This window comes from Myotis lucifugus, unplaced genomic scaffold (genome assembly GCF_000147115.1).
Source record: "Myotis lucifugus unplaced genomic scaffold, Myoluc2.0 scaffold_119, whole genome shotgun sequence".
NCBI lineage: Eukaryota > Metazoa > Chordata > Mammalia > Chiroptera > Vespertilionidae > Myotis > Myotis lucifugus.
Window position 1 is genome coordinate 2,761,316 of NW_005871167.1, and position 57,453 is coordinate 2,818,768.

At 42.8% G+C, this 57,453-nt stretch overlaps 1 protein-coding gene and 3 pseudogenes across 1 annotated transcript in view; all 4 read left to right on the forward strand.

Moving 5' to 3' along the window:
• SDR9C7 (short chain dehydrogenase/reductase family 9C member 7) overlaps positions 1-3,477 on the forward strand; it is a 13,881-nt gene extending 10,404 nt beyond the window's left edge. Inside the window, 1 exon segment of the mRNA XM_006093610.3 lies at positions 1,914-3,477. Coding sequence (XP_006093672.1) covers positions 1,914-2,131 — 218 coding nt within the window. The 3' untranslated portion in view covers positions 2,132-3,477.
• Positions 3,478-13,985: 10,508 nt separating this feature from the next.
• LOC102424832 lies at positions 13,986-14,742 on the forward strand (annotated as a pseudogene).
• Positions 14,743-28,673: 13,931 nt separating this feature from the next.
• Positions 28,674-29,949, forward strand: LOC102425154 (annotated as a pseudogene).
• A 3,540-nt stretch (positions 29,950-33,489) lies between these two features.
• LOC102424005 lies at positions 33,490-33,884 on the forward strand (annotated as a pseudogene).
• The last annotated feature ends 23,569 nt before the right edge of the window (positions 33,885-57,453 follow it).

The following is a 57,453-nucleotide window of genomic DNA, read 5'->3' on the forward strand; positions in this document are numbered from 1 at the left end:
TCTTGGGGCAGGGCTATTATAGGTGGGTTGAGGTGCTTCTGTACTTTCATAGTCATTGAGCAGGTTGGATCGAGGTGTTGGAGAGCCTCCCCAGTTACTTGCCAAGCTAGGGGAGATGAGGGGATTGAGGACTCCTCTCTCTCTCAAATCTGAAGCGAGTGCAAATAGGGGGGTAGAGGGTCCTCTCCCCATCCCCCTACAAGATTAGGCGCAAGAGGGGAATGGGAGTTCCGGGTTTTTCCCCCCGAAATATTCAGAGCACGTCAGGGGATGGAGGGCCGCCCCTCCTCACCCCTTCTCGACAGGATAGGTGGGAAGATTTGTGTTTACGCCGTCCCCTCCTTAACAATCACAGGAGGGGGGGGGGGGGGGTTGGGCGCGCACCCTGTCACACACAGAGCCGCAGGGCAATCAGTGGGTTGGGGAGCTCCCCCCTATCAGGCACAGAGCAGGGCTGGTCAGGGGGTTGGGGCACCTTCCCCTGTCACGAACAGAGCAGGGCGGATAGGGAGGTTGTGGCCCCGCCCCCTGTCACACACAGAGCCGCAGGGCAATCAGGGGGTTTGGTCGCTGCCCCCTGTCACGCTGATCCCGGTGCCAGAGGCCTCGCGGCTCCGCTGATCCCGGTGCTGGGAGGCATATTACCCTTTTCCTATATAGGATAGAGGCCTGGTGCATGGGTGGGGGCCGGCTGGTTTGCCCTGAAGGGTGTCCTGGATCAGGATGGGGGTCCCCACTGGGGTGCCTGGCCAGCCTGGATGAGGGGATGATGGCTTTTTGCAGCTGGTCACACACCCTTCAGGGTGGGGGTCCCCACTGGGGTGCCTGGCCAGTCTGGGTGAGGGGCTGAGGGCTGTTTTCAGGCTGGCGGGTGACTGAAGCTCCCAACCGCTCCTTTTTTTCTTTTCTTTTTTTATTCTGGGCCAGCTTTAGCTCTGAGGCTTGGCTCCAGCTCTTAGTCCTCGGCTGCTGAAAGCAGGTATCTGGTTTGTTTGGGTTCTATAATTGAAACAATGTTGCGGTCCTGCTGGCTGAAGCCTGGCTAGCTGAAAGCAGGTTTCTGGGGTTTTGTTTAGCTTCTATATTTGTAACAATGTTTCAAACTGCAAGCTCAGAGGCTGGCAGCGGCAGGCGGGGAACGTTGGAGTCCTCCGTCACTGAAGCAAGCAAGCCTCCTGTTAGCTTCAAGCTGCCTGGCTGCTGGCCACCATCTTGGCTGGCAGTTAATTTGCATATCTCCCTGATTAGCCAATGGGAAGGGTAGCAGAGGTAGGGCTAATTACCATGTTTCTCTTTTATTAGATAGGATTATTAACTATATTCCCTATGCTGTACTTTACATCCTTGTGACTATTTTGTGGCTACCAATTTGTATTTCTTAATCCCTTCACCTTTTTCATCTCACCCCCCACACCGCTTCCCTCTGCCAACCAACAATCTGATCTTTGTATCTATGAGTCTGTTTCTATTTTCTTTGTACACTTATTTTATTCTTTAGATTCCACATATAAATGAAATCATATGCTATTTGTCTTTCTCTGTCTTATTTCACTTAACATAATACCCTCTAGATCCATTCCTGTTGTCATAAATGGTAAGATTTCATTCCTTTTATGGCCAAGTAATATTCCATTGTATATATTCTACCACTTTTTTATCCACTTGTATATTGATGGGCCCTTGGGTTGCTTCCATATCTTGGAAGCATATTAAATTAGTGCAATACACAATTCTTGAATTCAAGAAGAGAAATAAGATGATTTATAGGGTATTTGTATAAGGGATAACCTGGAGGGTGTGGTTGATCTGCCTGAAATGGTGTGATGGAAAGAGAGCTTGGATGAAATTCAGAAGGAACCATCTTCAATGAAGAATAATAGAGCCTTTTATTCCCCCCTCCCTCCCTCAAACAGATTCTGACAAGCTAACAAACATGATGAAGTTGGCAGAGCCAAGAATCAGAGATGTCATCAACAGCTTGGAACACGCCATTGTTTCCCGGAGCCCCCGCATCCGCTACAACCCCGGCCTGGATGCCAAACTCCTCTACCTCCCCTTGGCTAAGTTGCCCACCCCTGTGACAGATTTCATCCTGAGCCGGTACCTTCCAAGGCCAGCAGACAGTGTCTGAGCCAGGAAAGCCCAAGGAGTGGTCATTGGAGTGTAGAGGAGGGGCCTGGGAGAAGGAACTATGGGGTCACAAGAGGTGGCATCAGACATTCTGGGGGCACTTTGCTTGTCTGACACCCATTGCTGGTGAATTTATGGGTAATTTCTAACAGAAGATGAATCCTCTTCCCACTCATTGGGGCAACACAGAGACCTGAGGCGCCTTTGTAAGTTCAAAGACCCTCAGCATGGTCCCAAGAACCTCTGTCACCTGGTCAGTATATAGCTTTTTCTGGACATGGAAAAATCAAGGCGAGGATAACTAGCTCTTGCTGCATCACAAACCTCCCTCAGTTGTCACTGCCACTGAGAAATATTGTGGCATAATCCAGCCCACAGGAGAATCTCAACCACTTTCTTACTGGGTTTTTTAATATGCATTAACCTTTCACATAACCCATTATTTAAAGAATGTAGTAAGGCAGACAAGATTAATAATAGGGACTACAAGATTTACCAGGCAAAGTTTATAATATTTTCTCTCTTTTAAGTTCCTCTATCCATAGGTGATTGGGATCCACATGAAATAATATTCATTTATTTAATCAGCATTAATTAATTCTTTAAATATTTATTGAGTGCCTACTACATACCAGGCGTTGTGTAGTTGCTGGAAGGTTATACAATGATTAAATCATGGTCTTGATTTATTTTGTGGTTTTGTTTTTGTTTTTTACCAGTGTCTAATAGCAAAGATGGGACAAATGGTGATAAAAGAAAACATAAATAAGAAAATCACCTAATTCAGTGGTTCCCAAACTTGGCTGTATGTCATAATCTCCTGGCTAATTAAAATTACAGATTCCTAGGCCTCAATGTTAGAAAATATTATTCCGTAGACTTGGGATGGGGCCCAGAAATCTGCATTTGTAATAAGAACCTAGACGGTTCTGATGCACCTAGACACGTGGAAACTGTTGGTGGTCAAGAGAAGGCATTAACGTTCAGAGGAGGACATGCCCTATTCAAAGCACCCCCAGCACAGTGACCAAGGCAGAACTCAGGTGTTCAGATCCCCAGGTTAGGGTTTCAGTTATAGGAGAATACATGTCTGAAATTAGTAACATTGTGAAATAAGTCATGGAACTAATTTTAAAAAAATATACCTTAAATTTCTGAGCCATATGACATTCTATTGAAAAATACTTTTTTATCTTGAGGAATGGTCATGTAATAAAGGTAAATGTGAAAAATTTTTATTAAAATGTCTTTGTGTCGCCCTAACCGGTTTGGCTCAGTGGATAGAGCGTCGGCCTGCAGACTCAAGGGTCCCAGGTTTGATTCCGGTCAAGGGCATGTACCTTGGTTGCAGGCACATCCCCAGTAGGGAGTGTGCAGGAGGCAGCTGATCAATGTTTCTCTCTCATCGATGTTTCTAACTCTCTATCCCTCTCCCTTCCTCTCTGTAAAAAATCAATAAAATATATTTTTTAAAAAACGTCTTTGTATCTCTTCAACATCGGCTGAACTTGAAAGTAATAAAACTTAATAACATCTGCAAATAACTTATATTCTAAATAAGTTAACATTCATAGATTCCAGGGATTAGAATGTGGACATGTCTTTTTGGGAGCCACCACACAACCCACTGAGTCTGTTATTTGCATCACTTCTATTCTTGGCACCAAATTCTGTATCAGGAAGGATGCATTGGCAGCAAGTAACTGAAAAGCCAACTCACCATTGGTTTAAACAACAGAGTTAGGGCAGGATCCCATAATTGAATGATGACATCAAGATACAGGTTCTTCTGTCTCATTGCTCTGCCATCCACAGTTTTGACTTTAACCTAAATCCAATTATCTTTATGGTTGTGGTATGACTGCCAGGAGCAATGGGAACTCTGTGCTTCCTCATTCACAACTAAAGGAGAAGAAAGAGCCTGTCTTTCCATGGCATTAAAGATTAAGGAAGTTTCTTTCTCATAGCCCTTACCAAGGCTCTCCTTGAATCTCCTTAACACAAATTAGCTTGTTTGCCCATCCCTGAACCAATCAGTGACAAAGGGGTAAATTGCCCTGAATTGTTTAGATTAATCATGGAACGGAATGGGAATATTGGGGAGTCAGTGACAGTGCCTACTGCCTTGGAAAAATTGAAAACTCAGCCTGAGCTGGTTTGGCTCAGTGGATAGAGCATTGGCCTGCGGACCAAAGGGTCCTGGGTTTGATTTAGGTCAAGAGCATGTACCTTGTTGCAGGCTTCTCCCAGACCTGGGCCTGGTCAGGGCGTGTGCAGGAGACAACCAATCAATGTGTTTCTCTCACATCTATGTTTCTCTTTGTCTTTTCCTCTCTCTTCTATTCTCTCTAAAAGATCAATGGAAAAATATCCTTGTGTGAGGAATGAAGAAGAAAGAAAGAAAGAAAGAAAGAAAGAAAGAAAGAAAGAAAGAAAGAAAGAAAGAAAGAAAGAAAGAAAGAAAGAAAGAAAGAAAGAAAGAAAGAAAGAAAGAGGGAGGGAGGGAGGGAGGGAGGGAGGGAGGGAGGGAGGGAGGGAGGGAGGAAGGAAGGAAGGAAGGAATAAAATTAAAAATTCAGACTCTAAGCTATTCAGAGAGTTGAATATAGATCAAAAATAAATTTTCTTTGTGTTTTTTTAAATTAAATCTTTATTGTTCAGATTATTACATTGGTTCCTCTTTTTTCCCACCATAACTCCCCTCCACCCAGTTCCCACCCCTCCCTCTGCCCTCACTCCCCACCCACTGTCCTCATCCATAGGTGCACGATTATTGTCCAATCTCTTCCCACATCCCCCACACCCCTTTCCCCCACAAGAATAGTCAGTCCATTCCCTTTCTATGTCCCTGATTCTATTATAATCACCAGTTCATTCTGTTCATCAGATTATTTATTCACTTGATTCTTAGATTCACTTGTTGATAGATGCGTATTTGTTGTTCATAATTTGTATCTTTACCTTTTCCTTCTTCTTCCTCTTCTTAAAGGATACCTTTCAGCATTTCATATAATACTGGTTTGGTGGTGATGAACTCCTTTAGCTTTTTCCTTATCTGTGAAGCTCTTTGTCTGACCTTCAATTCTGAATGATAGCTTTGCTGGATAAAGTAATCTTGGTTGTAGGTTCTTGCTGTTCATCACTTTGAATATTTCTTGCCACTCCCTTCTGACCTGCAAAGTTTCTGTTGAGAAATCAGCTGACAGTCGTATGGGTAACCCCTTGTGGGTAACTGACTTTCTTTCTCTTGCTGCTTTTAGGATACTCTCTTTGTCTTTTGCTCTTGGCATTTTAATTATGATGTGTCTTGGTGTGGTCCTCTTTGGATTCCTTTTGTTTGGGGTTCTATGCGCTTCCTGGACTTGTAAGTCTATTTCTTTCACCAGGTAGGGGAAGTTTTCTGCCATTATTTCTTCAAATAGGTTTTCAATATCTTGCTCACTCTCTTCTTCTGGCACCCCTATAATTCAGATGTTGGTACGCTTGAAGCTGTCCCAGAGGCTCCTTACACTATCTTCGTATTTTTGGATTCTTTTTTCATTCTGCTTTTCTGGTTGGGTGTTTTTTGCTTCTTCCCATTTCAAATCTTTGACTTGATTCTTGCGATCCTCTGGTCTGCTGTTGGGAGTCTGTATAATATTCTTTATTTCAGTCAGTGTATGCTTAATTTCTAGTTGGTTCTTTATCACAACATCGAGGGTCTCACTAGATTTCTTGAGGATCTCACTATATTTATCGGCGGCTTCTAGACAGTTCTTTAAAGACCTTAAAAGTGTGGTTTTGAATTCTATATCCAGCAGTTTGCTTTCCTCCATTTCTTTCGTTTGTATCCTGTTTCTTTGTCTCCGCATTTTTTATGCTTCCCTGTGTTGAAAAAGTGGTTTTCTGTGCTGAGTGTCCTCTAGGGCCCAGTGGTTCAGCCTCCCCAATTACCTGAGGAGGACACTCTTGGTGCACCCCCTTGTGGTCTTTGTGCACAGTCTTGTTGTAGTTAAGCCTTGATTGTTGTAGTTATCACTGGGAGGAATTGACCTCCAGGCCAATTGGCTGTGAGAATCAGCTGTGTCTGCAGTGGGAGAACTTCTGTGCTGGAGACACCCCTCTGGGGCAAGACTTGCTTCAATGGGGCTTTGGTGCTCACTGAGTCTGCCCCCTGAGTGTGTCCTTTATGTTTCCAAGGAGCTGCAAACTGGATGGTCCCACTCTGACCTCTGGGCTTCCTGGCTCCTGGATCTCTAGGGAGGTGCTAATCTAGCCTTTGCCTGAGGCTATCCAGCAAAAGCCTCCCTGCAGGGCTTGGGTGGGGCGGGTCCCACAGGATCAACAGGGCGGGGCTAGCAGTTATGGCTGCTCTCAGACTTGCCCTTAGAGGCTCTGCTTCTCAGTGTCCGGGTAATCGCTGCAAGCCCCTCGGAGAGAAAGCTGCCCTCGGGTTCTGACCAATGCCAGACAGTCCCGCTTCTCCCGTATGAGTCTGGGTCCCTAGAGACTCGCCCGGAACTGGAGCTCAGAGCCTGAGACTCCCTCCCAATTGAAAACAACAACCGTGCCCTCAGCTGCCAGCCCACTCCACATGCACCTCCGCACCTCAGTATTTTACTTCCGCACTGCGCCTCCTCTGAGTCTCGGTATGCTTTTCTCTTTCCTTCTAGTTGTAGAATTTCCACTCAGCCAGCCTTCCTGTGGTTCTGGATGATGTCCGTTCTGTCTTTTAGTTGTATTTTTGAAGTGGTTGTTCGAGGCAGCTAACTCCGGTGTTTACCTATGCCGCCATCTTGGTTTCTCCTAAATTTTCTTTGTTGAAGACACAAAAATTTACAACTGGGAGACTATGGCTAGTTAATACTTTGAGATATTAATTTACACATTTTCATTGCTTTTTGGTTTCCTATTTCCCTTTTCCGCACTCAAGTAGGGAGCCAGCTTGTACTCCTTTACCTAGAGTGAGATATTGACAGAGTAGAACAAGTAAATTTCCTGCACTTTCTTCAGCTTTAGTTTTCCTAACCCCAATACCTTTGGAGAAATTACAGAATTTGGGTGGAAAAGCAAAAGAGAATGTGACTTGTGGGTGCACATAATGTTTCAGAGAAGCAGAGCCTCTCCCCTAAGGCAAGGAGATTCACTTTGGCTGGTGAAAAAAGAAGGTGAAGTTTAGAGCTTCCAGAGCAGGAGGGACCAGGGGTCACTTTCTGAAAGTACATTGGGAAGGTGGCTAGACTTGAGAGTTATAGCTGTGTTGTGTGTTCAGGCAGATGAGACCTTGGTGTCCTCAGAAGACTCATCTGTCCCATGGCAAGAATGCAGTAGAGAGTCACCAAATATAAAAGGCATGCAGATTGGGACATTTAAGATATAACTTATGCAGATAGAAGACAGCATTTTATGCTCATTGAGGTTGTGGGCCTCTCCAAGTCTGTGGCTCTTCAAACTATTGGAGGCAGTGACTGTTTTCTACAGAATCTAATTTTATAGTGGTTGCATGTCCTTCCACCAAGATCTGCTCAAGCAAGAATAGAGGTTTCTTCCCTTTTGCTACTGGCAGCATTTTGAGGAGGTATGTTTATTTATTTATTTATTTATTTATTTATTTATTTTACTGTCAGCTGGTTTTTATTTATTTTTATTTTTATTTTTTAAATTTTATTGCTTAAAGTATTACAAAGAGTATTACATATGTCTCCTTTTTTTCCCGCCCTTGACAATCCCCTGGCCTCCCCTACCCCCCAGTGTCTTATGTCCATTGGTTATGCTTATATGCATGCATACAAGTCCTTCGGTTGATCTCTTACCACCCCCCTCCCGCCCCCCAACCCTCCCTGGCCTTCCCGCTGTAGTTTGACAGTCTGTTCGAGGCTGCTCTGCCTCTGTATCTATTTTTGTTCATAAGTTTATAATGGTCTTTATTATCCATAAATGAGTGAGATCATGTGGTATTTTTCCTTCATTGACTGGCTTATTTCACTTAGCATAATGCTCTCCAGTTCCATCCATGCTGTTGCAAATGGTAAGAGTTCCTTCTTTTTTACAGCAGCATAGTATTCCATCGTGTAGATGTACCACAGGTTTCTAATCCATTCATCTACTGATGGGCACTTAGGCTGTTTCCAGATCTTAGCTATGGTGAATTGTGCTGCTATGAACATAGGGGTGCATAGATCCTTTCTGATTGGTGTTTCTGTTTTCTTGGAATATATTCCTAGAAGTGGGATCATGGGGTCAAATGGGAGTTCCATTTTTAGTTTTTTGAGGAAACTCCATACTGTCTTCCATAGTGGCTGCACCAGTCTGCATTCCCACCAGCAGTGCACAAGCGTTCCTTTTTCTTGAAGAGGTATATTTAATCAGGTCTTTCTTCATCTTCAATTTATGACACTTTTTGGTGGCTTAGTTGGAGATCTTTGTCTTAGAATATTGATGTGTTCTGCTGGATCCTTGTTCCTAGTGAAAAGTGTCTTTCTGCCTGTTTGGTTCTTGCAGGTGGCCCCTCTTGCAAGCCTGAGGGAATGGCTGGTTCCTTATCTTCTCATTTCCAAGCCCTCCTTTAATCTTCCACTGTGTTTTCACAGGGCAGAGGTTTGTCTGAGAACCAGGGGCCACTCACCACAAACGCTGTTTCTGTTCATGTGATTTTTCCCCCATCTCTGTTTATGCCCTTCCTTCTCCAGCACTGGCATAGCTTGGGGCAAAATAATTTCAAAATAATTTCCTGCCTTTTGCAATCCTCCTTCTCTAAAAAAAAATGTCTTCCTCTTCTCCTCCCCAGCCAACCTCGTAGGGTTGTCCTTTGACAACTTTGCCTATACTTGTTCACAGCCTCTTCGTGGAGCTTTTCATGTGCTCTGGGCTCAGACCTGGAACCAGGAGCCTGAAAGAGCCTCCCCTTCCCAGGGCAGAACGGCTTCGGTAGTTCTTAACATTTCTCATATTGGCTTCTGTTCTCCTTTACATGAAGAAACAGAGGTTTGCCAATTTCTTCTTGTTTGCTGTTGGTATCACTGAGAGGAATTGACCTCCAGGCCAATTGGCTGTGAGGACCAGCTGTGTCTACAATGGGAGAACTTCTGTGCTGGAGACATCCTTATGGGGCAGGACTTGCTTCAGTGGGGATTTGGTGCTCACTGAGTCTGCCCCTTGAGTGTGTCTCTTATGGATGTGAAGAGTTGTAATCTGGTATGGTCTCACACTGACTACTGGGTACACTGGCTCTTGGATCTCCAAGGAGGTGCAAAGTCAGCCACTGCCTGAGGCCACCCAGCAGGAGCTACAGAGAGATCTGCAGATTCCTCCTCTTTGTTTGTGGTTTGGAAGTGCCCAGATGAAGCCCAGCTGTGAAGCAATGCAGGCTGCTGCTGCTAGGGCTTAGGCCTTCTTTTGGAAGCTTTGGAGCTCTCTGACCCGGCTGCAGTTTGTTAGGTTTTAGGTTGCAAAAGGACAGGCCATTCATATGCAAAAGCTGCTTCCCACAGCTTGGGTGGGGTTGTAAATTGGGTGGGGCTGGGTCTCAGGGAATCACCAGGGCGGAGCAAGCAGCAATGGCTGCCAGTCAGCCCTGCCCCAGAGAGGTCCCCAGGTCTCTGTGTCCCGCGGCCCCATGCAGGAACAATGATCGCTGCAAGCACCTCTGAGAGAAAGACGCCCTTGTGTTCCAGCCAGATGCAAGACAGTCCAGTTTCTTCCCATATGGGTCTGGGTCCCCAGAGTCTAGCCCAGAACTGGAGTTCAGAGCAATTGGGAGCTTGTATCTCCCTCCCGATTGAAAAAAACAACAGCGCACCCAGTTGCCAGCCTGTTTAGCATGCGCCTCCACACCTCCGCATCTCCTACCAGTCTCAATGCGCTTTTTTCTTTCCTTCTATTGTAGAACTTCCACTCAGCCAGCTTTCCCGTGGTTCTGGATGATATTTGTTTTGTCTTTTAGTTGTAGTTTTGATGTGGTTGTGAGAGGCAGCAAGTACAGGTGTTTACTTATGTTGCCATCTTGGTTGTTCCAATTTCTTCTTGTTGTTGTTGAATTCTATTTTAATTCCTCTGTGGTTGCAGAAAAATTTTTGTATGATTTCAATCTTTTACATTTTATTGAAATTTATTATGACCTAGCATACCATTTATTCTAGAAAATGTTTCTTGTGTGCTTGAAAACAAGTGTATTCTGCTATTGTTGAGCAGAGTGTTCTATAACTATCAGTTAGGCCAAGTTGGTTGATAATGTTGTTCAAGTCTCCTTTTCTTACTAATTTTCTGTCTAAATATTTTTATTAATACTCAAGAGAGGAACATTAAAATCTCCAACTGTAATTGTTGAGTTTCCTTTCAATTCTGTTCATTTTTGCTTCATGTTTTTTTGAGGGTCTATTGTTAAGTGCATATCCATTGTAAATTTTATAATGGCAGAGCTGGGGTCTGGCCAATCAGGGCTGGGTGAGATGGGCTGGACATACCCTGGAGCCTTCCCACAGTCCCTCCCCGGCCCTGATCGTGCACCAGTGGGGTCCCTCAGCCTGGCCTGCACCCTCTCGCAATCTGGGACCCCTCGGGGGATGTCAGAGAGCTGCTTTCAGTCCGATCCCCACAGGCCAGGCCAAGGGACCCCACCGATGCACAAATTCGTGCACTGGGCTTCTAGTAATAAATATGATTCAGAAGACTTGGCTAAATATGAAGGTCTTGAGTATGCTTGAAGAGACAACCCAATATTTCCGGTTTCCAATGTCCAGTTTTAGAATAAATGACTTCCCTTTTAACACTCCTGCTGGAAGTAGAAAATGGTAGACAGCCTTTCATTCAATGTAAGCCCAAGATTCTTGTTCACGTGGCCTAAGGGTGTAAGACACCCACAGCCAATAGTGTGGGTAGAGGGGATGTCAGGTTGGTTTTTATAGCATTTGTAGAAAATTAAATGTGAATGACTGAACTGTTCATATGAGACAAAGGTACAAGGGAAATGTTTACTGCCATTCTAATATGCAAATGGTAGTGTCTTTTTGAGTCTCCAGTAGAAGAGGGCATCTTAAGTAACTGTCAGGTCACTAGCTCTTTCAAAGTAGGAGTTTCCCTCTGTTCTAGGTTTGAAAGCCTGCAGACAAGATAGGAGAAAAAAATAAAATAATACCAGCAGCCAACATTTATTGAGTCCTTTCTATATGCCCAGCCCTGGGCTAAGCATTTACACACATACGTTAATGCCTTTAAAAATTTAAAGTGTTATTTCTCTTTTTTTTGTAAAAGAAGAAACAGACTTAGAGAGGTTAAATAACTTGTCCAAAGTCACACAGCCAATAGCCCGGATCTAAGCCAAATCTGCCTCAAGCATGTTATTGATTTTTTTGTCTCTAAATGGCATTCTGCACTTTGATCATGAACAAATAAATGTGAGGGGGTCACTGCCCTCAGTCTAGGAGGGCTGGTCTCTCCACATGGGAACACTCCACTGTTCATGCTGCAACTAAACCTCCACCTGTACAATTTCATGAGGGCTCATGATACTTCCTCTTCTCAAATTGCCACCCAGATATCACTGTGTGAAATGATAAGACGAGGTTAATTATATCTTGCCTTTCAGAGTCATTTTGAGGATTAAGAAAGATAATCTCGGTGAAGAGCAGGGTATCATGGTAAGCTAGGGACAAATGGCAGTTTTAAACATGTTCCATCCTATTACTGAGTTCTTGTGTCCTCTATTATTTATATTTCTATCTCTACTTCTTTTCTCTAAGCCAATTCCCCATCAAAGTTGTAATCCCATACATTTTTTTAAATTGGCATTTAGACTATACTTTTAAAAATCCAGGTAATTTTACCTACTTGATTTGTCCAACCACTGTGCACTCCTCTCATTCCAGTTAAACCAGGATCGTTTACAAATCCATAAACATGATTTGATCTTCCCCTGTATTACTCATTTGTGTTTTTAAAAGGTTGTAGATGAGAACCTGGGAAGACTAGAGAATTTTATTTCCATCACAGGGATCTGCAGCTCAGGTTAAAATCAACCTCACCTTTCAGTCTCTATTATAGAGATCAACACCTATCCTAGAAATTGCTAGAAGGGAAAGCACATCCTGGAATGTCCTCCCCATCTTCTCCCACAAGCAATTCCTACTTACTCAAGGCTCTCTTTAAGCATCATCTCCTCCAGGAAGCCTTCTCTGAGTCCCTCCCATGTGAGGTGACTGTCCTCTCAACTCCACAGCCTGCATGCTTCCCATCCTTCAATATCATTGTGCCTGGTGATCTTTCTCCATAGACTATGCTCCTTGAAGGCAGGGACACTATTTTCATTTCTGTACCCCACCCATAGCACCATGTCCAGCTCATAGGAAGTGTTCAATTATGCTTGTGGGATGAATGTCACATAGTTATTTGCTGCCTGAAGGAAAGGTGCATTTGTCAGGCATATTTGCCCCTTATAGCAAGTTGTTTATGTTGTTCCTGCGTGGATGTCAAAGGGAGTGCTCCATTATACATTCAGGAAACCTTACCTGCTAGATGAGATACTAAGGTCTGTCTTTTTTTCCTAGTTTACCTTAAGGTTTGCTCATGACTTAAAACAAATGAACAAAGAAGCAAAACACACACATACACACACATGAACATGCACACATGAGCATGCCCTTTTACTGTTTTTCATTATTATATAAGCAAAATATACTCATTATAAGACATTAGAACACATAAATAACAAAAAATGAGGACATAATCATAAGCATAATTTTATCACTCAAAGATAAAATATTAATATTTTTCTGACCATACATGCAGACTTTTTTTAATACATGTATATGCTTTAAAAATGGGTCACAACTTCTGATCAAGGTGGCAGCATAGGTAAACATGGTACTCACCTCCTCCCACAACCACATCAAAATTACAACTGAACAACCATCATTCAGAATTCAGAATTGCCTGAAATCTGGCTGAATGGAAGTCCTCCAACTAAGGAACTAAAGAAGAAGCCACATCGAGATACAAAATGGGCTGGTCCCACACCCACATGTGACAGATAAAAATTGGGAGGGATATTTAGGCTGTGGCGGTCCCCCCTGAGGAGCGAGGGGTCTCAGCCCCACACCAAGTCCCCAGCCCAGGATTCCAGTGCCAAGAAGAGATGTCTCCATAATTTCTGGCTGTAAAAAACCAGTGGGAGTGGGGCTGAATGAGAAGAAGGCTGCTGGAGTCCCAGGCAGTTTCTCTTAAAGGACCCACCCACTCCTCAGCTGCAGTGCTGAGGCAGCAGCTCAAAAGGCACCAGAGACATATGGGGTGAGAGCTAAGGGGCAGCTTTCTCCCAGACAGAAGTGCTGGCAGAGGCCATTGTTCCCCTGATAAGCCCTGATCCCAACAAAGCAGGCATGTAGGTGCCATACTTGAGACTCCAATAACCTGGCTCACACTGTTTGCCCCACCCTGATGATTCCCTGAGACCCTGCCCCATTCAACTTTCAGGCCCACCCAAGCTGTGTCCAGTGGCCTTTCCATAGAGGAATGTCCAGTCTTGGCTCATGCTTCAGATTTTCCTAAAATCTCTCAAACAAGCAGCATCTGGCCTCAGTGAGCCATGTACCTCTTGCTATGTGACCATAGGCCTGGCACTAGTAGCAGCTGGCCTTGGCTCACAGTTTGGCCTTGCCTGGGCACTTCCAAGCTCAGCACAAGTAGCAGTCATATTCAACAAAGAGGAAGTATAAAAGCGGTACTAGAAAACATTTTAAAAAAGTGAGAAATGAAGAATATATGAACTGAAATGAAGAATACATTACAGGGAATTAACAGTGGAGTAGGTGAAGCAGAGGATCAAAATCAGAGACTGAGAAGATAAGGAAGCAGAAAACACCTAATCAGCAGGAGGCGGCAGGATGGTGAAGCTGATGGGGAAGCTGATCAAGCAGGCAACACAGTACACCAACCCCGTGGGACCGCGAGCTTGACCTCCAGGGATATAAAGTTCTTGTCTGGGTGCAAACTTGGACCAATTTGATGCTACTGATTTTTCTGACAATGAAGTCAGGAAACTGGATGGGTTTCCTTTGTTGAGAGGACTGAAAACATTATTGGTGGACAAAATTAGAATATGCCATACAGGTGAGGGATGTGATCTGGCCCCTTTGGCATCTCTCAAATCACTGACTTATCTAAGTGTTCTTAAAAATCCTGTAACAAATAAGAAACAGTATAGACTGTACGTAATTTATAAAGTTTCACAAGTCAGAATACTGGATTTCCATAAAGTGAAACTAAAAGAGTGTCAGGAAGCAAAGAAAATGTTTAAGGGCAAACAGGGTGCACAATTTGCAAAAGATATTGCCAGAAGAAGCAAAACTTTCAACCCAGGTACTGGTTTGCCAATTGACAGAAATAAAGGTGGCCCATCTCCAGGGGAGGTAGACGCAATCAAGAACACCATAGCAAATGCATCAACTCTGGCTGAAGTGAAGCCTCTGAAGGGCTTGCTGCAGCGAACACAAAGCAGACCCCACCAATGATGGTAACGAGGAAATGGAAAAAGACACAGTCACAAATCGGTCCTGAGCAGCATGGCCTGAGTATCCACAGGATGTAGAACATGTTCGCTTGGGACAAGTTCTACTCTGTGAACATGGAATAATAGCCTTATTTATGTCAGCAAAGAGGAATTCATAAGTATTGTTGAAATGCTCCAAACAGCTGCTAGTCATTTTTTTATATAAATTTGGAAATCTAAATGCCTTTTTCTACAAATAGTAAAAATAAAGGATACTCACTGTGTGGGGGAAAAAAAGAAAGAAAGAAAACACTCAATCAGAACAGCAAAAAGAAAAAAGAATAAAAGAATATGAAGATAGTGTAAGGAGCCTCTGGAACAACTTCAAGCATACCAACATTCTCATCATGGGGGAGCTAGAAGGAGAAGAGAGAGAGCAAGAAATTGAGACCATATTTCCTTCCCTAACCTGGTGAAGGAAATAGACATACAAGTCCAGGAAGCACAGAGAGTTCTAAACAAGATGAACCCAAAGAGGCCCACACCAGGACACATCATAATAAAAATGCAAAAGGTTAAGACAAAGAGAGAATCTTAGAAGTAGCAAGAGAAAAGCAGTTAGTTACCTACAAGGAAGTTCTCATAAGATTGTCAGCTGATTTTCTTAACAGAAACTTTGCAGGCCAGAAAGGACTGGTAAGAAATATTCAGTGATGAAAAGCAAGGACCTACAACCAAGATTGCTCTACCCAGCAAAGCTATCATTTAGAATCAAAGGACAGATAAAGAGCTTCACAGACAAAAAAAAAGCTAAAGGAGTTCATCACCACCAAACCAGTATTATATGAAATGTTAAAGGCTCTTCTTAGAGGAGGAGGAGAAGGAGGAGAAGAAGGAGGAGGTCAAATATATGAACAACAAAATGGCAATAAGTACATATCTATCAATAATTGAATCTTAAAAAACAAAATGAACAAGCAGAACAGAAACAGACTCATAAATACAGAGAACATTTTGCCTGTTGCCAGATGAGAGACAGGTTGAGGAAATGGTGAAAAAGGGGAAGGGATTAAGAAGTACAAATTGGTTGTTACAGAATAGTCATGGGGATGTCAAGTACAGCGTAGGGAAAATAGTCAATAATCCTATATAATAAAAGGCTAATATGCAAATCGACCAAACAGTGGAACGACTGGTCACTATGATGCACACTGACCACTAGAGGGCAGACGCTCAACGCAGGAGCTGCCCCCTGGTGGTCAGTGTGCTTCCACAGGGGGAGCGCCGCTCAGCCAGAAGCTGGGCTCATGGCTGGCGAGCACAGTGGCGGGGAGCGGGCCTAAGCTGGCAGTCGGACATCCCCCGAGGGCTCCCAGACTGCGAGAGGGTACAGGCTGGACTGAGGGACCGCCCCCCCCACTGAGTGCATGAATTTTATGCACCAGGCCTCTAGTATTCTAATAAATGTGTATGGTGTCAGATGGGTGGGAGATTTATTAGGATGATCACTTAAGTAAGTTATGCAATGTCTAATGACTGGGAGGTATGCCTGAAACTAATATAATAATGTATGTCGGAGAAACCAAGATGGCGGCATAGGTAAACATGGGAAACTGCTGCCTCGCACAACCACTTCAAAAATACAACTAAAAGACAAAACGGACATCATCCAGAACCACAGGAAGGCTGGCTGAGTGAAAATTCTAGAACTAGAAGAAAGAGAAAAGCACACTGAGACTCAGAGGAGCTGCAGAAGTAAAGTGCAGAGGTACGGAGGCACACATGGAAAGGGCTAGCAACTGAGGACGCGGTTGTCTTTTTCAATCGGGAGGGAGTCACAAGCTCCTGACTGCTCTGAACTCCAGTTCCGGGCGAGTCTCTGGGGACCCAGACTCATACGGGGAGAAACTGGACTGTCTGGCATCGGTCGGAACTCGAGGGCGGCATTCTCTCAGAGGTGCTTGCAGCGATTACCGGGACACTGACACCCGGGGCCTCTTAGGGTAGGCCTGAGGAGCAGCCATAGCTGCTTACTCCGCCCTGTTGATCCCCTGAGACCCCCCCACCCCCACTCAAGCTGTGCACAGAATCTTTTGCATATGAAAGGCCTGGCCATTTGCAATCTGAAAATTACCTAACAAACTGCAGCTGGGTCAGAGAGACCCAGAACTTCCAAAAGAAGGCCCAAGGCCCCACAGCAGCTTGCATTGCTTCACAGCTGGGCCTCATCTGGGCACCTCCAAACCCCAAACAAAGAAGAGGAATCTGCAGATCTCTCCGTAGCTCCTGCTGGGTAGCCTCAGGCAGAGGCTAAATTAGCACCTTCTTAGAGATCCAAGAGCCAGTGTACCCAGTGGTCAGAGTGGGACCATCCAGATTACAACTCCTCAGATCCATAAGGGACACACTCAAGGGGCAGACTCAGTGAGCACCAAAGCCCCACTGAAGCAAGTCTTGCCCCAGAAGGGTGTCTCCAGCACAGAAGTTCTCCCACCATAACCACAGCTGATTCTCACATCCAATTGGCCTGGAGGTCAATTCCTCCCAGTGATACCTACAACAATCAAGGCTTAACTACAAGAAGACTGTTCACAAAGCCCACAAAGGGGTGCACCAAGAGTGTCCACCTCAGGTAATTGGGGAGGCTAAGCCACTGGGCTCTATAGGACACCTAGCACAGAAAGCCACTCTATCAACACAGGGAAGCATAAAAAAATGCGGAGACAAAGAAACAGGTCACGAATGACAGAAATGGAGGAAAGCAAACTACTGGATATAGAGTTCAAAACCACACTTACAAGGTTTTTCAAGAATTTTCTAGAAACCGCCGATAAATGTAGTGAGACCCTCAAGAAATTTAGTGAGACCCTCGAGGTTATGAAAAAGGACCAACTAGAAATTAAGCATACACTGACTGAAATAAAGAATATTATACAGAGTTCCAACAGCAGACTAAAGGATCGCAAGAATCAAGTCAAAGATTTGAAATACGAAGAAGCAAAAATCACCCAACCGGAAAAACAAAAAGAAAAAAGAATCCAAAAATATGAAGATAGTGTAAGGAGCCTCTGGGACAACTTCAAGCGTACCAACATCCGAATTATGGGGGTGCCAGAAGAAGAGAGAGAGCAAGATATTGAAAACCTATTTGAATGACAGAAAACTTCTTCTACCTGGTGAAAGAAATAGACTTACAAGTCCAAGATGCTCAGAGAACCCCAAACAAAAGGAATCCGAAGAGGACCACACCAAGACACATCATAATTAAAATGCCAAGAGCAAAAGACAAAGAGAGAATCTTAAAAGCAGCAAGAGAAAGACAGTCAGTTACCTACAAGGGAGTACCCATACGACTGTCAGCTGATTTCTCAACAGAAACTATGCAGGCCAGAAGGGAGTGGCAAGAAATATTCAAAGTGATGAACAGCAAGAACCTACAACCAGCCAAAACCGGTTTGGCTCAGTGGATAGAGCGTCGGCCTGCGGACTGAAAGGTCCCAGGTTCGATTCCGGTCAAGGGCATGTACCTGGGTTGCGGGCACATCCCCCGTGGGAGATGTGCAGGAGGCAGCTGGTCGATGTTTCTCTCCCATCGATGTTTCTAACTATCTATCTCTCTCCCTTCCTCTCTGTAAAAAATCAATAAAATATATTAAAAAAAAAAAAGAACCTACAACCAAGATTACTTTATCCAGCAAAGCTATCATTCAGAAGTGAAGGTCAGATAAAGAGCTTCACAGATAAGAAAAAGCTAAAGGAGTTCATCACCACCAAGCCAGTATTATATGAAATGCTGAAAGGTATCCTTTAAGAAGAGGAAGAAGAAGAAAAAGGTAAAGACACAAATTATGAACAACAAATGCACATCTATCAACAAGTGAATCTAAAATTCAAGTGAATAAAAAATCTGATGAACAGAATAAACTGGTGAATATAATAGAATCAGGGGCATAGAAAGGGAGTGGACTGACTATTTTCGGGGGCAGGGAAGGAGTGTGGGGGGTGCGGGAAGAGTCTGGACAAAAATCGTACACCTATGGATGAGGACAGTGGGGCGGGTGGTAAGGGCAGAGGGTGGGGTGGGAACCAGGTGGAGGGGAGCTATGGGGGGAAAAAGAGGAACAACTGTAATAATCTGAACAATAAAGATTTAATTTAAAAAAGAAAAAAAAAGAAAAGTATCACTCCATGCAGAAAAAAAAATAATTTATGTCAACCATAATTGAAAAATAAAAATTATTAAAAATAAAAATGGGTCACAGTGTTTATCTGATACTTTTTTCTCTTTATACATATTTACTAAATATCTTTCATGTTATATTTAGATCACATAGTTCTTATTGTATTAATATGCCACATTTAATTTATTCTTGGCTGCCTGTATTCTTTCCAATTTTTAGCAATTATCCACAGCACTGCAAAGCAGTTTAATACTTAAGTTGTTATTTTATTATTGCCTTAGAATAAATTTTCATGAATAAAAATGCTAATCCAATGGATATGCATAATTTATGTAGATTTTTAATATTTTTTATAAACTACCAAATTATCCTTATTCCCCACTGTCAGTGAATGAGTACCCAGGTCTTTGCTCTTGCTAACCCTAGACACGTGCATTAAAACAAAATCAAGCAAGTCCTGTGGCTCAGTTGGTTGGAGAGATGTCCCATACACCAAAAGGTAGTGGATTCAATTTTTGGTCAGAGCACATACCCAGATTGTGATTTGATCCCTAGTTGGGGCACATATGGGAGGTGGCTAATCAATGTTTCTCTCTCTCTCTCCCTTTCTCTCTCTCCCTTTCTTTCTCTCTCTCTTTCATCAATAAAAGGTGTATCCTTTTTATTCATGTGGGAGTTAGATCAGTACCCAGGATCTCTTGGACTCCAGGCCCATTTTTCAATGATAGATGTTAAATGAAATTTGCATGTAAGTATGTGTGTGTCCTTGAGCAAGACATATATGAGTAGGAAAGACTTTTATTGGGCTACTTTGATTATTAAAATTAATGTTTAACTTACTAAAGTTGTAATTAAAAACATATTTTCTTTAATAAATTATTTATAGATTTTATTTTATCCATCAAATGTACCAAATTTTATCAGTTTTAAGGGGAAGTTTGATTAATATTTGTTTCTGCTAATTAAACTCCCTTGAAAATTTTTATTTTTTTTTTTTCAAAATATATTTTATTGATTTTTCACAGAGAGGAAAGGAAAGGGATAGAGAGTTAGAAACATCGATGAGAGAGAAACATCGACCAGCTGCCTCCCGCACACCTCCCACTGGGGATGTGCCCGAAACCAAGGTACATGCCCTTGACCGGTATCGAACCTGGGACCCTTCAGTCCACAGGCTGATGCTCTATCCACTGAGCCAAACCGGTCAGGGCTCCCTTGAAAATTTTTAACTGCATTAAAAATTTAACGTTTAACTTCTTTTTAAAGTGTACTGTGTGATTCATTGCCGGGAACCCAATTCCAGCATGTCATAATTTCAAGAGTTTCATCAAAAGGTTGATGAAACTTGGGGACTCAACAGGGTTGAGTCATACATGTAGTCACCTGTTGGGAATGGCTAAAGACATTTCCCCAAACCTGAATAGGAAACTGATTGTGGCTGCCAGACAGCTAAAAGGCATCTTAATCTCCATGTTATTGCCTCCTGTTGGCCAAACACCTGAACAGCTGTAGGCTATCCCCCAAACTGACAATGCTTCTGTACCCTCTGAAACCTTACCCTTTGAAGTGTATTACCTCTACCTTGCCTTAGGACAAATTGTGTTAATAAAAACAAGGGTCCTAGACAAGGAGGGACTCTTCAGTTCCTTTAGCTGAAGGTCCTCTGACCCCCAATGCCTTTCAAAATTATATCTCGTCTCCGGACTCTTTATTAGTCCCCAGATTCCTATGTCATCTACGCACAGCCCCTTTTCCAGATTCCTGAACCCTTCTTGATGCTGGGACAAGAACCCTGGCAATTAATAAACAAACTTTAAGACTTATAAATAACCTAACAACATATAAATATGGCAAAGTCAAGTTACCCTAAATTTTCTAATACAGTTTGTGAATTTAACAGTTTTCTTTTATCTTAAAATCACAAATCTAACAAATACTCATTATACATTTTAAAATCAGAATTATAAGGCATAACTGTTAGCCTGTTGTGCTAAGTTGTTCTTTAATATGCCAAATTCTTATATGTCCTAAATACTTAAAATATTATATAGCTATAGAGTATTCCCAAATTTAATTCAAAATAGCAATAATTCGGGGTTTGGTTTATTTGGCCATCTCTATAGTTAACTGTAAATCTCTCCAGACATTTACCCACAAAGGAGGAAATTATTTCCTCCCAAGTAATTTAACATTGACCTTTTGGGTAGGTGAGATTGCGTATAGATCTGAGACTTTGGATGGGATAAGAATATTTATAGCTGTAGACATTGTCAAATGACAAAAATAAATCTATTTAATAATGAGTTGTTTTTTCAAGAGAGAGGAAGGGAGAAACATTGATCAGCTGCCTCCTGCATACCCCCTACCTGGGATTGAGCCCCCAAACCCAGGTGAGCAGGAATTGAACCAGCAACCTTTCAGTGCATGAGACAATGCCCCACCAACTAAGCCACACTAGCCAGGGCCAATTTAGTGATGAGTTTGATGTCCTTTACTCACGGAAGACAACCCATGGATTGGGGGAGTACCGTGTTTCACAGGCAGTGGAGCACTTTTCCTGAAGGATTTTGGTCAGGAGTGAGTTTTGGAGAGCATTGGAAGTTCTAATGTCAAAACAGGGCATAGTTGGCTGGGGTTGCATGTATGACCTTATTTAGAAAGAAAAAGGAACAAGATTAAGGAAATAAATGGAAAGTCCAGAGTTGGCCTAGTGTTTGGGGATTGGCTGACTGGATACACTGCGTTTCTGGTCAAGCAGAGCATATACAGGAATCCCAAAATTCAGTTTGCTGGCGTGGCACCCTGGACAGCAGCGGGCTCCATCTTGAGACTAGAAGTTTATTTCAGCAACATCTAGAATGAATTTTCTCATAATGATGGAGGACAAGTAATGCTAGAAGGCTCTTTTAATGTCCCTACCTCTTTCTTACAGTCCCCTGACCCTGCATTTGATTGTGTGACCTCTAATTTTCATGTCTGGTTTAAGTCTGCAAACCCCCATCCACATTGCCTCATCCACTGATTAGATCCAAAAGATCATTTCCAGTTACATTCTAGGCTGAATTATTTTCATATTCTCCCTATTTATTGCTGCCAGTCTTTTTTTTTTCTTCTACCAGCCTTATAGATCTTTAAATGACATCTGTTTGGGTACTATCAAATCTATGTCTGTCTGATTTAAGGGTCACAGTTCTAAGGTAGTTATTGTGACAACAGATAACACTTCTTTTTCTTTGCCAAATTAAATAAAACAAGATAATTACAAAGTTTTTAAATTATCCCAGAGATTCCTTCTGCCTTTTTCCTGTGTTGGATCCACTGTTCCCTGGATCCTCATGTCTTCCTCTTTCTTGGTTAATTCACTTATTTTGGAGAAGTTTCCTGACAAAGGGTGCATGGGAGATGATATTTTTGAATATCATTTTCCACATCTGAAAATGTCTTTATTTTATGTTCATATTTAACTGGTAGTGACTGGATGGAGAACTCCAGGATGGAAAGTTCTTTTTGTTCTGAAATTGTAAGGCATATCTCCTTTCTCTTCTAGCTTCCTTCATAGCTGCTGAGAAATCTGACACCATATGCAAGAATCTTGACCAGTTGCAAGAATCATGTTTTCCTCTCTGGAAGTCTATAGAATCTTCTCTTGGTCCCCGCTGCTCTCTACTTTCACTCTGATCTGCCCCAGTACCACAGCGAGGGTCTGCTTTCACCCATTGTGCTGGGCGCTCCAGGGACCCATCAATCTGGAAATTCACGTCCTTTGTTTCTAGAAAAATTTACTGAATTTTAAAAAAAAATCATATCCCCCCCCCCCACACACACACACACACACCACCACCACCACTATTTTTGTGCCCTCTTTCTAGAATTATTATTTGGAGGTTACTTCTTATATTATTCTTTTCTGCATTCCATGTATTTGCTTTTTTTTAAAGAGAGATTTCTTCTCACTTAATATTCTAGTCCTCGCATTGAGTTTTCACTGATGCTTTTCGGATTCCCAAGAGCTCCTTTTGGTTCTTTGGATGTTCCTTTTAATAGCATACTCTTCTTGTTTCATGTGTGAAATCTTTTCTCTTATTTTTCTGAGGATATTGAGAGTACTTGTGTATGCTGTGTTTTCTACTTTCTGCAGGTAGCTTTATTTTGTCAGCCATTTTGGTCTCTGAATTCCACACTTGTGGTTTTTTTCTAATGTCTGTTGATCCTTAGCTTTTGTTCACACTTAACATTGAGGAACTAAAGAACTACAAATTGCTGGTGCTCGTCAATTATGATCCTCATTATCTGGCTCTGACTGGACTGTTTCAGTGGATCCCTGGTATCGGTGTCCTAGGCCTTTTTTTTTTCTCTCTAAGATTTGTTAGCTTCCCCAGAGAAGCTTTCCAGTCTCCCACCTGGAGGGTATCTGGCTGCCACCATCCTGGTTGCCAAATATAGTAAGAAGGCAGAAACCAGGGTTTCAACTCTCATTATTTTCATTCCATTCCATTTTCAGTACAATATCCATGCTCTCAATTCTGTCAAGTGCCTTCCCCCATCCCCATCTAAATATTCACTGTTTTACCCCCTCATCCCAGGTGTGAGGGACAGTTGCTGTATATGTTTGGGAGGGGTCTGATGATCTGTTCCTTAAGAGGCTTTCAAATAATTCTCCTTTTCTCAGTCTTTCCTTTACCCCAATTTCCAGAGATATCTTTGGGAGTTCCCCCAAGTAAATGAGTTGCTTCTTAGGTTCCCCATTGCTGGCTTGTTATTCAATATTTTCAATTCTGCTAAATCATTTACCACTTGTCCATTTGCTTTCTAGCTCCTAAAATTTCATTACTGCAAGTCTTCTCTTTTTCATTGAGATTTATTATCTATTTTTAAAGCATTTACTATCATTTTAGTGGATTTTCAGTACAGAGCAGACACAAATTATGTGCTAAAGCTGCCATTACTTATTACTTTTCTTATTAGCCAATCTCAAAAGTCACAACCTGTGCACAGTCAGGTTCTAGAAATCTGCCTTTGAAAGGGTTCATGACACCTACCCGGAGCATGCTGAAAAGCATGGAGATGCTACTTACACATCCTAGAACCTTGCTATTCAAATTATGTTCTATAGACTAGTATCACTGGCATTACCTAGGAATTTATTCTAAAATGCAGAATCTCAAACTCTGCACCACGTTTACTGAATCAGAATCCACATTTTAACAAGATACTCAGCTAATTCATAGCCAAATGCAAAATTGAGAAGTACTGGTTCATAACAACAGCCCTAAGGTTCTATTCAATATTATCAAATTACTTTGTAAATCAATTGGGCAGGATCTTTCATCCTAAATTCACAAAATTGTCTATAGGGATATGACCTAAGGGAAAGAATGGTTAGTCACAGAAGTTGAGTGATGATCCAGAACAGGTCCTGGGACTTCAAATTCTGTACATAATTATGCCAATTATCAGAGTAAAGACTGTCTAAGTGATTCACTAGAATGCCAGATACAGATGCAGTTTTATTTTAGTGGGAAGAGTATAAGTGATGTATGTATTACCCTTCTTAATGGAACCAAATTTTTAAAAGCAAGAATTTGTTCTTGTATAAGAACCTGGTAAATAAGTGATATTGACAAAGATTAGAACAGTCAATTCATCCTTGCCTTTGTCAATACTTTGACTTCAAAGAATTAGAAAGAAGCACCTGCTGCCTTGAAAATAAGGACATCTATTCTCTCAAATCCAGGTTCCTTTTAGATCCAAGATATTAAAGCTCAGAAGAAAAGCTCACAGATTGAAATTTGGTCATTCAGTAACAGGGAGTATGCTCTGGGAAATCTTCTAGACCTGAAAGGAAGCAGCTATTAAATATATGACATTTAGGATTAAGGGATTATAGCAGCCAATTCAATGAATTGACTTTACCTGAACAAGCCTAGTACTAGTGGGCCAAAGGCTATTAAGAGTAGCCAATTGGGCCGGCTGGCGTGGCTCAGTGGTTGAGCATTGATCTGTGGACCAGGAGGTCTCGGTTCGATTCCAGGTCAGGCCAGATGCCCAGCTTGCGGGCTTAGTCAACCAGTATGGGACATGCAGGAGGCAGCCAATCAATGATTCTCTCTCATGATTGATGTTTCTATCTCTCTCTCCTTCTCCTTTCCTCTCTGGAATCAATAAAAAATACAATAAAAATAAATAGTAGCCAATTGGCCCTGCCAGTGTGGCTCCATGGATTTAACATTGTCCTGTGCACCAAGAGATCATCAGTTCAATTCCCAGTCAGGGCACACGCCTGGGTTTCAGTTCCAGTTTCCATCCCAGTTCGTGTTCTCTCTCTCTCTCTCTCTCTCTCTCTCTCTCTTTCTCTGTCCCCCACCCCCTTCCTCTTTCTAAAATCATAAAAACAGCCCTAGCCAGTTTGGCTCAGTGGATAGAGTATCAGCCTACAAACCAAAGGGTCCCGGGCTTGAACCCAGTCAAGGGCATGTACCTTGCTTGCAGGCTCCTCCTCAAACTGTGCCCTGGTCGGGCGTGTGCAGGAGGCAACCAATCAATGTGTTTCTTTCACATCAATGTTTCTCTGTCTTTCTCTTAGACCCTGTCTAAGAAAGCAATTCCTTTTTCAGGGCCTGAGCTGGGGAGGAGCCTGCAACCAAGGTACGTGCCCTTGACTGGAATCGAACCCAGGACCCATTGGTCCACAGGATGACGCTCTATCCACTGAGCCAAACCATCTAGGGCAGACAGGGTCTCTACTGGAATAAACAGAAGTCTGGTAAACATAGTGTGACAGGCTGTATAGCTTTATACTGCTATAGTAATCAATAATGCTAACTCAGATAGCAGAAGAAATTGGCAGCCCTGTCATTATAGAAATAATGAGAACTAACAAGTGCTAACAGCATGTATCCGGAACGTTATGGGGAACTAGCAGGTTTTAGTTCCTATCCCAGCTAAGAACAGACTAACCACAAGAAGTCAGCTGACCTAGATCAACCTCTGCTTGCTGACTCTGACTACCATGTAACTTACAGAAAAATGTCATATTCTAGGAACTAACTTCAAAAGAAGCAGACTCTAACCTTCAGACATTCCAGCTTCAGGAAATTTGCTAACCTTCAGCTGTAAAACCAGGATGACATAAAACCAGGATAATGTGCACCTGACCATTGCTTGACCTGTTTCAAGGTCCTTATCAGAATGGATTGCGCCAGTCTGCATGTAGAGAACTTTTCAATCCCCTCCCCTTGATCGCTCTGTTCTGTTTTCCCTCTTCCTTCTTATAAAACCCTGCCTGCACAGAGATGTTAAGATAGTCTTGGGGACAACAATCTCCCATCTTCTCAGGCTGCCAGCTCTTGAATAAACCCTTTTTTCTTTTATACCAGCACCTGTCTCTCAAGTATTGGTTTTCAAAGCAGGAGGCAGCCAAACCTGGGTTCGGTATCAATAGCATTCTAAGTGGAATAACATTCTGAGGTAGTATAACTGAAATGCAGGTTTGGCTGTTTGCTGCAACAAAAGCTAAACTTGTGAGACAGTTGCTGGTGCAAAAGGAAAGAGGTTTTATTCATGTGCTGGGACCTGGGAGAATGGTGGACTCCTGTCTCAAAGACCATCTCCCTCCTGCTCAAGCCTATGGTCCTTATAGGGGTAGGGAGGGGAGGATCTTCTTTTTCTAACCAATTATGTTGCTAGCTTTTGGCAGGCTTGGGCTCTGTCCATTCATCTTTCTAGCTTTTAGCATACTCAGTGTATGAACCTCCCCGCTGCCCCATCTTGGCCAATGGAGGAGACTCCCTAGCTGTGCTCCTTGACTATCTATGGCAGGGGTCCTCAAACTTTTTAAACAGGGGGCCAGTTCACTGTCCCTCAGACCGTTGGAGGGCCGGACTATAGTTTAAAAAAAAACTATGAACAAATTCCTATGCACACTGCACATATCTTATTTTGAAGTAAAAAAACAAAACAGGAACAAATACAATATTTGTATTTGCATGTGGCCCGTGGGCCGTAGTTTGAGGACCCCTGATCTATGGCAACAGTAGCACCGGAAGATTAATGAATCTATTTTTCAGAAATACAAATTTGTTAAAAATGGAATCCTTTTCTCTCTTGGAAAATGAAAAATATTTGGGTCCTCACTCTAATGAGACATAGCATAGGATGAAAGGGTGCTTATTTTTTAAACCAGCTATACACCTACCTTCAAATAAGGATACTTTACTCATTACCCAGGGGTGGATACAATGGGTATCAGGACTTTGTGTCTTCTCATTATGGGGAGAGAATGAGAATGTCTTTATTTGTACAAAGGAAAGTATCTTGTCATCAAAGGCATAAAGCTGTTTTGTTCTTTTATGGGCGTTCAACATATGTAGAATTGAATGGATGCTGAGTAGCCAAACGGATGAAATGTGTTGGTTATGAAGCCATTTCCTTAAGTTTATACCCTTCTTTGCTCTCTTTTATGCTGCTGTGCCTGGGACTCTGCAAATCATATTAATCTTCTGCCAGCTCTTTCCATTAGGATCTTCTAACAGAGACTCAACAGGGAGACTGGAGGCTGGAAGGATGAGGGATTCACTTATTCCTGTTTGCTCGTTGTTCCTGTCGGTGTCCCCATAGCAATCATTCTTCATTCTGTCATCAACACTGGGCTTCAGTAGCAACACTTGACTGCAGGTCAGTTCTTTTCTACTTTCTCCACACTGGTCTCGTTATGCCCCTTCAGAGATACCACCACCAGCCAGCTGGCACCTTCTCTCCACAAAGCTGACTCGCAGCTCTGTAGAGACATCCTCCAAGCTCCTATGGTACCAGCACCATTCAGCCAGTGCCTCATCCTCAGGGATCTGATTTCCAGCTCCTTGGGGAGGTGGGGGTCTCTCCTTAGGCACCACGATTCAAATAATCCCAACATATTTTCTTTCCCAGCCTTAGGAGTGGCATTTGCTTCTTGCGGTTCTACCTCCACAAAACTTCAGTGTTCCCTCCTGATCCTTCAGTTCTCTCAGTCACTGGTTCACAATTCTTTTTCTTTTAATGTATTTTATTGATTTTCTACAGAGAGGAAGGGAGAGAGATAGAGAGTTAGAAACATCGATCAGCTGCCTCCTGCACACTCCCTACTGGGGATGTGCCCGCAACCAAGGTACATTCCCTTGACCAGGATCGAACCTGGGACCTTTCAGTCCGCAGGCCGACGCTCTATCCACTGAGCCAAACCAGTTAGGGCTGGTTCACAATTCTTTATGTGAAGTTTTCTCTCTTAAAATAACCACCGTGGTTTCTCTCTTTCTACTTAGACCTTAACTGATATTTATACCTCTAGCGATTTTAACACTCATAACTCTTTTAGAGATTAAGTCCTTTCCCCATTTGAAAATCACTGCTGTAATATGGTGGCCATATGTTCCAGTTTGCCTGGAACAATACTGATTTATGCCTGTTGTCCTGGTATAAATTGCTAATAGTATAATGATATATGTAGTTCCCTCAGACATAGGGAGCCACTCTTCCTCAAGGGAATGTTTTCTATCTCTCAGGTATGTTGTGGAACAAGAAAGTCAGAACCACTACTATAAAGGTATAGTAATTGAAATAGTATGGTACTGGCCTAAAAACACAATAGACCAACAGAGCAGCATTGAGAGCCCAGAAATAAATCACAGATCGATGGTCAACTAACACTTGACAAAGGAGCCAAAAATACTCAGTGGGGAAAGAAGTCTCTTCAATAATTGGTATTGGGGAAACTATATATCCACATGCAAAAGAATGAAATTGGACCCCTATCTTACACCCCTCACAAAAATTAACTTAAAAAGGATTAAAGACTGAGTAGGAGTGAGAGCCGCTGTCTGCATGGCCCGATCTTCAGTTCCGCGCCAGGTCCCCCACTTGCGCGCAGCATGCCGGGCCCTCGCCTGCTGGCCGAGCTCTGCGGCTTGCAGCTCTGTGCCTCGGGCCTCTTCGCAGGCCCCGGTGACTTCTGTGACTCCATCGAGTGCCTGAAGGGTGGGACCCACCTGTCGGGACAGGAAGAGCTCCCCTTCTATTGCCTCTGCCCCGAAGGCTTTATGGGACCCATTTGCAACGAGACTGAGAAAGGTCCGTTTCCCAAACCCCTGCCACAACGATGCCGAATGCCAGGTGCCTGGGGAGGAGGCACACCGTGGCAATGTCTTCACACAGTACGTCTGCGAGTGCCCGAAAGACTACACGAGCATCCACTGCGAGAGCAGGTGCGCCATGCCGCTGGGCATGGAGACCGGGGCCATCGCCGACTGGCAGATCTCCCCCTCGTCCGTGCACTTGGGCTTCATGGCTTTGCAGCGCTGGGCCCTGGCCCTGGCCCGCCTGCACCGCTCGGGCCTTGTCAATGCTTGGACAGCCAGCAACTACGATAGGAACCCCTGGATCCAGGTGAACCTGCTGCGCAAGATGCATGTGACCGGCGTGGTGATGCAGGGCACCAGCCGTGCAGGCAGAGCCGAGTACGTGAAGATGTTCAAGGTGGCTTACAGCCTGGACAGGTAAACGTTCAAGTTCATCCAGGAAGACGGGAACTCAGGAGACAAGGTATTTATGGGTAATGTGGACAACAGTGTCCTGAAGGCCAACATGTTTGACTTCCCTCAAGAGGTGCAGTATGTGAGGCTGGTGCCCATTAGCTGCCATCGGGGCTGCACCCTCCGCTTTGAGCTCCTTGGCTGTGAGTTGAATGCAGGATGTGATGAAACCCCTGGGCATGAAGGACAAATTCATCACCGACAAGCAGATCACCGCCTCCAGGATCTACAAGACCTGGAGCCTGAATTCCTTCAGCTGGTATCCCTACTTCCCACGGCTGGACCAGCAGGGCAAGTTCAACGCCTGGAATGCTGAGAGAAACCCTGCCTCCGAGTGCTGCAGATCGACTGTGGCTCTCAGAAACAAGTGACCCACATCATCACGCAGGGGGCCCGAGACCGCGGCAGCATCCAGTACGTGACAGCCTACAAAGTGGCAACAGTAATGATGACTGGAACCGGACTGAGTATAAGGACAGGGGGGTGAAGGCAGAAGATCTTCCAGGCAACTTTGACAATGTTTGAGGGGCCCTTTCTGGCCGGCTTTGTGCGCATCCTGCCCGTGGCCTGGCACAACCGAATCACCCTCTGTGTGGAGCTGCTGGGATGCTCATAGGTCCAGCCAATGGACTGGATGGCCATGGGGTATGTGCCCCATTCCTGGTTCTCCTGACCTTCTGTGGTCCTGCTGCCTCCTCCACCCACCACACTCCTGATTGTAGTGCAGGGGGTGGGAGGGTCAGTCACCTCTCCCTCTCTCTGTCCTCCTCACACCTCACCTCCCACACGCCTGCCCCACCTCCCACCTGCCCCTGGCACCCAGCCCTCATGCCATCCCATTTTCTACACTTGGTCTTCGCCAAAAGGCTGAGGCAATCTAACCTATTATCTTACGTGCTGTGGGAGTTGAGTAGGTCTGGGATGGACAGGTAAGAGCAAAGCTGGGGGTGTGGGTTATGTGCACCTCTCCAGATCCCCAATTCCAACCTCTGTCACCAATAGCCTACCTCCCACCCCCATGTTCCCATGGCCCTGGAGGAAGGCCTCCAGGTGCCAGGCTGGAGATAACGGTCCCCTGCCGATCAGCCTGGAGGCACCATGCTGCCATTCCTGATGCAGCCACCCAGCCCTCTGACACTCCCCACCCACCTCCCTGGAGACCCCTCTTGACCTCTTGACCCTTGAGCTGCAGCCTAGAAAGACAGAAGGGGGTGGGATGGGTCTGTGAACAGACAGGAGGAAGTGGATGGGCTTGGGGGAGGAGGGCTGAGTGCACAGGCAGCTTCCAAAATATATTTTGGGGGGAAAAAGGATTAAAGACTTAAATTTAAGACTTAAAATTAAACCCTTAAAATTCTAAGACAAAAACATAGGGAAAAAGCTCCTTGACATTGGTCTCAACAACAGTTTTTTTGGCTATGACACACACACAAAAAAACTAAAACATCAAACTGAAAAGCTTCTACACAGCAAAGAAATCATTAACAAAATGAAAAGGCAACCTGCAAAATGGGAGAAAATCTTTGCAAACCATATATCTATCTAATAAGGGGTTAATATTCAAAATATATAAGGAACTCATACAACTCAGTAGCAAAAGACAAAATCCAATTTAAAAATAAGCATAGGATCTGAATAGGCATTTTTCCAAAGAGGCTATACAAATGGCCAGGAGGTATATGAAAAGGTGCCCAACATCACTAATCATCAAGGAAATACAAATCAAAACCACAATATCACCCCATACCTGTTAAAATGGCTATTATAAAAAAGACAAACCAAAACCGGTTTGGCTCAGTGGGTAGAGCATCGGCCTGCGGACTGAAAGGTCCTGGGTTCGATTCCGGTCAAGGGCATGTACCTGGGTTGCGGGCACATCCCCAGTAGGAGATGTGCAGGAGGCAGCTGATCGATGTTTCTCTCTCATCGATGTTTCTAACTCTCTATCTCTCTCCCTTCCTCTCTGTAAAAAAATCAATAAACTATATTTTTTAAAAAAAGACAAGAAACAAGTGCTAGTGAAATGTGGAGAACATGGGACACTTGTGCATTGTTGGTAAGAATGTAAACTGGTGCAGCACTATGGAAAACAGTACGGAATTTCTTAGAGAAATTAAAAATAAAACTATCAGATGATTCAGCAAGACAACTTCTGGGCATATCCTATCTAATAAAATAGTGATATGCAAATTTACCGTCACACTCTCACTCCGTCATTCCGTCACAAAGATGGCGGCAGCCACGGAGCTGGAGTGAGCAGGAGCTTCCCGCCTGCCCTGGCCAGCTCTGAGCTCCGCTCAAGGCTACAAAGTTTTAATTATAGAAGATAAATAAATCCCAGATACCTGTTTCCAGCTGCTGTGGCCTCCACTCAAGGAGGAGCTGGGAACATGGGTTGCCAGGGGCAACCCAGGCTTTGAGCCAGACCAAGGCTACAAAGTTTCAATTATAGAAGTTAAATAAATCCCAGATACCTGCTTCCAGCCCGTGGCCATGGCCAGCCTGAAAACAGCCCTCAGCCCCTCACCCAGGCTGGCCAGGCACCCCAGTGGGGACCCCCAACCTGAAGGGGGTGTGACCAGCCTGCAAACAGCCATCAGCCCCTCACCTAGGCTGGCCTGGCACCCCAGTAGGGACCCCCCACCCTGAAGGGGGGTGTGGCCAGCCTGAAAACAGCCCTCAGCCCCTCACCCAGGCTGGCCAGGCACCCTAGCGGGACCCCCACCCTGATCCGGGACACCCTTTAGGGCAAACCAGCTGGCCCTCACCCGTGCACCAGGCCTCTATCCTATATAATAAAAGGGTAATATGCAAATTGACCCTAACAGCAGAATGACTGGGAATGGCTGGTCACTATGACACACACTGACCACCAGGGAGCAGACACTCAATGCAGGAGATGCCCACTGGTGGTCAGTGCGCTCTCACAGGGGGAGCTCTGCTCAGCCACAAGCCAGGCTGACAGCTGCCAGCACAGCGGTGGTGGCGGGAGCCTCTCCCGCCTCCTCAGCAGCACTAAGGATGTCCGACTGCAGCGTAGGCCTGCTCCCCGCTGGCAAGTGGACACCCCCCGAGGACTTCCGGGCTGCCAGAGGAATATCTGACTGCCAGCGTTGGCCCGATCCCCCAGGGAGCGGGCCTAAGCCAGCAGGTGGTCATCCCCCGAGGGGTCCCAGACTGCGAGAGGGCACAGGCCAGGCTGAGGGACCCCCTGAGTGCACAAATTTTTGTGCACTGGGCCTCTAGTATCTGAATAAAATGAAATCACTATCATGTAGAGATATATTTATGCCATTATACATTGCAGCATTTTCATAGTGGCCAATACATGGAAACAACCTAAGTGTCCATCAGTGAATGAATGGATAAAGAAAATGTGAGAATATATATAAACACACACACACATACATGCACACACACACACATGTATAGAGAGAGAGATACATATACAAATGGAATATTATTTAGCTGTAAAAAAGGAAGGAAATCTTGTCATTCATGAAAACATGGATGGACCTGCAGGGCATGATGCTAAGTGAAATAAGTCAGACAAAGACAAATACTGTATTCTTTCATTTATATGTGGAATCTAAAAAGGCCAAATTCATGGAAATAGAGAGTAGAATGAACAGTGGTTGCCAGGGGATGGAGAATGGGGAGATGTCAGTCAAAGGATACAAACTACCTAATTTACCTTACTTTCACATTATCCATGAATATCACATTATACACTTTAACATACACAATGTTATATGGCAATTATATCTCAATAAAGCTGGAAAAATATTTAAAAACCAGAACTGCTATTTAACAATAAATAATGCAATTAATTAAAAATAAAAGATTGCTCAATACCAACAGCTAAAAGATTAAGAAATTATAAAATTTATAAAGTAAATCAAGAAGTCAAAAATTAAAATAGCAAATGCTCTGAAAAATAAAGATCAAAAAAAGTGAAATTAAAAGATAAATTAAAATGACAAAATTATTTTCAAAATTTGAGGGAAAATAAAACATAAAAGATTATATAAAAGTCAAAGTTTAGCATGCGGTACCGTTTTAATAAATTAAATAAAAAGATAAGCATAAAATTATTAAATTTAGAGAAAGAAATTTTTAATAGGTGCTCAACTCCATTTCTGCCTCTGCTGCCGCCATGGCTCCCTTGATAAAGCTTGTGCCAAAGAGGGCAAAAAAAGAGAAGCAGGCTCTGAAGTCTACCCTTGACCGCAGCTACCCAGATGGAATCATGGGTGCTGCTAATTTTGAGCAGTTTCTTCAGGAGAGAAGCAAAGTGAATGGAAAAGCTGGGAATGGGAATCTTGGTGAAGGGGTTGTAATCATTGAAAGGAGCAAGAGTAACATCACTGTAACTTCTGTGGTGCCTTTTTCCAAAAGGTACTTGAAATATCTCACAAAAAATACCTGAAGAAGTATAATCTGCATGACTGGTTGTGCACAGTTGCTAACAGCAAAGAGAGTTACAAATTGCGTTACTTCCAGATAAACCAGGATGAAGAAGAGGAGGAAGAGGATGATTAAAGCTCATTTATCTGGCACATTTTGTATAAGTTTGTGACTAAAACTTGGGAACCAAAAAATATTTTTTAAATAGAATAAAACAGTTAAAATGAAAAAAAAATGATGCATTATAAGGAAATTACAGTTGATTAGACATAAAACATACATGCAATACAAGCAGAAATGTAAAAATTAAGTAGACAAAATATATGTTTAAACAATGCAAAGAAAAAACAGATAAACAATTCTGGAGTCTACGACATGTAAAATGTAAAATTTCACGGAATTAAAAGAGATACAGCTTAAATTAAGATTAAAGCCTTGTTTAATCTTAAAGCAAGTGGCTCCTTAGCTGGGGAGCAAAGAAGTCTTGACCATTTATCTTCCCATTAAGGGCAGCTCACAATGTTTGTGCCTCAAAAATGCTAAAATACCTGCAGGAGAAGGATGAGTATTCACTGTCAAACCTCCTGGCAGAGAGGTTATAGCCCGAGGTGAGCCTGCCTGAGAAACCCAAACATGGTGTTTACCAGGCTGTAATTGGTAGGCAAGGTGCCAGGTTGTCTGGGTGACCAGCTTGCAAAAATATCTCTGCCCATTACCACCTCCAGAAATAAGTTCAAAGGTTGCAGAGGTAATAATCAGTTACAGAAAAAAATGTTATGATGATTATTTTTAAATGTATGATGTTGACATGGAAAAATAAATGGTTTAAACAAACTATTTTATAATCACATTAAAAGAAAAATGAGTTGAAAGTCCCCTATAGATACTGCGTAACTGAATGGGGAGAGCAAACACCCATAAAAGAGAAGGGCTGTAAAAATATCTCTCAAACAGAGCATTAAATGCAAATGGATTAACTCTCATTTAAAAAGAAGAGTTGCCAGGGATATTTGCTGGCAACAAGACACACTTGAAAAGACATTAACAGACCTCGCTGGTTTGGTTCAGTGGATAGAGCATCCCCCCTGCAGACTGAAGGGTCCCGGGTTCAATTCCAGTCAAGGGCACGTACCTTGGCTGCAGGCTCCACCCCAGCCAAGACCCTGTTCGGGGCTCTTGCAGGAGGCAACCAATCGATGTGTTTCTCTCACATCGATATTTCTTTCTGTCTTTCCCTCTCTCTTCCACTCTAAAAACCAATGGAAAAATATCCTCGCGTGAGGATTTAAAAAAAAAAAGACATCAACAATAATTAGGAAATCTAAGATCTATCATGTCAGTATAATTTAGAAAATTCAAGTGTTATCACCTTAATATCAAATTTCAGAGCAAAATAATTTAGTAGAAAAACAGAATCACTCAATAAGGATAAAAATAACTTAACAAAAAGTTAATGATCCTGAACAACTAGATACAAAATACAATTTATAAAGAGGAGAGGAATAAGAAGAAAGCAGGGATAGGTAGAAATGTAATTAAAGATTTCAATGTTTGACTATCAAAATATATTATTTAGACTGGGCCAGCGTGGCTCAGTGGTTGAGTATTGACTCATGAACCGGGGGTCACTGTTCAAGTCCGGTCAGGGCATGTGCCCTGATTGTGGGCTTCATCCCCAGTAGGGGATGTGCAGGGGGCAGCAGATCAATGTTTCTCTCTTATCATTGATATTTCTATCTCTCCCTCTCCCTTCCTCTCTGGAATCAATAAAAAATATTTTTTTAAATATGTTATTTAGGGCCCTGACCGGTTTGGTTCAGTGGATAGAGCGTCGGCCTGTGGACTGAAGGGTCCCAGGTTCGATTCTGGTCAAGGGCATGTACCTTGGTTGCAGGCACATCCCCAGTAGGGAGCATGCAGGAGGCAACTGATCGATGTTTCTCTCTCGTCAATGTTACTAACTCTCTATCCCTCTCCCTTCCTCTCTGTAAAAAACCAATAAAAAATATATTTTTTAAATGTTATTTAGGAAGCAAAAATTTTAATGAAGAATCTGTTATACACTATAGGGTTCTTTTTTGTTTTATGCCCACAAGTTATACATTACAATAAATAACTGACAAATAGGATAAAGAAATTTGATTACCAAGAAGATATGAATGTCACAAGTCTGGTCATATACTGGAACACAAAGATGCACTCCAAAAATTTTAAAGGCAGCACATTTCACTTGTACAATGTGTTAAAATGAAAAGTGTGACTGAGCCAGGACTCCCTGCCCAATGCACATAGAAGCCAATATTATGATATCAGCTTTTGAGAAAAGAGGAAGCTTTATTTGTGAGTCTATGGGCAAGGAGACAGGAGGCAGGCTCAAATCTATTTCTCCAACCCACGGTTCAGGGCTAAATTTTAAGGGGTTTTCAACACCAGATATTCCTGGACAACAGACCCTTCGATTCTGAGAGGGTTCCGGTGCTCGGTCCCTGTCATGTCCTGGTCCTTTGGTTCCACGGTGGGGAGCAGTTAAGGGTTCACAAATGTTACTCATAAAGTGGTGTAAACTCTGGTTCTGGGTTTTGTTAAAAATAGGATAGGACCTGCCTGGCCGGTCCGATGTGATTGAGCATGGACCTATGAACCAGGAGGTCCCAGTTTGATTCCCGGTCTGGGCATATGTCAAGGTTGTGGGCTCGATCCCCGGTGTAGGGCGTGCAGGAGGCAGCTGATCAATGATTCTTTCTCATTATTGATGTTTCTATCTCTCCCCTTCTCTTCCTCTCTGAAGTCAATAAAAATGTATTTTTAAAAAATAGGATAGAACAGTTTGAGCTGGTTCTATGGTTATAAGAGCAGAATAGGAAAATGCCCAACCACAGAATATATATTAAAATATTCTGTTAACCATTATCTAGATCAGGGATGAAATACAAAACCAAATAATGCTTAACTGCCTATAAAATTAAATACCATTAAAATATGCAAATTTAGGTTTTGCCAAAGGGTACAACTGCTTTGGAAACCAGTTGGGCAGTTCCCCAAAAAGGTAAACATAGAGTTACCTTATGACCCAGCAATTCTTCTTCTAGTTATATATCTAAGAGAACTGAAAACAAGTTCACACAACAACTTATACACAAATGTTCATATCAGCAGTATTCATAACAGCTAAAAAGTACAAACAACCCAAATGTCCATCAACTGATGGGGAGATTTTTAAAGTGTGATATAACTATACAATGAAATATTATTCAACCATAAAAAGGAATTAAGTACTGATATATGCTACAACATGGATGAACTTGAAACTATGCTAAGTGAAAGAAGCCAGACACAAAATGTCATACCTTATATGATCCCATTTATATGAAACTAGGAGCCCAGCACACAAAATTGCGTGGCGCCCCCCCTGCCCCAACCTGCGGCCCTGCCTTGACACCTGAACCTGTCCACACAGAGCTCCAGTGTACCTGGCCCAGCCCTGAACCCCTCTGGCCTTCTCTGGCTGCTTCAAGCCCTGCCCTCAATCCCTCGAGTCACCTCAAGCTGGTCTCGCCTTCTCCGGGTGCCTCCCTGCTTCCACCCCATCTCCGGAGCAACAAGGCAGCTCCACCCCATCACGGTGCAGGAGGAGAGCCTGGAAGCCTCCCGCCTGCTGCGCTGTGCTCCTTCCCCTGCAGGTGGGCCACGGGGTGCTCTGAGGGCGAGCAGTGGGTGGTGAAGGACTGGTGAGGGGGGCGCTATGGGCTCTCACCCCCGCCCTCCCTGGCATAGAATGGTCCCGCCTCCTCCGGGCACCTCCCCACTTCCGCCCCGACACGTTATGGCGTCCCGACCATTAGCATATTAGCTCTTTATTAGTATAGATGTTCACAATAGGCAAAGCCATAGACACAGAAAAATTAGTGATTGCCAGGGGCTGATGGAAGGGGAGAATAAGGAGTGTCTACTGATGGGTACAGGGTTTCTTTTTGGAGTGATAAAATGTTCTGGAGTTAGGTAGTGGTAATAGTTGCATAAACTATTGAATTGTACAATTTAAATGAGTGAATTTTATGGTATGTGAATTAAATCTCAATAAAAAAGAAAAAAAGTTAGTTTCATCAAATAGCTACTTTAGAAATGAAAACAGAAAAGTAATGAATAAAGAATTAAAAATATATGCCTATAGTATGAGAGAATCCAAAATTGCAAGTGCAAGTGGCAGGTGGAAGCCTTCTCAACTGTACAAATAAATTGGGTGATCAAATACTCGTAGAGGAGGTCAATTATCTACCCTAACCAATACTTAGCAGTTGCACAGTTCAAGAGTAAACTGGGTTACAAAACAAGTACCTAAAGTATCAGTTTGCAGTTTAATTAAGATAATTATTTCTCTCTCTGCAGTAGTTTGAGCATAAACAGTCCAGGATGGCATGGCAGCTCCAAGGTATCAGGAATCCTAGCTCCTTAGACCTTGTTGCTTACCATCTCTAAGCATAGCCCTTGTTCTCATGGTCCAGTATGATCATCATTAAGTCTTTATTCCAACTAACAGAAAGGGAAAAATAGGGAAAAGGAGGACATATTCCTTTCCTTTAGGACTGTGAATTGTAAGTTGCACAATTACTTCAGCTAACATACCATTACCCAGGATTTAATCATAAGGCCACGTATTTTGAAGGGAGCCTAGAAAATGATTCTTCTAACTGAGCAGTAATATGCCTAATGCTGAACAATAATTTAACTATAAAAAAAGGAGAAACTGAATATTAATTTCTAGCCCTTGTTCACAATGATTGGTTCAGGGATAGGCTTCTGACCCAAGCCAAACCAATGAGAATCAATCCTGGGACTTATGCTGAAACTATTCGGAAACTTGCAATGCTAGTAAAATTTAGGCCTAACCAGGGCCCATCCTGACCACCTCTAGTGGAGAGCTTGACTGAGAATGACAACACAGAAAGAGCAGAACCAAGAAATGGAGTGACAGTGTCCTGATGACGCAGGTTAAGGTCCTAAATCTATCCGGGCATTTTCTTCCTTCCATGTTTTATCTTTGAACAAAATATTATCTGCTAGAGTTACACCCATGGTTTCTCCATTCTATTTGCACAGGAATGGTTCTGGGCAGAGCTGGGAACCCAACCCTTCGATTTGCTAACTAGAATTGCACAATGTTAGGAAGCCTTACTCAGCAGACCAAAAACTAGTTCTGTGGGATACTAGCTAGAATTTGCAAAATCTCTTCTTGGTAGATGTTTATCACATCCTCCTTTCATGTGGCTGTATGTTGCCAATCTGTGGGTATCTTGCTAGCACCGCTGTTTTGACTCCCACTGCTCTGGGTGGGGTTGCACTGAGTGCTGGCCTAGATGCTTACCTGTTTTGTGTCCTTGCTGTGTGCCCAATGTCCCTTTACCTTGAGTTTCCCAATTACATGAGCCAATACATTTTCCTTTTGCCTAAGCCACTTGGAGTTGGATTTCCGTCACTGGTAAACAAGAGTTCTGACTAATGTTCCCAGTAAACGTGTTCAAGGAAGAGGAGACTTTCCATCAAGCTGTAGGTGTTCTTGTCACAGTAGCTTTTCTTAAAATAGAGCGTACAGTTTAAAAGATTAATGTATATATTTTGGGGGGAGGAATGTATGTATGAATGTAAAATTATTTTTTAAGATAAATTTTTTAAATAAAATTATTTTTTAAGTTAGAAGAATACATATCAAATAATAGTTGGTTGTTTTTCATGTTCCACCTTTAAAAATAAAAATGTATACATAATTGTGATTTTAAAAATAACAATTTCTAAAAAATATTTTTGTATTGATTTCAGAGAAGAAGGGAGAGGGAGAGGGAGATAGAAACATCAATGATGAGAGAGAATCATTACCAATGATGAGAGAGAATCATTGATCGGCTGCCTTCTGCACGACCCCCACTGGGGATCAAGCCGGCAACCTGGGCATGTGTCTAACTGGAAATCAAACTGTGACCTCCTAGTTCATAGGTCGAGGCTCAACCCTTGAGCTTCACTGGCTGGGCACAAAATCACAATTTCTAAAGCAAGGTTCATCTTTCTTCTTTTCTACCAGCCCATTTCCGAATAATTCAGTCTTAAAGCAAGGCAAGCATGCATGCTGGGTAGAGGTGGTGGTGTGTGGCAGGAGACACAACGGCCAGAAAGAAATGTCAGAATCTAAAAAGGTTGAAGAGGGAGTCCATGAAGGCTGCCTGGTGTGGAATTTAGAGCCCAAGTGAAATATAACGGGAATATGCACAGAAAAAGAGCCAGTGGGAAATTTGTTATATACAGGGGTTTTGCTCAATTAAGTAAATCTACTAAGGAAAGTAGAAATCAGAGTTCTCAACTGAGAAGGAAGTAAGAAATATGAGATATTGGATTGGAACTGAAGATATATGTGTGAAGTCAAGGTTTTCAACAGATAGATGATAGATAGATAGATTGATTGATAGATAATAGGGATTTAAAAGTGACTATGTTTGTGTATAGATGTGAATATAGGCCTATGTTCCCTAACTCTCTCACTAAGAGGGGCTGGGATCAGCAACATTCCAATAATAATGATGCCCTAGCTGGTTTGGCTCAGTGAATAGAGCGTCGGCCTGTGGACTGGAGGGTCCCGGGTTCGGTTCCAGTCAAGGGCACGTGCCCGGGTTGTGGGCTTGATCCCCAGTGGGGGGCATGCAGGAGGCAGCTGATCAATTATTCTCTCTCATTATTGATGTTTCTATCTCCCTATCCCTCTCCCTTCCTCTCTGAAATCAATAAAAATATATTTTAAAAAAACAAACAAACAATAAGAAGATATAGCATCTGATCTTGGCTTCTAAATACCATATTCCACTAAAAAGAAACAAGATACTGATTTCAGGGCTGATGCAGGAAAAGTACAGGATGAGCCTGGAGCACATTATTTTTTGTGCCAGAAAGTAAGGAAATGATGGGGACAGGACAATTGGGCACAGAGCTTATTTGAAGGGAGTCCCACTGGTTAAATAGGTGACAAATTAACATCAAAAATAAATATTAACTCATACAACTTAACAAAAGGAAGATAAACAATCCAATCAAAAAATGGGCAAAGGACCTAAATAGACACTTTTTGAAAGAGTACCTACAGAAGGCCAAGAGACATATGAAAACATGCTCAAAGTCACTGATCATCCAAAAGGTGCAAATCAAAACAACAATGAGGTACCATCTCACACCTGTCAGACTGGCTATCATCAACAAATCAACAAACGATAAGTGCTGGAGAGGATGTGGAGAAAAAGGAACACTCGTGCACTGCTGATGGGAATGCAGACTGGTGCAGCCACTGTGGAAAACAGTATGGAGTTTCCTCAAAAAGTTAAAAATGGAACTCCCATTTGACCCAGTGATCCCACTTCTAGGAATATATCCCAAGAAACCAGAAACATCAATCAGAAAGGATATATGCACCCCTATGTTCATAGCAGCACAATTTAAATAGCTAAGATTTGGAAACAGCCTAAGTGCCCATCAGCAGATGAGTGAACTAAAAAACTGTGGTACATCTACACAATGAAATACTATGCTGCTATAAAAAAGAAGGAACTTTTACCATTTGCAATAGCATGGATGGAATTGGAGAGCATTATTCTGAGTGAAATAAGCCAGTCAGAGAAAGAAAAGTATCACATGATCTCACTCATATGTGGGATATAATCCTATATAATAAAAGCTTAATATGCTAAGTGTCGGGTCAACCAGTCAGCCGTTTAACCAATCAAAGCATAATATGCTAATGATATGCTAAGGCTGCTCAACTGCTCACTGTGATATGCACTGACCACCAGGGGGCAGACGCTCCAACTGATAGGTTAGCTTGATGCTGGGATCCAGCCGATCAGGACTGAGCGAGACGGGCCGGACACATCCTGGAGCCCTCCCACAGTCTCTCCCCAGCTGGCCAACCTCTCGTGTCTCTCTCCAGCCCCAATCATGCACCAGTGGGGTCCCTCAACCTAGCCTGTGCCCTTCGCAATCTGAGACACCCACCCCCCCCCCCCAAGTGCACGAATTTCATGCACAGGGCCTCTAGTGATCAACATAAACTGATGAACAAAAATGGATCCAGAGACAAGGTAGCATTGAACAGACCATCCAACCTCAGAGAGAAGGCAGGGGAAAGGGGGGTTAGAGATCAACCAAAGGATTTGTATGCATGCCTATTTGCATAACCAATGGACAAAGACACTGGGGCAGTGGGGGCTTGCCCTCAGGGGTGGGAGTAGCGGTGGGGGTGGTGTCAATTGGGAAAAAAGGAGACATGTAATACTTTAAACAATAAAAAAAGAAAAAGAAATACTAACGTTAATAGAAAATAGCCAATTGAATAAAATAGGAAACCATGAGTTTATATTGATATTAATGAACTAGTTAATGGGTAATAGAATACTTACATAGTTTCATAGTTACCTTCCCCACAAAATTACTGAGGGAAAGAAAGTGACTACAGTGGAGAAGCTTGGAAAACACTACCTGAATCAAGTGATAACGGTGAACCTTGTCAGTGACGGGACAAATTGAAATGATGCACCACCTGAGAGGATGCAATGAGAACATAGCTTCACCTGCGTGACAGTCCTACCAGAGAGAGCCTGAATCCAACCATGAGTAGATAGCAAATACATCCAAATTTAGGAACATGCTACCACATAACTGGTCTGTATTCTTCAAAAGTATCTGAGTCATGAAAGTCAAGGAAAGACTGAGGAACTGTTCCAGATCGAAGGAGATTAAAAGACATGACAACTAGTCCTAGCTGGTTTGGCTCAGTGGATAGAGCGTCAGCCTGTGGACTGAAGGGTCCTGGGTTTGATTCCAGTCAAGGGCACATGCCAGGATTGTGGGCTCGATCCCCAGTGTGGGGTGTGCAGGAGGCAGCCGATCAATGATTCTCTCTCATCATTGATGTTTCTATCTCTCTCTCCTTCTCCCTTTCTCTCTGAAGTCAATAAAAGTATATTTTTTAAAAATATAAAGACATGACAACTAAATACAACATGTGCTTCTGAACTGGATCTTTTCTTACAAAGAACAATATTGGGACAATTGTCAAAATTTAAGTATAATCTCAGATTAGATAGTAGTAATGTAACAATGTTAATATCCTAATATTGATGACTGTCATGTGGTTATGTAGAATGATCTTGTTGGTAGGAAATACAACTAAAATATTCAAGGATGATGTGGCATCATGTTAGCAACCTGATCTCAAATAATTCAGAAAAAAATAGTTTTTATGCTATGTTTGCAGCTTTTCTGGATGTTTGAGATTGTTTTCATATAAAAAAAAAAAGGTACAGCCCAGCCAGCGTGGCTCAGGGGTTGAGTGTCAACTTTTTTCCATGGAGAAGCCAATAAGCATAGGAGCTACTGACAAGTTGGTAGGACACAGGGAAGGAAACAGAGAGATCCAGCCTGATGGCTCTGATTTTTCAGTGAATTAGAAGGCAAGATAATCTGAAAGAGAAGGGAAATGGGTGGGAGGGATTGAGAAAAATGGAGAAGAGCAAACATGTGAAATAGGTGTTTGGAAATATGGTAGGAACCTGTGTGGGGACAGAGAGTAGCATTGGATAGATGAGATGCCCAACTGTGAACTTTAAAAATTTTTTATTTATAAATTATAGTGGACATACAATGTTATATTAGTTTCAGATGTACAACATAGTAATTAGACATTTATACCAGTATACCTCATGAAATGACACCCCGGGATGTACTAACCACCAACTGTGAACTTTTAGGGACATTGACCCCTCCCCGCCCCAAAATAATTATCCTCTGGCAGCGCTCAGCAGTGTGATTATAGCAGAGAGCCAATGGTTTAAACCAGAATTAAGGTTTTGATTGGCAAGTAGCCTTTGGGTGTGGACTTTGACTGGGAAGGGAAGGGCTAAACAGGGGTGGGCAAACTTTTTGACTTGAGGGCCACAATGGGTTCTTAAACTGGACCGGAGGGCCGGAACAAAAGCATGGATGGAGTGTTTGTGTGAACTAATATAAATTCAAAGTAAACATTATATAAAAGGGTACGGTCTTTTTTATTATTATTATTCATTTCAAACCGGCCGAATCCAGCCCACGGGCTGTAGTTTGCCCACAGCTGGGCTAGGAGGAAACAAAGGGCCATTACAGGTTACTATCTTTAATGTGTAAAGTATTAAAAAAGCTCATAACTTTAAGTAGAATAATATCAATAATCTAGAAGAATAAACAGAAAAGAACAGAAATCATGAGCAAAAGGTAAAAATAAACTTTTGGAGACTGTTCAAAATAAGTGAATTTAAACACAGAGGTAGGAGAAACCAAGATGGCGGCATAGGCTAACGCGGGAGTTTGCTGCCTCGAACAACCACTTCAAAAATACAACTAAAAGACGGAACGGACATCATCCAGAACCACAGGAAGGCTGGCTGAGTGGAAGTTCTACAACTAGGAGCAACCGAGAATCAGAGGAGGCGCAGTGCTGAAGTAAAATACTAAGGTGCGGAGTGCGTGCGGCGCGGGCTGGTGGCTGAGGGCGCGGTTGACTGTTTCAATCCGGAGGGAGCCTCAGACTCTGAGCTCCAGATCCGGGCGAGTCTCTAGGGACCCAGACTCAAACGGGAGAAGCGGGACTGTCTGGCTTCGGTCCCTCCGAGGTTTGCAGCGGTTGCTGGGACAGAGAGGCAGAGCCCCTGGGGACGGACTGAGAGCAGCCATAACTGCTCCCTCCTCAGCCCTGTTGATCCTGTGGGACCCGCCCCGCCCAAGCCCTGCACAGAGCCATTTGCCGGATAGCCTCAGGCAAAGGCTAGATTAGCACCTCCCTAGAGGACAGAAGTTCTCCCACTGCAAACACAGCTGATTCTCACAGCCAGTTGGCCTGGAGGTCAAGTAGTAATTACCTACAACAATCAAGGCTTGACTACAAGACTGCTCACAGAGACCACAAGGGGGTGCACCAAGAGTGTCTACCTCAGGTAATTGGGACACTTAACACCGAAAGCCACTCTATCGACACAGCGAAGCATAAAAAAATGCCAAGACAAAGAAACAGGCCACAAAGGACAGAACCGGAGGAAAGCAGGCTACTGGATATAGAATTCAAAACCACACTTTTGAGGTCTCTCAAGAGGCTTCTAGAGGCTGTCGATAAACTTGATGAGATATATAGGAAATCTAATGAGACCCTCGATGGTGTGATAAAGGACCAACTAGAAAATAAGCATACACTGACTGAAATAAAGAATATTATACAGACTCCCAACAGCAGACCAGAGGAGCGCAAGAATCAAGTCAAAGATTTGAAATGCGAGGAAGCAAAAAACACCCAACCGGAAAAGCAAAATGAAAAAAGAATCCGAAAGTGTGAAGATAGTGTAAGGAGCCTCTGGGACAGCTACAAGCGTACCAACATCAGAATAATAGGGGGTGCCAGAAGATGAGAGAGAGCAAGATATTGAAAACCTATTTGAAGAAATAATGGCAGAAAACTTCCCCTACTTGGTGAAAGAAATAGATTTACAAGTCCAGAAAGTGCAGAGAACCCCAAACAAAAGGAATCCAAAGAAGACCACACCAAGACACATCATAATTAAAATGCCAAGAGCAAAAGACAAAGAGAGAATCTTAAAAGCAGCAAGAGAAAGAAACTCAGTTACCTACAAGGGAATACCCATACGACTGTCAGCTGATTTCTCAACAGAAACTTTGCAGGCCAGAAGGGAGTGGCAAGAAATATTCAACGTGATGAATACCAAGAACCTACAACCAAGAGTACTTTATCCAGCAAAGCTATCATTCAGAATTGAAGGTCAGATAAAGAGCTTCACAGATAAGGAAAAGCTAAAGGAGTTCATCACCAACAAACCAGTATTATATGAAATGCTGAAAAGTATCCTTTAAGAAGAGGAAGAAGAAGAAAAAGGTAAAGATACAAATTATGAACAACAAATACGCATCTATCAACAAGTGAATCTAAGAATCAAGTGAATAAATAATCTGATGAACAGAATGAACTGGTGATTATAATAGAATCAGGGACATAGAAAGGGAATGGACTGACTATGCTTGGGGGGGAAGGGGTGTGGGAAATGCGGGAAGAGACTGGACAAAAATCATGCACCTATGGATGAGGACAGTAGGTGGGGAGTGAGGGCGAAGGGTGGGGTGGGAACTGGGAGGAGGGGGGTTATGGGGGGAAAAAAGAGGAACAAATGTAATAATCTGAACAATAAAGATTTAATTATTAAATAAATAAATAAATAAATAAATAAACACAGAGGTATCATTTTCACCTATGATAGCAGTAAAAAAAAAAAAAAAATTTTAATGCAAATACTCCATGCCAGTGAATTAGATATAAACTGGTGTAATCAAACTCAACAGGCAGTGTAAATTAGGACAATCCTTTAAAAAGTATTTTTGGGAACCCTAACCGGTTTGGCTCAGTGGATAGAGCGTTGGCCTGCAGACTGAAAGGTCCCAGGTTCAATTCCGGTCAAGGGCATGTACCTTGGTTGCAGGCACATCCTCAGTAGGGAGTGTGCAGGAGGCAGCTGATCGATGTTTCTCTCTCATTGATGTTTCTAACTCTCTATTCCTCTCTGTAAAAAAATCCATAAAATATTTAAAAAAACAAAACAGCTTGAACTAAAAAATTTTTTTTAAAAAAAGTATTCTGGGAAACTCATCAAAGTCCCTAATGTTTTACTATTTGCATTAGCATTTTCACTTCTTTCAAAATATGTAAGTGGAGATCTTAAGATGCCTTTTGAACAAAAATGTTCACTGAACCATTGTGTATGTAGTGGAAAGTTGGCAAACACATAAATGTTCCACAGTAGTTAAAAATTATTTTACTTAATAACCTATTACACAGCCATTCATGGCATAAAAAATTCATGGCATAAAAAAGGGAGTAAAATAGAAAGTTGCTTATGTTAAGTGAAAAAAAGCAGAATATAAAACTCAACTGTGTAAATATAAGTATGAATTCAACTATCCTATATAATAAAAGGCTAATATGTAAATTGCCCCCTCAACCGAGAGTTCGACCAGAGGACAGGGCCGGCCCGCCAACCACCCGAGGCCCCTCCCCCTGGCTGCCCCTGCCTGATCGCCCCGATGGGGGCCGGCCAGCCAGACCCCACCCATGCACAAATTCATGCACTGGGTTTCTAAGTGTAAACATAAGCATTATCAAGAAACCTGGACGGAGCCCTAGCTGGTTTGGCTCAGTGGATAAAGCATCAGCCTATGGACTAAAAGGTCCCAGGTTTGATTCTGTTCAAGGACACATGCCCAGGTTGTGGGCTCGACCCCCAGTTGGAGGCATGTAGGAGGCAGCCAATCAATGGTTCTTTCTCATCATTGATGTTTCTATCTCTCTCTCCCTCTCCTTTCCTCTCTGAAATCAATAAAAAAATATATTTTTTAAAAAAGAAAGAAATGGATCTTAAACAACAGTGTGATAGTATCGCTTGATGTTCATCCAGGTAAAAATTGTGGTTTATACATGTAATGGAATCATATGTGATCATCAGCATTATTAGAGAAAAACGTTAATGGCATAGAAATGATTATGACTGTTAAATGAAAAAAAAAAAAGATGGTCATAAAATTCGTATGGCCCTAACCAGTTTCGCTCAGTGGATAGAGCGTCAGCCTGCGGACTCAAGGGTCCCAGGTTCGATTCCGGTCAAGGGCATGTACCTTGGTTGCACGCACATCCCCAGTTGGGGAGTGTGCAGGAGGCAGCTAATCGATGTTTCTCTCTCATCGATGTTTCTAACTCTCTATCCCTCTCCCTTCCTCTCCATAAAAAATCAATAAAATATATTTTTTTAAAAAAATTCATATGTACCATATGATCACATTTTGATTTTTTTAAATGTTTACAGAGGATGAAGAAACAAAAAGGATGTACACTAAAACGTTAACAGCCGTTGCCATTAGGTGGTGGGTTTCTTTTGATATTATTTCCTTGATCATCTTTACTGATAGTTTTCACAATTATCACAATGGATCACATCCCTTCTGGAGGAGGAAAGGCAAACCAGACAGCAGCACAATTCTCAGCAGCGCTGTGACCCCAAGACCTCGAGGGGGAACATTTGCAGCAGGAATGGGGCCAGCCCTCTGGAGTCTCCTCTGTCTGTACAGTTAGTCCTTGGTAGCTCTCGTCTGGTGTCTTATAGCTGTTTCCCAAACAAGTTTCCCTTTATCTTATTCACAGGACTCTCTCATGACTTTCCGAGTTCAAAGGCAGCTGAAGAATCCCTATTGCTTCCCCAACTCCTGAGCTGCCATACCTTGAGGCTCAGCTTCCCCCCTTACCCCAAATTCTGCCCATAGCTAAGCCCAAAGCTCTGGCTCAGGTCCACCTCAGGCCCACCTTGAATCCTCTCTCCCATTCCTGCTCCTTCTTCACCCCACATGGGGCTGGTTGTGTGTCTTTCCCCATAAACCAGATGAGGTACGATCTCACCCAAACTGAAACCTAACACTTGGGATGGCGCTGCTGCAGAAGCAACTGGACAGTGTGTGGGGCTTACCCTCTGAGGCCCAAAGATCTCAGGAAGTCTTTGGTCTTTCACCTACAGCCCTTCTGATTACAGCCTGGCCTCCTATGGACCAGCCTCCATCCTTTCTGGGGCATTTCCTCCCAGCAGTGGTTTCAGGAAGCAGCTGCCTGGCGGGGACTGGCCCACAGGATCTAAGCATCTCTGGCACAAATGCAGTATCAGAGGAAATTTCCAGAGATATTTCTTCCTTTCTGCTTCAACAAGATGTTCCAAGCTCATCTTGTACACTCCCAGCACTTGTCCTGGAATCAACCATTTCTCCAAGTAGCCCTGTTTCCTTTTCGTGGAGAATGGTATTTAGAAGTCAAGATCTGACTGCTAGGTGTCCTGACTGCTATTTCTATTGTGTCACTCTCTTCCCAGACCCTTTCAGTGAACAGGCTAGGGAACATACGACATGTTTTATATGTGTGTCTATGTATAAATGTGTATTGGAAGAAAGGAGAAGTTGTGTATATTCTGTCATCAGATCTCTGAGGATAAATGCCCTGCTGTTCGGAGCTATGAAATCACTATACTTATCATACACTCACTCATTTGATTCTTTTTGCACACTGTTTGTATGCCAGTGATATTCATGTGCATAGGAAATCTCCAACTTATTAGGACCCTGGCCATCTATTTATAATGGCTTGATTTTAGGACCATTGAAAAGAAAGGTACCACAGTGGTGACAAAAGTTTCATGTGTAACTGTCCGGTTGATTAGGCCCAGGCCAGCTGCAATCAAAGACAGCAAGAAATCATGATGCTCTAATTTGGAAAGTGGAATATTTCTGATTAGATGAATGTACTTTCCAAAACAGCAAATTCCCAGATCTCCAAACATAGCAATAATTCCAACACAGACATTATTTTCTCTCAGAAATATCGAAGATCAGTCCTGAGTGAGACATCAAATGAACAAGTTTTCGATGTGAGAAACTTGTTCTTATTTACCCATTTAGACAACCGTGGAATTGGGGTCAGGAGACCTGCCCTGCCCTTAGCCAGGGGTTCTCAGAATTCTGAAAAGTGAGCCTCTCTCAGTTTCCGTTTTCACACCAGTAACTAGGAATAATAAGGGACACCTATCCCAAGGCATTACCACATGAGCTAAGTATTTTTAAAAACTGGACATGATGTGATGAGTACAACAATTAAAAATTGCTAAGAAAGACACAGGGACAAAAAGTTCATTTTGGAATATCTGAAGCACAACTTAACTAAACATCCTCCAGAGAGAGAAGGAAGGACCTGTTTCTGAGCACCTTTGTTTATCTTCTCTTTGAACTCTTGGAACAAACCTATGGGGCAATATTATTCTTAAAGAGATAAGGAAACAGGCTGAGTGGTACCCTTGCCCATGGTTACACAGCAGAGGAGGCAGAGCTGGCGTCTGATCTAAGCCCATTTTGATTCCCAAGGCCAGGCTTCCTACACTCGACCTACTTTCCCCAAAGCCAGGGGAAGGGTCAGAGGAGGGGAGGTTGATCATGGGCAGAACAGGGGTCAGAAAACCAGGCAAATGCTAGGAAAGGACTTTCACAGAGTCATGCAGGTGATATGGCCAGAGAACCTGGGCAGAGGTAAATCTGGGTATTTTAATAGTTTAGAGGAAGCCGACTAAATCATTTAATTAACTAGTTTATTTGCTAAACTAATTTAATGATTAGCTTATTTAATTTTAGAAAACTAAGATATAAAAGTGGCTGGAAAGAAGAGAATTTATGTCTAAAATAGACCACTGATAAGGTGTGATTTTCAAGTTTGTAACCATGACCTTACACATACCTTTCACACTAGGTTATTAAGAGACCTGATAGCCCTTTGAATTTTAATAATCGTTCTCTCAGCAGTCATCCTGCACTGGTATGATCTGTAATGAGAGTTCCATGAGGCAAGGATCTTTGCTTTATGTATGGATGATCCCTACGTACCCAGAACTATGCCTGGGACATGAGAGGTGCTCACCAAGAGTTTTTTGAGACAATGAATCTGAGAATCTGTGAACTAAAATATGGCATGGTCTCTGAGAACCTACTGAAGCAGAGAGCTACATCTTCCCTGGTTCTTCCTCCTCCCAGGAGAGCAGCCGAGTAGCATGTATGAAGGTGGACAGCTGTGAGGCTGTGCTGCATGCAGATGCTTCTGTCCTTGAGATACAACTGGCAATCCATTATAAAGAAAAATGGTTAGACCTGTAGTAACACATTAATATGAGCAGAAGCATATTAATGAGCAGGAGAATATAAAAGGTACAAACAATATTGGCGGGTGGGAGAGTACAGGGCAAGAGGATGGTCTTGTATTCCAAGTGGTGGCCACTGTGGGAGGGGAGACAGGCTGTAGGGCTCAGAGCCAGGCTGTGCAACTGTGCTGTCCAGTACTGCAGCTGTGAGCCACATGCAGCAATTAAGCACAAGAAGTGTGGTCAGGCCCACTGAGTCATTCAATCAATGTAATATTCACATTGGGTTTCAAAGGCTTAGTATGAAGAAAGAATATAAAATCTCTCAATCACTATTTTTATAATAATTACTTGTTGGAATGATAGTATTCTCTACAAGTGTCTCCTCCCTTCTCTACTCCTTCTTCCATCCCCTCCCATTCAGGGCTGTTATTATTCTCTAGACCGACTTACAGTTTCCCATTGAAGCTTTCCTTCCTTATTCCCTCTTCTCTGCTCTCATCCTCTGCTCATTGTTCAGTAATGATGCTTTATTGATACAATACATTTACTTGTAATTTCTGTAAAGTAATCTAGTAACATACAGCCAAAATCTAAAAACTATTCATCCCTTTGACACAGCAGTTTTGTGGTGGTGAGTTTTTTATTCTTTTAGTCAACAATTTTTTAGAGACAAAATAGACTCTGCTCTTGCTCTCATGGAGCTTACGGTCTTGCCGGGGAGACACACATTAAATAATTAAAGACCCAGATAGATATAGAATCACAAACTATAAAAACTACTATGGAGATAAAAGGACAGAGGCCTCTACAAAGATGAACAAAATTCACGTAATGGGACACACAGCAGTAGAAATTCAGTAGGAGCTTCACAGAGAGAGAAGTCAGAGAGCTGTATGTGCTAAAGAGGATGAGTTCACTGTAGTTATGCATCAAGGATTGAAGCCTGTGCCAATATATGATTGATTAAATCAAGTTCCATTATCCTTTGGTCAGTAGAGAGTCTTCATTTAGATCCATTGAGGATCTAACATAACATAGCGCATTTGCTCAAAGTTCACAGTTCTTTAACAGCTTCGGTAGGTTGGAAGTAGTTATGGTGAAACACAATGTCCAGTTTTTGTTTTATTTAAAAATGTTTTTATTGATATTTGGAGAGAGAGAAAGGGAGAGGGAGAAGGGAGAGGTAGAAACATTGAAGAGAGAGAAACAACCATTGGCTGCCTCCTGAATGCCCCCCCACTGGGGAATCAAGCCTGCAACTCGGGCATGTGCCCCACCAGGAATCGAACCAGCCACCTTTTGGTGCATTGGTCAACACTCAACCACTGAGCCACACCAGCCGGGCCACAATGTCCTGTTTTGATATCACTTTGGTGAATGTTGCTGCTTGTGGAACATTCTTTATCAGCTAGAAATATAAATAAAGAGAATGATGAGCCCAGCTGGTGGCTCAGTGGTTATGTGTCAACCCATGAACCAGGAGGACACCGGTTTGATTCCAATCAAGGGCACATACCTGGGTTGCAGGTTCAATTCCAGCCAGGTTGGGGCACATGCAGGAGTCAACTAATCTATGTGTCTCTCTCGCATCAATGTTTCTCTCTCTCTCTCTCCCTCCCTCCCTCCTTCTCTCTCTTCTTCCCTTCCACTCTTTCTCAAAAAAAGAATGGAAAAAATATCCTCAGGTGAGGATTAATAAATAAAAAATAAATAAATAAAATAAAATAAAGAATCAGTGAACACTCCCTGTGTGACGTCGTCTGGCACAGCCAAACCACTGATCCCTGGCTCTCTTCCTTTTGAGAATAAGGCTCCCTATAGGAAGCAGCTTCTGTTGGGGTTTTGAGCCAAGGGCATAAATTGTGGTAGATGTCACCGTTTTGTCCTAGTCAAACACACACACACACACACACACACACACACACACACCAAAGTTCTAAAAAGTAAAAAAATGGGGAGTAGTTATTATAAAAGGTAATACTGATGTTAGGAGTGGTTATTTAAGGACTGTTAAGTAACAAATATTCAACTAAGTAAATTTTAAAGATCACATTGGCTTTATTGAAAAAGTTACGAATCAGCAGCAAATAGCGAGGAGCTCCCTGGAGCTGCAGAAAAGGAAAGGTTTTTAAAGGCAGAGACAGAGAGAAAGTTAATTATTAGCAAAGAATGCATTGTTTTAGGTAAAGTTGCCTTCCTAAGGGGAACAGAAGGGATCAATCAGCAGATTACCTACTAGAGTTGACCAGGAAACTCTAGGTTGGCTCACATTCTCGGGGACAGCGGAACTGTAATTAAGTTAGGTAATAAGTCTTGGTACACCTGCTTCCCTTGACTTCCGGGACAACACTTTTGACATTTATTTCCTCTTATCTCAATATTTTCTTTCCGTTTCTTTTGCTGGTCCCTTTTCTTGTTAGCAACTGGGGTTCCTGGCTGGGACCTCAGTTCTTCTCGTCAGCACAGAAAAAAATTTAAGGCCAACAAAAACGAAAGTAAAGCAAAGTAGGATTTATTGAAAATACACTCCAAGCAGGAGAGGGACAGTCAAGAGAGGCAATGGCCCGAACTCCATGGATTATTTGGTTTAAAGAAGGGATTTTTTGGGTAGAGACTTTCATTTGCATCCAAGGATGGCTGACAGAAAAGGGTTCTATAACTATGTGTCTTCTCTGTGTGCCCTTACCCATAATGCATACTGAAAAACCTCCAGGGGAAGGGGGGAAGGGACAAGTCAAAACTGCAATGCAAGCCCTGACCGGTTTGGCTCAGTGGATGGAGCATCGGCCTGCGGACTGAAAGGTCCCGGGTTCGACTCCGGTCAAAGGGCATGTACCTTGGTTGTGGGCACATCCCCAGTAGGAGGTGTGCAGGAGGCAGCTGATCGATGTTTCTCTCTCATCGATGTTTCTAACTCTCTATCCCTCTCCCTTCCTCTCTGTAAAAAATCAATAAAATATATATATATATTTTTAAACCAATGCGATTTTTATTATAATGGGCTGGGGCCCTAGTGAGGTTGCATTAGGTCATGTCATTTTCCTCTGCACTCGTGCTTGTGCCAAGAGCTGGCTCCTTTGTCAAGAACTGCGGACAGCAGGGCTGCCCATAGAGAGGCAGTCTGAAGGCAACGTTGGCCGGGCCCCACCAGAACCCAGGGCAGGCCACACCAAGCCGCTCAGGTCTAATTTCCTACCTAACACCTTCACTTATCCCAGATCCTTAATGTAGAGTACCCTCAGGGCTCAATTGTTGGATACACTTATATCTCCAAACCATACCTCTCTCCTGAGCTCCAGACTCAAATTTCCAATAGCCTCCTCACATTTCCACTTGAATATCAGGGAGACTCTCAAATGTAACCTTAATGAACTGAACTCCTGATCATCTCCTGTCTCCTTCTCCATCTTTCAGTCTTTCACCATTAAGTATAATAATTGTGGGCTTGTTTTATGTGACCTTTATTATGTTAAAGTATGATCCATCTATACCCATTGTGTTGAGTGTTATTTGTCATAAAAGGATGTTGAATTTTGTCAAATGTTTTTTCCTGCATCTATTGAGATAATCATTCAAATTTATCTTTCATTCTCATTGTACAGTATCACATTCATTGGTTTGCATATATTGAACCATCTTTGCATCTCAGGGATAAATCCAATTTGACCATGGCGTATCATTCTTTTAATGTGCTATGATTTCAGTTTGCTAACATTTTGTTGAGAATTTTTGCATGTATATTCATCAGGGATATTGGCCTATAGTTTTCTTTTCTTGTAGTGTCCTCATCTGGCTTCAGTATCAGGGTAATACTGGTCTCATAGAATAATTTTGGGATTATTCCCTCCTCTTCAATCTTTGGAAGAATTTGAGGATTGTCATTAATTCCTTTTTAATTGTCGGGTACAATTTACTAGGGAAACCATCTAGTCTTTGCCTTTTCTTTGGAGTTTTTGATTACTGACTCAATCTCTTTACTCATTTAGATTTTCTATTGATTCATGATTCAAACTTCATAGGTTGCATGTTTTTAGTAATTTATCCATTTCTTCTAGGTTATCCAATTTGTTGGCATATAGTTGTTCACGGTAATCTCTTATCATTCTTTGTATTCCTGTGTTATCAGTTATAACTTATTTTCCTTCATTTCTGATTTATTTGACTTCTTTTTTTTTCTTAGTCTATCTAATGGTTTGTCAATTTGTTTTATCTTTTCAGTAAATCAGCTATTTTTTTATCTTTTCTATTGTTTGTCTGGTCTCTATTTTACCTATCTGCTATCTTTGTTATTTATGTCTTTCTGCTAACTTTGGGCTGTGTTCTTCTTTTTCTCATGAGCTCTTTTTCCTTATATATTTGTTGATCTCTATAAACTTCCCACTGAATCCAGGAAAATTCTTAAGAAGTTATATTATTCAAAAAGTGTCCCTACGTGAGTCTTACAATCAGGCAATCAAATCACATCTATATTCTGATCACTAAGGCATGATATGTGTTTTTCTAGATGTTATTTCCTTCCTATTAGCTGTCAGGAGACTTTGGGGGGCAACCCAAGGAATTAGCAGAGACTTTGTAAACCTAACCAAGGATGGACTCTAAGGAGAGAGCCAAATATTACTTTTTTCTGGAAGAAACTCCAAAGCAGGCCATCTGAGGCCCCCTGGGAGGGAGGGAGTAAACCAGCAGGACCAGATGCAGTCAAGTCCCACATATAAGTTTGATACATTCCCTTCAGTTATCTTTGCAGGTCTTTACTCTTTCATCCCTGCATCAACCTGGCATCCTGGACAAATGCTCTGAGGGGCGAGGGGCAAAGACCCCCCCAGAGAGAGTCTTGAAGTTAATCAGCCTGAGACCTGAAACAACCTGTAGTCCAACAAAGTCAGGTCTTTTGACCTATTGCCATGAGGAAGACTGTACCCATGGGTCATCTCACCAAATAGAGGAGAAGAAAAGGTCTGCATAGAATGTAGGAGTGACGTGATATTTTGATAGGCTCCAAGCAGACACGATGTGTGAAAAGGCTCTACCTCAGGTGTGGACTACATAATAGACCCTGTTTCCTTAGGAAGTTCAATGTGACCAGCAACCCCTTATTTGAAGCTCTGCATCTGAGTCATGTATTGAAGCTGCTTCTGTGTCATAGTGACTCAGAGGCAAGAAGGGGATATGCATTCTTACTGATATAATTTTAATGTGTGTGTTTTTTAATCCTCAGCTGAGGATATGTTTTTTTTCTACTTTAAAGAGAGAGGAAGGGAGCAGGAGGGAAGGAGAAGGTAAGAGGGAGGGAGGGAGGGAGGGAGGGAGGGAGGGAGGGAGGGAGGGAGGGAGGGAAAGAGACATTGATATGAGAGAGAAACCTCAATTGGTTGCCTTCTGTATGCACCCCGACAAGGAATCAAACCACAACCTGGGCATATGCCCTGACCAGGAGTCGAACCCGCGACCTTTCGGTGTATGGAACAACACTCCAACGAACTGAGCCACACAGGCCAGGGCCTGATATAATTTTAATCAGCAACTTTTTAAATAGTTTATGCGTTTAGAGAATACAGTTTCTCAATAAATGAAAATGCAGAAGTTACTCAAAGAAAGTGATTAAGACAATTCACAGTTGCAGCATATCCTTTGGAGAAACATTTGGCCAAAAATTTGGCAGAAATTTACTTTCTCAGTTCAAGTTAATTTTTACTTTCTCAATAACCAGGGGCAGGACATGATGGGAGAGCGGTTGGCAAGAGGCACAAACACTTGGCTAAACTTTTGCTTTCTTTGTAATTCACTCTGTTGTTATCTTGCATTTTCCTTCTGTGCAGATTCCTCCCACAACAACCCAGTGGTGTAGATGCTGTAATTATTTTGTAAATGGGAAAACTGATGTAAGGAATGTTGAGTAGCTTGCACAATATCACCCAGCAAGTCAATGGCAACGTCGAGAATGGAACCCGAGCATTGCTGGAGAGCCTGTGCTCATAACCCTTTGTGTTGCTCCTTCGCACCACATCCCTCTGCCAGCCACCACCCAGCCATCAAACCTGAAACATAGCTAGGCCTCCTTTCCTCCCCTGCTGCCGAGGATACATTTACTATTTTGTTCTTAGTGGTTTTCCTTACTCGCTTTCATATTAATGTCCTAATACATCTCTGCCAACATTTTCTTTACATAATAGCTTACTAAGGTCTTAGCAAGTTTATCTCTCAAATCTCACCTCTATAAAAGAGTTGTTAATTTGGTCCTTTTCTTGAGTTAAAAAGTAAAGATGTTCCACAAATAGTTGAGTTTTTAAAGAGTCTTCCTGTTGGTTCTTGCAAAAAAAGAGTCATCCTTTCCAAGAAGCTAATTCATATGCATCAGTGTTGCTGGCTTTAAACTTCTTTTGATAATCCTGGATTAAACGCTTGTAAGTAGGGAGATCAGAGCTGTCCTGGACAGAGTAGGTTCCACCCAAGTGAAGTGCAACTTCGCCCTATGATAAGCCAGGCCTGCTTATCTATGTATATAAAAGCCTAAAATGCTAAGTGTCCGACCCATCAGTTGACCATTTGGTCGTCTGCTCAAACAGTCACTATGACGTGCACTGACCACCAGAAGGCAGATGCTCTGACCAGTAGGTTAGCTTGATGCTGGGGTCTGGCCAATCGGGACTGGGTGAGATGGGCCGGACACGCCATGGAGCCCTCCCGCGGTCCCTCCCCAGCCAGCCCCCATCGACCCCGATCGGGACTGGGCAAGACGGTTCCAATAGGCCCCAATCACCAGCCAAGCTGAGGGACCCCACCCGTGCATGAATTCGTGCGCCAGGCTTCTAGTAAAGTTATAAAGTAAAATAACTAAACAGCCATGAGTCCTCCACCAACATGAGAACTAGAATATTACCAATATTATTGATGTTTCGCATGAGTCCTTCCTCTCACAAGCTCTTACCAACCGCCCC